We start from the raw sequence: 72,089 nt of genomic DNA on the forward strand, positions 1-72,089 counted from the left end.
TGAGTTCGTGATTGACTTAGCACCTGAAATGAAGCCAGTGTCCAAGGCCTCGCACAGAGTGGCGCCAGTTAAAGTGAAGGAGTTAGCAAAGTACTAGAAAAAGAAGTGATTAGACCTCGTGTACCCCATAAGGTGCACCGGTATTAAGTGTTAATAAGAAAAATGGAAGTATGTGATTATGCGTCGACTAGCAAGAGCTCAACAAGTTCACTATCAAGAGCAAGTATTTGTTACCTTGACCCAATGATTTGTTTGATCAAACGAAGGAAGCAAAGTACTTTTATAAGACTGATTTAAGACTTGGTATTTCACCAATTAAAGATTAAACCTATGGATGTATCAAAGATAAATTTTTAGAACCAAGTACTGTTCTCGTATTGTCATTTGGATTAACCAATATATCAGTGATATTTGAACGTGATGGACAGAATCTTTAAGGAATATCTGGAGAAGCTGTTGTTATGATACTTAAAGTTAACGGAGGACCAGGCAAAGCATTTAATGATGATTGGAAAGTTAGAGAAGAAAGAAGTTGTATGAAGTATAGTTTTTAGCATAAATAGTCAATGTGGAAAAGATCAAAAGGGATTCAGTAGAAATTAAAGTTACTATGAATGAAAAGAAACCAGAAACACCAACAAAAGTAAGAAGTGTTATCATAAGCCGGTTACTATCGAAAATATTTCTTGGAAGTTGCCATATCTTGGACGAAGCTAACCAGGAGAAGCAAAAAGTTTATATGAAGTAGAGAAGGGTAAAGAAAGTTTTACAGAGTTAAGTGAAAGAATGGTTACAACACTTGCTTTATCATTTTGAAAGTATCAAGGAGATTTGGTAGTTATAGTGATGCTTCTCATAAGGGAGTAGGATGTGTATTGATGCAGCACAATAAAGTTATTGTATACGCACCTAGACAGCCGAAACCTTATGAGCAGAAGTATCCTATTTGTAATTGGGACTAACAATAATAATATTTGTTTTGAAAGATTAGAAAACCAGATATGTATGGAGAAATGTGTAAGATCTATACATACCATAAGAGTTTGAAGTATTCACGGTGAAAAGTGAATGTAGTGGCAAACGATAAGCAAAAAGGAGAGAACGAATATAGAGACTGCACCAGAAGAATTAACTATAGAATTTTGGAGGTTGGAATGGAAAGCTAAAGTTCATAATCCAAAAGGAACAAGGATGGATAGTATGACCTTTCAGTTAAAGTTGTGAAGGGAAAGATAAGATGTCAAGAGAGGATAATGGATCACGGTGTTAACAGTTAGTAAGAGGAAATTTATGCGCCCGGAAAATGATCACGATACTCCCCGGTTTTCTTCCAGCACTTGGATACTACAAGTAGAAGGATTAAGAAATGAGATCCCGCAGAAAATTCACAGTATAAAGTATTTAATCTATTGAAGAGATGCCAAAATATATGGAAATTTAAAGAAAAATATTGATAACCAGGTATAAGAAGGGAATTTCAAAATATACTTGGAAGTGTTGGACATGTCAAAGGATGAAGGAGAAATATCGGAGGCCTAGTAGATAAGGCAGACCCAGGAAGTGATTCTACAAGAAGCGAATCGTGAAGTGTACCAGTGATGTCAAGGAAAAAAAGGAATGAAAGTATAAGAGTATGTACTGATTATCGGAAGTTTAACAAAACAACGAATATGGAGAAGTGAGACTCTATAAAGAATTGATTACCTATGAAACCTAATCCAAGAAGTATGTTATATCTCGGGGATTAACTTAAGATCTGACCTGAGAACATATCAGAGATTACGATTGAAGTGAGTTAAGAGCATAGCAAGCTTTGGTAATATTATGTGAAATAACAAGTGTATCAGGTGACTATAAGGAATTAAGGATCATGGTGTATAAGGAGTACTTAGATAATCAAATTGTATTTATCGATAACATCCTCAGCTACTCAAAGAATAAGAAAGTCTGCGTGGACTGTCCAAGAATTTTTCTCCAAGGATCAGAAGGAAAGCAACTATGCGTTAAGTTTTCAAGAATGAAATTTTGACTAAGGTTAACAAAAGGTTCTGAATTAATCCATCAACAACTACCTAAGCAAATCTGTATGATAATAGATGCCCTATACCGACAGGAAGGGTTGGATGTAATTAAGACTACCGAGGAATTAATAAACGAATTGGAAAGAGTGAAATTTGAAGTTCAAATACTTAAAGGTGATAATACGTGAATATATGAGATTACTTCTCAGCTTTAACTAATAAAAAGGAATAAGAAATGTTTAAATATTTGAAAACCAAGTTGAAAACGAGTACCGCCTGTCATCCTTGAATAGCGAGTCAAGGTACGAAAGTGATTCAGGAAAGGTAAAATATGTTGAGAGGTGGAGTTTTAAGGAAACACTGGAATGATCATTTATCAGCGATGTCAGCTTTGGAATGCCACTTTACCAAGCTTCATGTGAATGCAAGTATAGGTCCCCATTTCTATTGAAATAAAGTGGGAGAAAGAAAGTTGTCAAATTCTAAGTTAGATCAGCACACCAAGAGCGTAATGATATTGATTGAAGCAGCTCGGAGTAGACAAAGAAAGAAGGCGAAATTATATTGAGAAAGAATATGAATATAGAAATAGGACCAGTAGTGTTAGTAAAAGTGTCGTCTTATAAGAAACAGGATAAGTCTAAGTAGAAGGGACAGGTTAAGTCCTAAAATTAGTGAACCATTCGAGGTATGGATAAATACATATAAAGTGTTCGTGAATGATATGACCGTCACACCAGTGTGTACACCTAATGTATCTTACTTGTCAATATGAAAGTGATAAGTATTGGGTTTGAATTAAGTAATTGATCAGGAGCCAATGGGGCTCTTGTCCAAGTTATTCTGCATATAGTGATCAATCCAAATTCTTGATCGTTAAAGGCAAGTCCTTGGAAATGAGTGCATACCTATTGTGAGTACGTTTGAACCCTCGAGTAGAAGGGTCTACTCAGAAATTTGAGTCAGATATGCTTGACAAATATCCTCGCTTAATTAGTTAGACCAGATTCTGAGGACAGAATCATTTTAAGGGGGGAAGGATATAATGACTCGTGTGTTTTTGAATTATTTAAATATGTGATTATTACGGAAATTATTAAATAAAAAATGTGTATTGGTTTTGACCGCTCTGTGTTGGTTGATTATTATATAGGTGTAATTTATAATATACCGGGTTGTTCGTGTGATTAATTATGGAGTCGTATTGGATTGTTTTCATTTTTAAAAGTGGATTTGGTGCAAATTTATTTGCATAAATATTGGGAATGTTTCAAAAATTATTTTTATGATTTTATAATTACAATAATTATTTTTAGGATTTTATAAAATTAAGAAATCAATATTTTATTAATTATTTATCTTTAAATGATTTTCTGAATGCTTTTATTTGTAAAATCTATATTTAATTCTAAAATTCTTAAAAAATTATGAAACTCATATTTATTTAAGTTTGGAATATTCCGAGAATTTTAAAATTATTTTGGAAATTTTCGGGATTAATTTCAAGCGCTTGTTGTTTCGCTTCATGGATAAAAATGGATATAAAGTGCATTTTAAAAATCATTTTAAAATTTCAAAATTTATGTTTTATTAACTTCGGGATATTTGTAATATTTTAAGATTATTTTCATGATTTTCTGAGTTTGTTTTAAGGGCAACTCGGTTCGTTAATTATGAATTGCGGGTACGAGTTGCGTTTCAAAAATGCTTTAAAAATCATGAAAATTTTATTTCGTTAGTTTCGGGGTTTTTAGAAAATTATAAGATTATTTTCGTAATTTTCTGAATTCATTTTAAATGCAGCTCAGTCGTTAATTGTTGCAAATGCGGGATTATAATCAGATTGTGGGACGTTTATTTATTCAATTAACACGTGTCATAGTTTTACAAATTGAGGGACACGTGTTATGCCTCGTTGTAAAAAAAAAGACACAGAAACATTCAACACAGACTATGTGTTTTCTTCTTCCTTCACCTCCATCCCGGGGCTTACTCGGCTCTGCTAGTCTCTCTCTCTGCAATTTCCTTCTCTAAATTAATATTTCCCCAACCTTTCTCCTCTTAATTCTTTTTATTTCCTATGCCTGTGTTCTTCCTGGGAGTGCTGTGATTCATTACGTTTCGGGTGAACTCCGACCGCCTTATTCCGGTTGGTTTCCGATTATTTGCTTCGGTTCTAATCCTGCTTGTTTGATATATATACATACGTATATATGTGTATCTGGGTTGTGCCATATTTTTGCTCCGGTTGCCGCCGTTATTTTTCCGGCATGGCGACCGGCGGTGTCCTGTCAGTGTGTGTTGCGTGCTTCGGCGCGTGCATTTGCGTGGTATTCGTTTATGTTGTTGTTTTGGCTGGATTCAACAGTTGTAGAAATTCTTATTTTACTAATTTATCTTATTAATTTTCTGCAGAAATTCATTGATTACGATTCGTGAAAATAAAAAATATTTCGTGTGGGATTATAATAATTATCGATGGAATGTACGTAGGATGCCTGGTATTTATGGGAACCCGTAAATTCTGTCGTCGTCGATGATGAGCTACGGCGAGTCGACGGTGGACTGTGATGATTATATTCTGAGTCCTAATTTAACAAATAAATGTAAAATGCGAGTAATAATAGAATTGAATTAACGCTTGGGAAATTGTGGATATTGGTTGTTGTGAATTATTGTGGTGAAGAGACGTCGAATTGTTCGACGGGTTAATCCGATAAATAAAGGAAATGTTGCCCAATTTCCGGAAAACTGAATTATGTAAATACAGAAATGTATCCGATGAATATCGGGACGTCGAGAGACTATATATATATGTGCGTGTTTTATACGAAACTTGATTGTATGACATGATGAAATATTTTTCTAAATCGATAACCTTGATTTCTTAAAATAAAGAGTATAGATATTTTCCAAAAACGAAGCTGAACCGATTTTCGAGAACGTAAACCCTAAGTGATACGTCTATTATTATATGAAGTATGTTACGAGTCGGATTTTGTTAACGTTTGGGTAGATTGTTAGCGAGGATATGTCAAGTATAATCGAATGTCCGAGTTAGGATGTTTCGACCCTGTAGGTTATAATCGGGAACCTGGAAGTGGCCGATGGACTAGAGATGACCTAGTGGTCAGTTGACGATCTCAGTAGAGTTTCAATAGAAAGACCTGAGTGTCAAAGTCGAATCCAATGGGATCTGGTGGTTGGACGTTAGAGCCTGAGCAGCAAAGTCGGCTCAGAGTTGATCAGTAATAGTTGTAAAGCCTTGTAAGGCAAGTATTTCTACACTTTTCTTCAAGATATATAACCAATGTTTTCGAACTGTTCCATAGCATGTTGCTATTATTAAACATAACTCCTGTTTTATAATGCATGTGCTTTAAACTATTTACCCTTGAGCCCTGATTCTTTCTTGATCTTGAGCCTTGAGCCTTATTCTTTGTAAACCATCCTTTGTTGATCCTCAGATACCAAATCACGCCAATATGATACTACTCCCCAAAGATATATCTACCGAACACCAAACACTGAAACAAAGTTGTATGAAAACACAGAAACTTTTATACTGCAACCATTCTTTATAACATCAAAGAACTATACCTTGAAAAATCATTTCTGATCTAATACCTGATGCTGGTACAAATTGAAAACTGTTTCTTATACATACCCTGAAATTCCCTTGAGATATACATAAGTTTCCTTATGTTTTTGTTCAAGTGTTTAACCATCGTTGATTATGAACTTGTTTTATTGAATTATATCGTTTATCATATTGAACTGCTTTAGGATTGGATAGTTTTTATATATGTGGACCAGATTCGTGGTCAGACCATACCAATGGTCAAGTTAGGCCAATGTGTGCCTTGGATCCAGTAATTAGAGCAGTGTTGTGTGCTTGCTCGGGGTTAGTGTGTGACTGATCAGCAGCCTAACCTTGATTTTTAAAACTTAAAATGAATATCCAATTCTAATGAATAGTTAAAAAGAAACTTGATTCCTTTGAATCATCTCATTTGATCATGGTTTAACCTCAGTTATCGTTATCATGACTTGCTGAGCTAGATAGCTTACCCTTGCGATTCTTTTATATATTTTACAGTTGAAAAAAAATATGGATGATAGTGAAGTTCCTCAGTCCAAAGTGCGGGCTAAGGTTTCAGTCGAGTTGGATCGAGCTAGCAGAAGTTTCATGCGGTAAAGAGATAGTCAGATTGTAAGAATGATTTTATTATCAATTGTAAGTTAAATTAGTTGGGATTTGGTACGATGTAATAATTAAGGCAGTGGCTTGTTTTCATACTTTAACCTGTTGCGATCCGTGGTTTTGTGAAGCAGGGTCATTGTAAATAATATTTCTTATACAGGTTGATATATTTTGTTTGTGTTGTGGACCTCAAGCTTCTGACCCAGGTTTGGAGGGCGCCACACTTTCTTATCAAAACTTCCATTTTTCTTGGAAAACTTCTTTCCCCTTCTGAATTTCCTGTAGGCTATCTTTGTGATACCCTTCACCATAAGATCACACAATTTCATCATCTCTTCATCGGCATCTATTTCAGGTAAACTTTCAGTTTTGAATCATCATCATCAGAACTTGATGATTCTGAATCAGACTTTATGATGAGAGCCTTTCCTTTGCCTTTCTTTGAGACAACCACCTTGGGGGATTCCTCCTCAGCCTTAAGAGCAACTGTCCTTGACTTTCTCCCATGCCTCTTACTCCTTTGATCCATCTCAAGTTCATAAGTCTTGAGCATACCATAAATTTCATCAAGAGTAGTTTCATCAAGAGCATAGTTGTCTCTTATAGTAGTAGACTTCAAATATCAACTTTCAGGAAGAGCTAAAAGGAATTTTAGATTTGAATCTTCAAGATCATATTCCTTGTCCACCAGTGACAGATCATTCAAGAGTTTGACAAACCTGTCATATAAGTCAGTTAGTGACTCATCGGCTTTTGAGTCAAAGTGCTCATACTCTTGAGTGAGTATAGTCCTCATGTTCTTCTTGATTGCATCAGTTCCCTGGCATCTTATCTCCAAAGCATCCCATATCTCCTTTGCAGTCTTGCAATGAATTACCCTGTTTGACATGACATTATCAATAGCACTTTGCAGCAAATGCCTTACCTTTGCATCCTTGGCAATGGATGAGATATCTTCAGCTGTATACTCAATTTTCTCCTTTGGTATGGTCTTTGCTGGATGATCTGCAACTACAACAGAGAGCTTGGTTGGCTTACGTGGTCCTTCATTAATTCTGTCAAGGTATTCTGGATCTGTAGCTTCCAGAAACATAGCCATCTTCACTTTCCATATGGGATACTCAGAAGTCTCAGTATGGGAACCCTAATAGTCTCATATCGACTGTGGATTTGAGTGTTTTTAGTTTCTTCAGTTTTGGTGGGCTTGGTTGGAGTTTCTGCTTCTTCAGACATGATTGTTTATATCTTTATTGTATGTGTGTTAACAGATAAGCTCTGATACCAATTGTTAGGTCACACAACACTGTAGAAGGGGATTGAATACAGTGTTTAATACAATCAAATCGATTTCGAACACAAGTAACAGTAAACTAATATATTCAATATAATAAACTCTGTTACTATGGAACTGTTCTCTCTCAGTGATGAACAAATATCACGAGAGCTGCTAGGTTACAATGTATGATCTTCTCGATAATGATAACACATATAATGTAAACCTATGTATGTGTTTATATAGTACACAGTTACAAGATAACTTCTAATTGATATGGAATATAATTCTGTCTCCTAAAATATATCAATCAGATAACTTATACAAGTCTTCTTATCTTCTAACTCTTTCCATGCATATCTTTTTTTGTATTAGTCTCGATCTTCTATCCTGTAAATCAGCTTCCTTCCTTAACTGTAATTCCTCCCGTACTTAAGTTCTGATATCTATCTTCTGATAACCTAAGTTCTGGTATCCTTAAGTTCTGACTTCCAGTAAGTACTGATTCTAGTAAGTATTGATATTTCCTGTTTGTTAAGATCTGAAAACTAAACATGAAATATATTAGACATGACATCTCAAATATATCTAACATCTCAGTTAAGGACTCGTTGTCTCTTGAGTCAAAGTGCTCAAATTCCTGAGTAAGTATTGTCCTCCTCTTTTCTTGATAGCAGTAGTTTCTTGACACTTTACTTCTAAAACATCCCAAATTTCTTTGGCAATTTTACATCCAATAACTTTGTTAGACATAACACTGTCAATACTACTATGAAGAATATGTTTGACCTTTGCATCTTTCATAATGGATGAAAGATCTTCAGGAGAATAGTCCTTTTTATCCTTATCAACTATCTTTTCTTCTTCACCATCAACAACAACAGCTAGCTTCATTGGTTTGTGAGGACCATCATGAATCCTGCTCAGATATTCTATATCTATTACTTCCAGACACATGGACATCTTAACCTTCCATATCGGATATTCATGAATCTTCAAGATTGGAACTTTGATAGCCTCATATATACTCATATTATGACTGCTAGATTGATTGGCTGGTGGAGGAGGTGGGGGAGGATTATGTTGTTCTTCTTTATCTACCATTAAAGATTGAATTTTCAGATCTTAAATTATTTGCATATCAACAGCAAGCTCTAATACCAATTGTTAGGTCCGTAATACAACTGTATAGGGGGTGAATACAGTTTATGCAAACAAATTGATAAAGCTTAACAGAATTAACAGTTTTTATATTAGTAGATTAAAACTGATTAGAAAAGAACTCTCTTAAAGAATGAACAATTATCCTCGAGAGCTGCTAGGTTATCTGATAAATATATCATTTCATAACTCTTATAGAGTAAACCTAATTTGTGGTTATATAGTGCACAATTACACAATCAATAAGAAATCATATTCTAATACAATAAGGAAACCTAATACATATTCATGTATGATTGCTTCTGTAAATAAAGTCCTTCACCGACTTGAATTGTGCAATCCCTTTCCTTTTTGATATCTTCTGATATGACAAATATTGATCATCAAGTACTGATAGACAAGTACTGATGACGTCACCTTCAATAACTCGTCATATCAAATACTTATAATAACTCCTGATAATTTATATCATGATATCATCAATTTTTTCTAACATGTACAAATAAACTGGCTTATCCTAAATCCATGTCCAAAGTCTAAATTGGCACATTGGAAATCAGGAATCAAGTGGATGTACCTTTGTGCGTAATAACTTACATGACTGATATGTTCAAAACTGGTCCACTTGCTCAGCCTACATTTCATAAACTTAGTTTGGCAAGTGTTAGTAATATTGAAGGTGAACAAAATTAATCTAACCCAAGCAACACTATGCCTCCACAACCCTCCTCAACAAATAGCAACCAAACTCAAATTGAGCAAACTGCATCAGTCTCTTAATAGGTCGGTATTAGTAAAAAGAAAATAGGAAAATTATTACAATTACCACTGAAAAAGATAAAGTAGATATGGGGAGTTAGGACACCGTGTTACCCCTTACAAAACCAAAGAAGTCAAAGACTCAAACACCTTCATTTCCCTGTCAACATGATTTGGATTTATTGGAAGGGGCATACCTATTACTATCTGTGGCTTCTCAACAATCTCAAAACTACACTCCTTAGTAGGTTGAACTTATGGTTGATTACTTGAGTGGAAAGTATATGAAAATTGAAGCACCTTCTATTGATATATAGAAGGAGTTTCCAAAATCATCTCTAATTCCTACTCTTCTGAAAATCTCTCAAAACAAATTTCTTCACAGTTAGGGAATCAGGAAATTAAAACTCTAGTCCTTAATCAAACACAATCCAAGTCTGTGACTAAGCCAATGTCAAGTGGCATATTGTATGACACTATGCTCACCACCTAGAACATTCATTTAGTTGGTCAAGAGATGCATGATGGGGCATAATTTAATGACACCAACAAAACCATAGTGGATTCAAATTTGTTTACTGCGGACATTATGAAGAATCCAAAATCACCTTCATTCATCATTCAAGATGTGTTGAAGGATCTTCTATAAATGGCCAATGAGGGTACTGGTGTAATTCACCCCACTTCTGTGAAGACATCACTAGAACTCAGTCATTCCAAGATTGGTGACTGAGACTCAAAACACTATCCATCCTAGTTTGAAATCTTCATTCACTCCAGAGGAGCTAGGCTCTAGCTCTCACTTTATGTCACAACGGCTACAACCTGTGCAACATGAAAGTATTGTAGGACCATCTAATAATCCCAAATTGACTTAATCTTTTGAATATGAGAATCAATTAGATGGGTTCTAAAGAATAATGTAGCATCTTGCCACTTCAGACATCCTCAATGCTAACTACCAAGCCATTCTCTTAGAGCACAAGAAAGATATGGAGATCCAAAGTGATAAAAATGTTAATGAAGCTGATGAGGATGGAAATATAAAATTCTGGTTAGATGCTGATCATGTATTGGATATGCAGGAAGCTTTATCTAAACATGAGTATTTAATTTCTCCTGGATTATGTGCCAATGATTTATCACCCACGGCCATTTATGAGGCACAAAATGACTCTACCAAGCTTAATCTTAAATGTCTAAACCTTTAAGACAAAAGATTTCAAATTGAGGTCGGTAGCCTAAAATCAACCACCATGGCTGTTGTGAAAGATGTCAAAGGTTCTTTTCAAGTACACTTACCAAAGTTATCCACAAGATTACATGAAGGTTTTGAGATCAAGAGAAAATTAGAGGCATGGAGATTAATTTTGCTTCAATGCAAATACAATACATTTACAGAACTTCTTCCAGGGTTGATCAGTCAGACAATGAGTGTCAATGCCAAGTGTAAAGTTTTATGGAATAATCAGTATGGAAACATGTTGCCCACTGATTTGCCTCTAAAAAAATGTCTGAAGACCAAGTGAATGCACTCAAGGAACAATCTCTATCAGGATATTATTAGAATCAACCACATGACATGATGCTTACAATGGAAAGAACTGTGAAGAAACTAAAGGATGAAAATGTTGAATTGAAAAAAAGCCTGAAGAAGAATGATGACAAAGTGGAGGTGTCTGTTACCACCACCGGTAATTTAATTTTGACTCAACAACATATGTTTGCTCAAATCATGAATTATATGAATATCCTAGTAGAAGCTCCAACCCCAAAAGTTTCTAACAAGCCTAAGGGGGAGAGAAGAAGTAAATGAGAAACTAAAGGGAAGAAAGAAAGTATAGGGATAAAAGAAAGCAAGGAGAAGGAGAGGAAAAAGGGTAAACTGTAAATAACAGAGAATGAAATCAAGCTAATCAAATTGCCCAAGGTGGCTATTAAAGATGTTGAAGGAAAAACCATGATTGTTCAAAGAACTTTTTATCCCAACACAATGTTGTGTCCAAAGCCAATAAGTAAAATACCTACAAAGAAAGATGGAAATCTGGTATCTGTGAAGTTGCTGATTGAGGCAAAACTTCAGGAAATAGGTGAGTCAAATGAATATCATGATTTAACATTCCCGAAGTTTCTGAAAGCTTTAAAAGAAGAGGTAAATGGAGATTATAAAGTTTATCTCAAACTGATCAAGAAACGGGTGAATTATTTCACTTTGCTACCAAGGAAAATTAATCAAGTTCATATGAAAGGGGTGGTCATGGTGTCAGATAACAACACTCTAATTTGGCATCTACAATATGACTTCCTGGTGAACTTGAAGTATACTGCAGTGGATGCAATTCTGTCTTTGATTGAGAGGAATGTGATAAATAAACAAAAATCTCTATGACAGTTTATTCGGTAGTCAAGCACAGAAGCTACCAGAGTCTGTTCAACACTAAATACTACTCCCTCTGTCCCTCCCATTTATTTACACTTTCTTTTTGGGATGTCCCTTACAATTGTTTACATTTTAAAATTTTCCAAAAATTGTAAAGTTTTTATAATTTTTAAAATAACTACATCTACTACTTCTCTACACTATACCCACTTTATACATATAATATTAATCGGTCTCACTACTTTACTCACTTTTTTTTAACTTTTCTCCACTATTTTATCATTTTTCTTAAATTTCGTGCCCAACCCAAATGTAAACATTTGGAGGTGACAGAGGGAGTATGATTTACCAATATTGAACCAAGACACATGAGTCATTCCAAAAGATTTGACTATGCAGAACAATAGGTTAGGGATCGAGTACGTGACGGGGATCAGCGAGATATATAAAAAACATTTGGGGATCGGGGGTCGGGATTAGTTTCTCCTCGCCTCGATCCCCGACCCCGAATCCTATTTTATATAGCATAATATTATATTTATATTATATATACATAAATAAATAAATAAATAAATAAATATTTATATTTATATAATAATTAGAATTTGTAGTCCACTAAATAATTTAAAGTTTACTTATTATTATATTATTTATTTATAATATTATTATTGGTACTATAATATATTTTAATTCAAATTAAGGTTAAATTTTAGTATTTAATCAAAAAGAAATTTTAAAATATAATGATTTATCTTATTATTTTTTATTGAAAAATATTATTCATAATTTATCTATGTTAAACAAAAAAAGAATCCCCGACTCCCTACAGGGATCCCCGTTCTCTGTTCAGGGCGGGGATCGGGGAGTAAGAGAATGCTCGTTCGAGGAGCAGTGTGAATTCGGGGAATGGGTTAGGGTTCAGGGATCGGAAGCGGGGTGAACACTCCCTGACCCCGAAGTGACCCAATTGCCATCCCTATAAGAGGTTGATTGTTCAAATCATTGAAATGATGTAGAAGAAGCTAAGTCAAAAGTCCGCTGAGAAAATTGAGATGATAAGAGTGTCGAATGACTTTGTTAATACTGGTTATACACCCTCCAGACTCAAATATTTTATCTTTAATATATGGTAGACTTGTTAATAGACTTGAAATTGTGCCTAAGTTTGTTACTCATAATTTGAAGGAGATTGGTAGACACATGATATTTCTATTTTATCATAAAAAGCCTACTCAAGTGACAATGTCACTTTACATGACCAAATAGATTCTACTATTTGGATTAGTGATATGTTTCTATTGTACTTGTCTTGTTATTCCATTTATATAATTTTTCTAGATAGCTCAATGATTATAAGGAGTTTAGGGATTTCAATGCAACACTCTTGTGAATACTAGTCATAGAATAAATTATTATGGTAGAAGTTTAATCAAAGATTATTCAAGCAGCAGACTGAAGAAAGAAGACTATTAAAGAAAATAAGTTGCGGAAATTTCTCTAAGTCACATATAGTGAAGTCTAGAAGAATTATATATTGAAGTGGCTCATAGCTTTATATTGAAGTTTTTAAAGTTATTTTGAGAAGTTCCATATTGTGAAGTTGGCTATATCGACAAGTCAAAATTAGACTATATCGTGTCAAACCTACAGTTAAACTTAGAGGGAAAGAAAGGCGGACATTCAACTGAAATAAGGGAGCGTCTGGACAAAATCAAGATGTTCCCACATAAAATTGTAACGTGTCCCTTCAGAATTAGTTATGACAATTTGTCGTAAATGGGAGTGCACAATTGTAATACAATGCATTATTAGTAGTGTCCATATCTCATCTTTAGTTATGAGTGGGTTTGGTGTAGCAAATAGAATTTGCAAAACTTTATTTTCTTTCTCTGTAAGGCAAAACTCAAGAAAGGTTTTCTCGAGTGAAAGCCATTATTTTTCTTGGAGCAGTAGTATCAATTTGCTTTATTTATATAAATTAAGTTGACCAAATATATTTGTGTTGATTTCTTTTATATTTTTATGTGATATTTGTGTTTAGTCTTAAAAATCAGAAAAAGATATATAACTAGTCATTCACCCCATATGTCTAATATTTGAGATCTTATTTTCTAACATGATCGATAAACAATGTGAGATATAGAAATTATACATATATTTTATACATTATATACTGTGTATGTAATGTATTTGAATGAGAAAGAATTTCTTTAACCATTTAAATATAGGGCTCACTATTTTAGATTGTATTAAGTTGAATTTGAAAGGTTTCATGCATATAAACGTAACAGAAATAATATAAATAAACTACAAAACCGAATATACGAAATCATTTGCATGAGCCATGTGAAATATATATTTAATTCGTAAGTTGAATCTTGACCTTAATGACGATTTAATAATTTATGAATGACTATGAAGGTCCAAACTTTACTCGATCACCAAGATCATGCAATGACCGATCTACGTGCTAGTGATATCCACACGAACCTTGAATTGAACTAGCAATCAATTGAATTTCGATTTCACTCTCTCTCTCTCCCTTGCGGTTTAGCTTAATTAAACCATAGTCTCTCAATCATTCTCTTAAGAGATTACTAACCCCTTACCCTAATCCAATTAAGAGTTCTTCAAAATTTCTTTTTATCGTATAAATAAGCATTACTTAATCAACTAATAACTGAATTCGGATTAATAATAATAGTAAATTCGAAATTCATATTTATTCATTTAGTTATGTTTCACTTAATTAATAATAAATAATTTGAATTACTTTCATTTAATTTAAAATCGAATTAAAATTAAATAATTCTCCGAGCATTTTTTGTGTGACACTTTAGGTTATTCTTATGTTGGGAATAAATTTTAAATCTAATTTAAAATCGTAAATATAGGTGTCATATAATAATACAACCCGATTAATAATAGTTGTTTCGATAATTAGATTAAAACTTTTGTGAATAATGTACAATGTAATATAATTCTTTTAATCATATATTATAAATGCATGCTTATAGAAAAATTATATTCATGTTTACCTTTTAGGAAGCGAGTGTATAAATGCCTAATATTTGACGAAATGTAACTAAAATTTCTCCCCTTTAAAATTTGTTGTTCATAGTCTAAACATGGATATAAAAACCTACGAGGGGAACCTATTTCTGATCCAAAGACAGCTAATATATATAAAAAGAATCATATAATCAATATTATGCTATAGTGTTAGAAGTTGTGTCACATAGTTTGTGGAAAAGATTTTAAAAATTTTCACCGACTACGCAAAGTCCGGAATAAAAAAATTTATGTATTTCGAACTGCTTATAACTAGCCAGTAAACTCAATTGATATGAGGCCTTTTTGGGAGTGACCCAAAAATAAACCCGTGAGGACAGGGTCCACAACAAATAATATCATATTAATGTGGAATTATATGTAAGCCCAACATATAGAACATTTAGAATGGATTTAGTAGTAACTAATTAATAAACAATATACATTTCATAAGTTAAACGTGTAACCTTTATAAAATATTGAACATGCGTATAAAGTGTTAAACAAATTTTCGATACATTTGTCATTTTGAATATTTGCCATTCGGATGTGCTACAGTCAACACTCTGCTCATTTCTGCGTCTGATATCCTTACCAGAGCAGAATTTTCCGCGTTCTGTCATATTTTTCATCTTTTTCTTCCATACAGCCAGAGAAAATATCACTCTTTTGCGGGCTACCTCTCCAGTAAAAGAATTATTTTTGTACCACACTTCTGACCGTGAGCATCAAGAACTGTGAACTGTATTTAGACCAGTGACAAGGAATATAGTATCATTTAACTTTTAAACCTCCGGACTCAGGTAGATGCATTTCAATATCTTACGTATTTATATGCAAATGTAATGATGATAACATTTTAGTGAAAATTTGAAGAAATGTGGCTGATCTTGATTTCGAAATTACAGAGCCGCAATTTTACATGGGGGGGTGATGTCTAGATCGAGAACTGCAAGCAAAATACTGTTTTACCGAGAATTTCCTGGACTTTCTAGGCAAACGAGTCGGCTGTTGAGCATCCAACTTATTGCTTGGATAATGTTTATGAAAAGCATCAACTGCTCCAGTGACTCCATCTTCCTTTTCCATGTCTTTTGCTAGTTCAAGTGCACGTTTTTTCACCTACATACAAAACACAGATTTATTCATCTTAAGTTTTAGGACTATGTGAAGCCATAAAAATTACAGTTTACAAGGTTCCAAAAATACTATACAAACTTGGAGTCTATGTAAATCAAATGTACTTTGTAGAGCGGAAAAGTACACCAATTAGATTGGCGTTTAGGAAATCTTAGTTTCCTCTTGTTTTAAGTTGTTATTTCTACTTGCTAAAGGAAACTAAAATTTACCAAATATTGACTCCTTACTTCTAAGCAAGTAGCCTATGTTAGCAACAAGGGCTCCTTAATTATAAGTTAATTATGTCAATCCAAACACACTATGGAACTGTCTTCTTCCATGGAAGACATATAGCTTGTTAACAAGAGACTTCATTTATGAATTTCATACTTCAGCGGGATGTACATTATTCCTAATGACTTTTGAGGCACAAATCTAAACCAGTGGCCTGTAATATCTCCCTTACTCCACTTATGGTAGGTCGAGGGTTTGAATATTGTCAAAGAGAAGATGGGTGCGTGAGTGGGTTTCATTTTCAAGCAAAAGAAAAAGAGAGAGGATGATTTCCGTTTGTTTCCTTTTACAGTATTATTAGCAGTTTTCCCATTCATTATATCAATCTTATGTCATGACTTGTTCAATTTATTATTGTATCGTGTACTGCTAATTTTTGTTTAAGCTTAATACTTTGTGCATTGCTCTCCATCATGACAGTTATTGGGTTACATGATTATCCCACCCATGTACATGCGGAATGAAACTAATGCACATATTATTAAGGCGATTATATATTACTTCTTGGCTTTCTAGTATCTGTTCATTCATAAATATTTTGTTTTCCTCAGGGAAACCTCTAAAGCAGTAGGAACATGCATAAATAGAGTATTTCAGTGCAAAAAGTATTCAAGATCATATATACCTCCGGATCAAGCATAAAATTTATGGCAGCTACCAACTTTTCAAGTGAAAAGTCATCAACTGGAATTGGTGCTGGCCCTACTCCCCTTGCATGAACCTGCTCTCCCCAAAAGGGCTGGTCTCCGAAAAAGGGTACCACAGTTGTTGGACACTAATTCACAAGGAAAATAATGCATGACACAAAATAAATACAATAATGGTAGCTGAGTTGAAAAACGTAATAGTTACCGCAGCTTTAAGACCAGCAGCAGTCGTTCCAGCACCTCCATGATGGACCTTGTTTAAGAAAGTCTTCGAATTTAGATTTTGAATCCAATTAAGGAACAACATTTCACTCGAAATATAACATACAAATAACAAATTTTTCCTACTATTGTCCTGTCCATCTAGAAATGTGCGTGGTACATTTTCTTGCTCAATCCACCAAATAATTTTTGATTTTATTGATTCCTATAATACAAATTACCAATCGTAGAACCACTCATACGCGTGTCTCTACTTCTAAGGTAGATTTATATTATGGATAGCTGGGTAACATTTTGTCACAACCCAAAGGAGGATGACAAAACAAAAACTGCTGTATTAGAACGCTTATTCTGTAGGCTTGTTTCGGCATTTGATCTGGAGCTGGATTACATATGTTAATATAGCTAGGTTCCTTTTTATTATCTTTTTTCTAACTTTAAAATCATGATAATCATGTATAGTACACCCTCTTATCCATTAATTAACTCCATTTTATCAATTTAACCGTATGTTTTTAACTGTATTTTTAGCATGATGTGATACTGATTACATTATTCCTGACTCCCACTAATCTCTTACTGTATAAATAAAAACATTAATGAGGAACACTTGTTCAGCACCCATCTAAGTTAATTTCAGGCTACTTAATGAGCCAAAACATGAGCCTTACCACTGCAGCACATCTCAAGAATAACCAGTCATGAGGGCAGTTATCCAATAGATACATGAAGTCCTTTTGTTCAACCACTGTGAGATAAAATAATACATCAACTTCTCTGCAAGCTACATTTGAAGAGTGGTAATATCTGTAATACTGAGATAATTATTCCAGTGATACTGAGACAGAGGGGTAATATCCGATATGTTATAAGCTACCGAACTATATAAAAGACATGCAGAACTTACAGTTTCCAAGGCCACCCCAGCCTTTATTAATAATACCTCTTTGCCCTGTCATTTTCAGGGCTTGAACAATTATTTCAGTCATTCTATCTGGGTCTTGAATAGGCTGAACAATATTTATTAATGTTAGAGATGTGAAAACCAAATGAATACACATAAATGATATAGAAATCAGTAATGTCATTAATATGCATGATGTGATTAAGTTAAACTTTTTCTCACTTTAAGGGGCGCGAAAGAGGAATATGCATTTACTAAAAGGGGAAAACGGTAGAGATATCGCGAACATGTTCTATGTTGTGCTGTAACACCATATCAAGTCTGCAAATCATTATTAACATTTACAATAAGGACCTCCATCTCTTTTGAAAAAATATGCAAGCTGGCACATTCACACAAATTATGTATGTGCCTGAACTCAGTTATAAGCTTACAAATTTAAAATTACGTTCAAACTTGCAGGAATATTCCAAATGGTGTTACTGTAATTTTGGCTTTTCCAAATAGTACCATCGGAAGTTTTGGTCTTCCAAGTGGAATCACTATAGTCTTGGCTTTGTCCAAGTGATCCACTTGCGTCTAACAAACGTTACTTAAACGTTATCTAATTTGTCATTCAGTTTAACAAATAAAAAGAAAACATATATTCTTCCCGCTCATCCTGCTCTTTCTCTCATCTCTCTATCTCTAGTTCGTCCCTCTCTCTCTCCACCGATCTCCCTTATCAACCTCCTCCAATTCCCCTACTTTTCCCCAATTTTTCTTTCCATTTCCGGCCACCCGAGTGTGGTCTTTAGCAACTCTAGTTAAGCTAGTCACTAGAGTTTCTTGGAAACATTTAGTGAGGTCACATACAGTGTTGAGTAAAGTAGGAGAAGTTTGAAAATAAAAAATGACATGCATATAAATCCCCCATCTATATAGATAAGCTTTCTTTCTCGTTATTGTTTAATATTGTTGTTTCTGATTATTAAATTCGTTTGATCTTCGTGATTTGTTTTGTTAATTGGTTTAGATTGCCTGTTCTTGATTCTGATTTGAATTGAATATAATTACCCTATTGTTACTTGTGTTAAAAATATTTCCAACATTTTGGTGTTTCATTGTCACTGCAGAAGAAATGTAAAACATATGCAGTAAATCTATCAATGTGTTTTTTAAATAGGCCGCCTCTGTGATATTTGCATTAGAAGTTGTAATATATTAAAAAAATTCCTCGCCGATCTCTTTCCCTCCTCTCAATATTAGGGATCCCCATGTTAAACTTAATGTTTCTCACATAATCTGACAATAACAAATAATAGCTTAGACAAAGTAAAAATCCTTTTACTGCAGACAGAACAACCCTCAACAAAACAAACCTCTGAAAATGAATACTAATAAGAGATATTTATGAAAAACTTACAAGGCTACCAAATCCAATGTAGATAGGCATTTTACCATCCTCAAGCCATTTCACAAGGGAATCTTAAGGTATGTAAGTGGATGCAAGGTCTAAGAAGCAAAAACCTACAACATCGATCTTAGGCCCCCAATCTGTGGATCATCATATATCAATCACATGAGAATCATATATTGTTTGCAAAAACTTTATAAGTGCAAAATTTTTACTAATTATAGCTATGAACCACAAAAAAAGTCTAGCTTTGTAAAACTGGTTCAATGCAGTTAAAGAAACTAGTTTATTAGTGCATATTTGTCAAGTTTTATATTCACTTTATAAGTTGCCTGTTTATAAATGTTGATTCTCATTGGTGAAACTGTACTTAAATTCATCTTGCAACAAAACTATTAGTGTATCAGTTGTTCCTCGTATGTCATACATGTCTAGCTTTGCATTTGTTCATCGGTACTCGGAGGCTGGAGCAAGGATCATAGGGAAATATTGAATAACCCAGAACGGGCCACTTCTACAAATATTTTACCTTCGGTTCAATCAAAGTAAAGTACAAAGTTATTTCGGAAACCCAGGTGAAAATCACAATTCACATGCCAGCTAGGATCAGTCTACAGTAAAGATGTTGATCTACTGACTTTTTGCTTTCAGCATCAAGGAAGAACAATAACCTTTTGTTAATATAGTTACCTAGGCAGTGATCTGAGAACAGATTTTATAATGGGAACAGTTGTTATGCACTTTTAAAAAGTGCGGGAACATCATAACATAGAAATTGCAGAACATGTGCAGAATAACTGCTGAACTACAATTTTGTACGAGTGCATAACTGTAGTTCTCACTATTCTCATGCTAAGAAGTGTTCACGTAGAACACGACCCTAATTACCTATACTAGCTATACTAATTATGTTTTATCTACACAAGAAAGAATCTCCATCAAAGTTGGTGTGTTTACTATGCTTTTCAAATAATTTCTGTGAATAGAATAAGAGTACACGGATTTTTCTTGATTAATATACTGGCCAGTCATCTCATAAAACACATCCTATAATATCAAAGCAGGTAATCTTAAAGATCCAAGTAGTTCAAGTTGTAACCTCTAGGCTTAGGAACAAGGTGAGGACTCCAAATATATCCATGAGGAACATCCTGAGGATCATTGTAACCGCTTAAATAAGACACAGGTCTTAGCTTCAACTTTTTCTTTCTAAAATTATTTATCATATCGCGCATCCCAAGTTCGATCAGTGAATCAACAATTTGATATGATATCTGCAATGGTATTGGAAGTTCAAATTAGTCTTTAGAATGCCAATATCGTAATTAAGTTTTATATGAAGAACTCGCCAGATCAATAAACTATTTGAGTTATAGCTTACACGATATGCAACAGGTTGTTTAACACGAGAAAGTGGATGTGGAAATTCACTCGTAGGACTGTAGATATATTCAGTATTAGAAACAAAAGAATAACAGTACAAAATACTAATAGTAGCTTGATGGTTGTTGAAGTATCATCGTTTATAAAAGAGCACATGAAATACCTCCACTCAAGATATCAAATGTTCTTTAGGACATATTGATATGCATTTTAATGATGCAGTTTACACCAATTATGCATTTTAATGGTGTTAAGTATGCAATAGAGTTTACACCAGTAATCAGCACCAGATTTCAGTACAGTCTATATATGAAAATGTTCCAAATGTTTTTATTTGAACTACGAGATAGGCAATGATATATAAGTAATTTGCATATATGGTTATCATGGAGTAACCAAATGGAAGTTTGGTGATTATATTCACAGGAAGTAACTAGCCAACATATGCATGCCCCTGCCTGATTACAGATGGAGGTAGTTGTTGGTGTTTTAGATACTTTAGTGCTTCCCCTTGTACTGATTTAATGTTTACACAGCATGATCATCTTAGCTTTAAACCTGAAAGCGATATAGATGCAGAAATGGATATATGTATAAGTAATTAATGGTGCACTTAACCTGAGCACTTAAGAGTAGCAAGAACCTTACTATTTCTTTGTAAAATACCGGTGAGGCCCACAAAGAGTGATCCAGGTGTGTGTTTGAATTTGTGGATAGTTTGGGGGTCAACTCAAGTCCCAGATCGAGAGAAATCAAGGTAAAATTTCCTAGAAAACTTGCTTTTAATTAACTCCAATAGAATGAGGTCTTTTAGGAGGAGCCCGTGAACAAATCCGTGTGTGCTTTTTAGCTGGCTAGTCATGATTATACAAGACACTGAACATGAATACGCTATACGCCTATACCTATATGAAATCATACGATAACAAGGTTGCCACAAACACTAGTGAAAAAAGAGATTGAAAAAGTAAGTTCGAAAGAACTTACGTCCATGGCATTGTGAAAAATATATGGATTGGTACTCTAAGGGCCTCTGCAACATGAAAGTGTCCTGAAATGTTATTTTCCTTATAAGAAGTAATGCCTTGCAAATAAGCATGCAGAAAAACTAAAAGAAATAGTCAAATATATGATAAAATAGCACATCAACATGGATCAATCACATTCAAGACTAAAAATTTCTATCCGTGAAGGCATTGACAGTTTCTAATGGATACCCCAGACAGTCAAGACACTCAGATACTTATTTTAGTCAAAAGACTTACCAATTTTTCAAAAAATTGCCCAAATGCAAAACTAGGACAGGTATTTTGGTTGGATACAAGAAAGCAGGTACAGGAAACAAATATCTGAATCTCAAATCAAGATTAGCTAATAGATTGATTTTACCATAGGCAGGGGGGTTGGCAATTATAGCATCTACACTGAACGGAACTTCAGATTCTGGATCAGGCTCTGTGCATGCAGGAAGTAAAGAGAATATTATTGCCTTTATTTGGTTGCGCTGAATATGTACTTCTGAAGGTCCCGAAGGTAAAAACCCTTTATTTTTCACCATATCTGCATAAAATTTAACATACAACATATATTGGAAATAATTATATTTGACTTTCTACAGCCCAACTAATAACTTCAATAATAAGTAACTTTTTCGAATAACAATATCCCGAGTCTCCGGTTAATTTACAAATCTTCATTTCATTTCTTTTATTTTTCATATTATGTTACAAAATATTTTATTTATTATGTTATATATTTACGTAAAATCAGTGATTTTTTTTTAATTTTTTATTAGATTTTAATTTGTTTATGTAATATTTAATTTAGATTATTCTGGAAACTTGTGCAAGCTCTTCGACTAGATATACGATTTGTTATTAGTGAAAACAAGTGCAAGAATATTTTAAAAAATCGATATTTTTTAAATTACGTGATTTGTGTGTATGGAATATTTTATTAATTTCATTATACTTATGCAAACTCAAGACTGTTTTGTGATTGAACCACTCCATTATTTATAACTTTCATTATACTTGTCATTATACTTTCATTCCTGTATCGTTGTCACTTCCCTGCTAGCATATAGGTGCCCGGACGGAATCAGGAATGCGAAATGAGGTGGGCTTGATATGTGTTTACCGAAATTTCAAGCGCATATCATTTATGTAATCAAATTCATAGGTCATTTTATGTTAATTTTTTTAACAAATTTTCTCTTTTATATATATCAACATAAAATTCATAAATCGTTTCAGCCAAAGTTTGTGTTCTTGTTATTCAATGAGTGTTTTTTTTGTTCTTTTTCTTCATATATCAGTAAAGTATTGATAGTTATTGATTGTACTAAGAATTATAGAGTTAAAAAAACATTTAGATTGAATGGGCCTAAATATTTAAGTGGGTAATGGGCTTCATAAATAGTTGAGCATGCCAAATATTAGTAGATATAACTGCTAATTTTTTTTGAAAAACTCCTTGGGCTTAAGCCCAGTCTAGCCCTTATATACATCCGTCCCTGTATAAGTGTTGATTGTTCATTAAGATACTTAATTGACTGTGTTTGGTTTCATTTTTTTATTGTGTTTTATCAACGTTCATTCCTCGTGATGCAATCCAAAGTCCAAAAAAACTAATATCAAGATGCTGAATCTGAAGGTTCCAACTTACAAGAGAATGATGCATGAGCATCAAGTGCATTTATTAAGATATTCATATGCGTTTATTATCAATTGAGGACAATTGTTTTTCGAAGAAGAGGAGAATGATGCATGAGCATCATGTGCTCATATACTTGTTCTCATGAAGACAAACATGACTTTGGACTAATCTACGTTCATTATTATTCGTGAGAACCAGTTGGACAACATTACAAGACCAATAGTCAGTTTAATTACCAACATGGACATTACTCGTCCACTAATTATACCTGATTTTTTTAATCCTTGTAAAGTCGATTGTGATCCAAGTGGTGTTGGCATTGTTTTGGTTCAAGAGAAGAGTTCTACTGAATTTCTAGGCGTGGAAAACTTGTTGAGAGAAAATTGTGGTGTTGGGTATTGGACAACTTGTTAGGAGCAGATAGTGATGCTCGCGTTGTTTTGGATCATGAGAATAGTTCCATCAATGTTTTAGGCATGGGCAATTTGTTGAGAGCGAATAATGATATTGTGGTTATTTTACTTGGAGAGAAGAGTTTCATTGATTTTCAAGGTATAGACAACTTGTTAAGAGAAGATATGTAGAGACTGGGAATTTCGCAACATGATTAAGGAAATAAAGTATAATTCTGTGTTGTAATTATAAATTATGTGATTAAACAAAGGGTTAAATGATTTTGTTGGTTAATTGTCTTTATTGTATATTAGTAACTGGGAACTGGGAACGTAAAATGACACGTTCCAGTTTGATGAGTCAGCTTAGGGGATAAGCTGTGTTGTCGGGCCGTCAGGTTGAACGGAACCCGTTTTAAAAAGAGATTAAGGTATTTAAATGTGAACTATGTGTTATTGTATGAAATAGGAATGTTTAAGTGAGTATTATATTCCAGTAATGTGTCAGTTGATATAAAAGAGAATGATTGTGAAGCGTAAGTGGAAACGCTCAGCGTCGGGCCGTCAGACAGGACGCGACACGTTACGCGAATAGTGAATATGAATAATAAGGGAAATTTTTATGATTGAATGTGTTTCGATATGAGTCGGGATATGTGAGTAAATGTTATTGCCAGATAATGTGCATGATTATGTGATCTGGATATTTTTAAATAATTATTAAGGGATTTATTTGATTTAAAATAAGGTTTATTGAACCTTTATATATTTTTATAAAATTATCCGAGTATGGTCAAGACGTGAAATTTGTTTTGTTATCTTCGAAATAATCCTAGAGACTTTCTAAAAATGATAGATGAAATTATTTGGTGCTAGGTGTATTTTAAAATGATTTTATCGAGTTATAATTCTATTCTGAGCGTAGTCTTGTAAAATTCATATAAAATAAACGGTACGCTGAAAAATTATTTTAAAAATGTGTCTGGAAAGCTAATTTAGAGATCTATGTTCTAAAATTGTTATTCGTAACATTTTCATCTTTTCTGAGAGGGTTGTGTATTAATTAAATTCATTTTGAGTTAAATAAAAAAAAGATTCTAGTGTCGGGCTGGCAAAAGACTAAAACGCCCCTGCCATTTTGGCTATAAAAACCCACACCTCCCTCTTTTTCTTATCTCCACCCGACCACTCTTTCTTTCTTTCTTTTCTCTTTTCCTTATCTCTCTTTTCTCTCTTTTCTCTCTTCTCCCTCTCGGCTCTCTCTCTCCCGAATACACCCTCTCTCTTCTATATGCAATAGCAAATACTAGTTAGAACTCAAGTATCTCACCATTGATCATCATCTTTTCTAATTCTCTATCTTATTCCTCTTTGCATGTAAGTTTCAAGCAAGTTTTGTAACACCATCTCTTTGATTATGCCCAAGGAAAACACAATTTCTTGGAACATATTCATAAGAGAGAATAAAGTGCTAGATTGTGTGATTTTCAAAGTGATTTAATGTAAATTTGGTGTAGTATAGATTGCATGTTAGTTGTTTGATGTTTACTTGAGTTTTTGATAAAAACAAGTTTTTATGGTTAAAAGATTTGAGTACAAGGATTATTGGTGGTTGATTGTGTGTTTAGTTGGATAAAAGTGGATGCATGTCATCAAAATCTCTATACATGTTACTAAAAATCATTGCATGTTAATTTCCAAGCTTCATTCGACTTTTAACACTTGCTAGGTTCGAATTTTTGATAAAATTGCGTGGGGAAAATGATTTTTAAAAGTTAATTGATGATTGGTAGTTTGAATGTGAGTTTTAAATGGTTGCATGCAATTTTGCTGAGTTTGTTTGATGATTGGGGTTCGAATTTGTATTATAAAAAGGGGAGTAGTTGCTTGTCAAGGGTAATTGATTAAAGGATCTTTTGATTGATTAAGTGGTTTTAGTTCGAATTTTTGGAATTTAAAAAGGGGGTTAAATTTCGATCTAAGGTTACAAAGGATTTTGGCTTGAGGACTTAATTTTATTTCGGTTTTCTTTGAAAAATGATTTAAAGGGATGTGTTTTGGATTGAACTAAAGTTTATAGGTGATTCTTGTACTTGCATGTCATTATTTGATTCTTTGGTTGTGTTTAGATGAAAAAGCCGAATGGTTCATGGTTTTAAAAAGGATTGATTCCAGTTGTTTGGTTGATTTGATTCTAGAGTCTAGTTAAATGAATGCATGTCGAAATATAAGGTTGCATGTTGATCTATTTGATGTGGTTCATTTGCTTTGGTTTGAATTTTTGGATAAAAAGGAAAGGATTGAGTTGCTTTGTTATCGAGTCATACGAATTGTAATTATTTACTAAAGTGTGGAGTTTAAGTATATAAGTATACACTATTAAGTGCTATGTGAGTATTCGGTGTTAATACTCGTATATATGAGTTAAGCGTTAGAACGAATTGGGGTAATTATTAAACGTTCAGGGAACGTCGAGTGGAACCTAATTAGGGTTTGATTTTGGATTGTAGATTCGGATCGTGAAGACATTCAGGCTAGGAAAGGGAAAGGTATTCTAGGTGGCAGTAGCTCAAACCCCGTAAAACAGGAAAGCGAATTCAGGCAAGTAACTCTGCCTACTTGTATAAATTAATTATAAAGAGGATATTGATGATGCCATGATAGAGTAATGATCTCTTATAACACTTGTGATAACCTGTTATTGATTCTTGAACCTTGATATTGATACTTGTGTTAAACCTGTCATTGATCCCTTGGAACACCCTCATGCTGATCTTGTAATGATTTGATATGGTTATTGTTCAAACCTTTATAGTAACCCTGTTGATTCATATCCTGATTACTTGTTTTCTCCTATTGATACCTTGAATTCTCGTAAACCCTATAAGAAGCCTTATGAACTCCCTTGCGTAATGTTTTGATTAACCCAAATCCTTCATTCCTTTGTATACCTTTTTCTGTAATGATCCTTAGAACCGTTTTGATTCCCTAACTTGTATACCTTGTTTATCATTTGATCAAGATCCTTAGTATTGATCCTTGCTTATCTTTGATCCGTTCATTATCTTTGAATTCTTGAATTGAACTTAAGAATGATTTTCGACTTGAAAGAGTCCGAATGATTTCATATTCTTGGTAATGGATAAATTGAACTTAGTCAAACCTTTCTTTTCCAACATAAGGTTTTCCAAAAAGAATTCCTGATGGATTGGATTGAGACGTAAAAGACTAGTGGGACTAGTCCAGTCATATAAGAGGCTAGCGAGGCTAGTCCAATTTAAGGCTGAAATAATGCCATAGGTACCTTAACGACTAGATGGAGGTCGGTACGGGCTGATCACCCGTATTATTATTTATGAAAGTTAAAGTAGTCAAGTCAAGGGTTCCCTATCACTTTATAAAGAGTAATTGAATACATTTTCTTAGCAATTGCTTCCTTGAAAATGAAATGATTTAAAATGAATTGAGATGAGTTCATTGTGTTATTGTATAGCTTTGAGAACCCTAATTCTTATCTCTGATATTGTTATCAATCATATAATTGATTCCCAAAATTGAATAGATTCTTGCTTTCCACTTGAAAGATCCATTGAGATCTTGCTAATGATTTGTGATGAATGTCGGCTTTCACCCTATCTTGAGTCTTGATTCTCGATAGCCCAAATCTTTCTTCATAACCCTTCCATAGCCAGAAATAGAAATCGGCCACCTAGAGAATTAAAGTTGAATGCCTTAAAAAGTGATTTTGGATATTTGATATTGTTGCATCATAGAACTGCCATATAGTTACTTGCTGAGCTTTTTATGCTCATATATTTTGCTTTGTTCTAACCATGGCAGTTAAGCGAGAAGATGGCCAGACTTAGGCGCAGTGCTCGTAAGAGCGTACCTAGTGGCCCCTACCGTATCGTAGGCTTCCGGATGCCAGAGCAGGTAATACAGGTTATACAGGTTGGGTGAGCAAGCACTTTAGTTGGAAAGTTTGTAAAGGATACAATGGGTTATCTGTCGGTTCCAATTCAGAATCGGTTGTGTAAATTAAATATTATTTTGGGGTTGTAATATATATTATCTGGTTGGTAGTTGTAATCTTGTCTCAAACTTAATCCTGTTTAGATCCTGTTAATAATTAATCGGGGTTTATGTTTAATTATTATTAATTTAATGGTGTGTGGGTCCTCATTTCCTAACTCCGAGATTGAGGGCATCACAAGATATAAAATCAAGTGTTGGGGATGTTTTGGTTTAAAAGAATAACTCTATTGATTTTGGCGTGGACAGCTTGTTGGGAGCAAATACAAACTCAAAATTTCTTGTTCTATCAATGTTGCTACCAAAGGTAATTATCATGGGGCTAAAATTTAATGTTCTCGAGTTCTGTAATATAACCCATATTTGTGTGTTCATCCTTTGATTCTATAAAACTCTGGGTCGAGTTTTTTTCAAAGGAGAGGAGAATGCAGCGGAGAATGATATTAAGATATTCATATGCATTTATTATCAACTGAGGATAATTATTTTTCGAAGAGGAGAATGATGCATGAGCACCATGTGTTGATATACTTGTCCTCATGAAGACAAACATGGTTTTGGACTAATCTACGTTCATTATTATTCGTGAGAACCAGTTGGACAACATTACAAGACCAATAGTCAGTTTAATTACCAACATGAGTTGATCTATTGGATCAGGCTGATTATTATATATTAAGTAGATTTTGGCTTACAAGTTTTTACCTTTCACTTGAAAGGGTTTTCTTGTTTCAAGCACCTAGGATTTAATTTTCTAGTTAATTTTTTTTTGTAATTTCCTATTCAGAGTAGGTTTTTATATAAATTTCCTATATGGATTAGGTTTTTTATGGGTTTTCAAGTTGGACTCAAATATTATCTTGGTAGCTGATTTTGAATCTAATTGGGATTCCTAATGGGCTTGGGTTATTTACCTAGCCTATATATACCCCTATATTGTAATCTTTTGGGACAGAGAATTTGATGAGATTAAAATCGTGAGTTTATACTTGTAAACCTTTGAAAGTTGGTGGTTAATTCCTTTATACTTTCTTATCTAGATTTCGCTTAGTTTGTGGGTGATTCAATTCTTTATGCAATCTAAAATGATCCTTTAGTTTTTTTTCTTGGTGATTAAATTCTTTATAGAAGCAAGCTAAAGTTCTTTTTTTTGCAACAAATCTGATCTACATAGAAAATATATATCAGATGAGGTAGTAGATTATTGAAATCTTACAAGAATTTTTTGTCCCTATAGATAAATTATAGGTAAATTGACTGACAGAGGTAGTAAATTGTTGAAACCTTACTACAAATTTTAGCCCTATGCTATATATAAATTGACTATCGAAGGTCTTGTAATTCAATGAAGTTGATTTTTTGATAGTATTGTCATGAAATTTATATCTTAAACCTCAACGGCAAAGATCGAATTTTGAGTTCGGTGAAGTTTAATTGTTTGTTGTTATCAATCAAACATGCCATTCATCTCTCTAATAGGAAGGTCTCTAGGATATAATGATATTTTTTATCTCCATTATCCTTACCCATCATTTTCCCTAGTTAGATTTTCATTAGTTTATCCTGAATTGGATTGAGCAGGACAATCAATTATAGACAATTTGTATACAAGTCTCGAGGGAAGGTCTTTAACAAACAATTAACTTGTGCCTTACTCATTACGGTGTGCCTATGCAATCTAACTGACCCTTACCTTCATTCCTTACCTTATATTATCCTGTAAATATTATAGTTAGTCTTCCTTAAAATATTGATATATTCTGCATGTTATATCCTAGTTATACGAGGGAGGTTGGCCGATCATTTTCATCCGTTCAATAATGCAATCCGAATAAGCTTTTCTCCCGAAGTCTATCCAGACATAGGCACACCCGCTTGCCCCAATTCCATGCCCTTGGCCTGGCCAGTAGGTCATCTCCATAGGCTTAAAGGCCCATTTTTAGCATGCCAAAAATATTTTTGTAGATATTTGGGCATAATGTTTTCGTATATTACCTACATCTTTTCATGTAAGGATGTATATTGTATGGTGGAAAAATGGTTCCCTATATAGTACTCCCTCTGTCCCTAAAAACGTTTTTTATCTGTGTTGGACACGTTTTTCAATGCACACTTTTGAATGTTAATATCTTTAATTTCGTATTAATATTAAATATAAAAATTTCATTGTATTAAAGTACTCATAAATACGAATTCAACAAGATCACTCATGACTATATTTGATCTTATAGATTAGACGTAAATTAGTAGTCATTCGCTTACGAAGAACAGTGTCAGAAGTCAAAACGGGAAATGTTTAACGGGACGGAGGGAGTAAAAAACAAAGATCTTGGCAAAAATCTATTTCTTCCTAATCTCTCGTTTTGTTGTGTTTTTTTCCCATTTTTGGTAATTTATTGCATAGGTTGTAAGTGAATAATGATGTTTATTGATTCCTTACAATTTTATTGATTAAAGTTTGAGGTTATGACAAATGAAAATATAACATGCCATCTTAGAATATATATATATATAGGGGGCTACTCCAATAGAAACTAATTTAGAATAGAAACTAGAAACCAAATAATTTTTTTTTAAAATTAATTCGAAATATAACACATATGGTATATAAATCGATCGTTGAGAGATGTAGAAAAATACAGTGAAATCGGATTTTAAAAATAAATTACGGTTTGACGGGAAATATCAAATTAAAAACGGAGGGGAAAAACTGAAATTGGGTGTGGGAGGGTGCAGGGTAGTTGGGTGGTGTGATTTAGGGGGAACATTAGATTAGGTAGATCTAATGGCTTAAATTAGTTCTAAGTTTCTATTTTAATTTAAGTTTGTATTTGATCAATCCCCTATATATATATGTATAACATGCTAGAAAAGTTAAAAGCATAGAGGGGGTAAGTAGACAATATATGCCACTCACATCCAGCCAGGACTTTTGGATCTCCACCAAGAGGAAAAAATTCCAGCCCAGACGATAAAACAAATTCTTTAAAATTAGAGCGAGTCGCTAGCCTCACCCTATGACCATATTCCTGCAAACAAAAGGTCCGTAGGTATTTAGTTTTATCAATTTATGCTTGTGCAACATGTAATCACACTTAAGAAGACATCGATGTATGTCACATATATGCCACTACTCAGTTCCAAATACAAACCTAGTAAAAGATATAAACATGGTTCGATGCTATGATTTTGAATAATGATCAAAGCACCAATTCTTGATGGAGACAAAAATATTATAGAATACTTCATAATGCTTTAGAAGATCTATAAAGTGTGTGTGTTTACACTAAATATACCATAGTGATTAGAACACAAATTGTATCACGAGAGCTTTACTCTTCTACTTGCTCAAGCACATTTCATCACATACTTATCAGACACTTTGATAATTGATATGTTTGATTAAATCTTCTTGAATTATGTGAAATGTTTGTAAACCGGTAGTTATTTATCCTGGCGATGATTAAAAAAAGACTTTTTTGCATTTTGTTGGCCTGTACTGTAATTAAATCGCACGGAGATGGCTAAATCAATAATTGTGCCATTTTGATGGCTAAATGTAAAATTACGTAGCGTTTTGGGTGCTCCGCGTCACTTCCGTTAGTTTCACTGTTAGATATTAACAGCTGCAGGGGTATTTTCGGCAGATTGTAACAGCTGCAGGGGTAAATCAATAATTTTAATTTTCTGCACCACCCCAACAACCACCTAACAGCCTACCCTGAGAAAAGCCTACACTGAGAAAAACCCACCCTCCCACGAACACCCACACACGCACACACTCAGACCACACACACATACACCACACACACTCAGAGCACAACCCAACCAAGAGAAAACATCTCCTGCACGAACAAGAACTCAGTCCTAGTAAAAAACCAACACAAATATAATCCCAGAAACTGAAGATTTCACTCTGAGCAGCAAATTACAGACTAAAACTACTCCCTCTTGATTAGAAGAACCATTCCAAAGAAACGAACCCTGGCAATCTGAAAGACTACGCACATGAGGCAAAACATTATCACAATGCAACCGAATAAAAATCTTCCACCCGTCTAAAATTCGCAGCTCCCATCCAATATGAGACACTCTGCACCGGAAACTTTCATTTACCGCCTCACCTCTATGCTCCCCCAACCAGACAGTAACACCCCAAAATAGATAAACTCCAGCCCAACCTCTCCCTAACTTCGAGCACCTACTAACCAACCCCCCAAGACGAGACAGCCAAACCAAAAACTCTACACCAAAACCCGTCAATAATAAAACTCCAAACTTCAACCATCCTAATTTACTAACAACTGAACCACCATAAACAAAATCCAAAAGCAAAAGACCCCAACTTTTACTACTACCTTCTGTAGCCTCCTCAAAAAATAACCAACTCAAGAAAACACAAGTAAAGAACATCAGAATCTCATTACAAATCTGAATCTCATTACAAATCTGCAGCACTCGACCGAAAATCAAGCCACCAAGGAATTCTCTCCGAGTACAAAATTTGAAACCTCTCAAAACTACCAATAAATCCCACTCCCACACAAATTCACCTACACTAAAGCACCCTTCAATAAGCAAATAATCAGAAGCACATAGATAAAATCCCTTCGATCTTAATGCAAGGGTGAGAGCTTCTGTTCATCCCTGATTTTGAACTCCTGTATGAAGATACGAAGAATAGACTGTTTGAACGGATTACAGATTTGTTTGAAGAATAGACAAACACACATGGATACAAGATTGAGGGTGTACCTGAAATGGGTTTTGCTGAAGATTCAAGAAAGAAGCAGATACAAGGAGAAAAATTAAATCTATCATTTACGCTTTGTATTTACCTATATATCCTTGCACTTTTATTATTAAAATGATAATTGACTAACGGAGTTAAACATAGGCTAACGTTAGGGACACGGAGCCCACATAATGCTCAATAATTGTGCATTTAGCCATCAAAATGGCACAATTATTGATTTAGCCATCTCCGTGCGATTTAATTATAGTACAGGCCAACAAAGTGCAAAAAAGTCTTAAAAAATAGCATTACTAAGATAATAAAGTCCGGAAATCTTGTAAATTTTATGCGGTGAGATGATCACAAGGGATGTAGATATTAATTTCTTTACAAAATTAAATAAATAAATATCTATTTAAGATTAAAAGATTATCACAATTTTAATAACAGTAAGTTCTCTAAAAAATTGAAATTTTGAATCAGTATTATCATTCATATCTCTTTGAGATTTATGACAACCGAACATTAAATTATTAAAAAGTTTACGTATATATTTTAAAAAAGAAAAATAATAATGTTATGGGATTTGTAAAGAAACCCAATTTGTACAAGATTGTGGTCTGTTTCCATTTTAAAATTAGGATAAAGTCTAATTCTCCTAACCTGTTTTAAAGAGTAATTTTTCCTTTATCTAATAGGAAACAAGATGAATTAAGAACATTCATATTTCATAAATAGTTGAACATATATCAGCATTTACCTGCAAGCGTTTTCCAATGGCAACAAAAGGCTGCACATCTCCCCTCGTCCCGACTATAAGAACCACTATTTGCAGCGGAGGTATATGTTGGTTCTCTGATGCATCAACACTAGCTTCATTAGTAGCTTCTCTCTTAACAAATCCAGTATCAAATTCAAGGCTCTTGGGCTTGACATCGTCCGCTTGAACTTCAAGTTGAATCGTTCCATCATCTTGTACATTGGCAAATTGTTTCAACCATTTAATCTAGTAGAAAGCACAATTTTATAATTAAAACTTAAAATACGCAAAGAAAAACTTTGAAATTTTAAAGTGGTGGAACATAGTCCATCCCAATGCTTTTATTACTAACAAGAAAAGCCTAATGACAAAACAGTAATGCAATATATATATATGGGGGTTGTTCCCCAACCTTCGTTGCATGGGATACAACTGCAACAATGTTTCATTGCGGTAGCACTCACCTGCCGCAATATTTCATTGCGGCTGTTGTATCCCCGCCAATCTTGGGATAATTTGCCTATATATATAAGCTCTTTTTGGCACTTTGTTGTGTGTTAATTATATTTTATGAAAATTCTAGGAATTGTATTTGAAACAAACCAAATTCTGCTAATTTCAAAGGAATAAGAATCACTAGATACTTACAAACAGACCAAACAAGCACCGGCAAACCTCAAGTTGTTTAAACTGTTACAGAGACAAGCGAAGGTAGTTTTGATATAGTTTACAATTAGTGTGCTAAATTTAATGAGTCCGTATTATGGAACTGCTGTAAGAAAAGATTGGGGAAAGGGTAAAACTGGAGGGGGTAAAGGGTATCTCCGAGCAAAAAACACACAAAATCTACATATTTAATTAATATAATGCTAGAGATTGATACGATTGACCCAATTATAACGCAGAAAGTTGTAGCTCTTCAATAGAGGATACTTAATATTAATAAATCTCCGATTACACACTTAGCTACTCGAGAGGCTGGTACTCTCCCACTAAACAAACAACTCACACAATAATAGTCTGCCTTCTACGACGTTCTTTTCCTTTCTTAAGTCTTTCCTCCTTGCCAATTACTTTTCTGCCCCTGCTATATTGTTATGATTATCTTTTGCCTTGCTAATTCTCTCCCCTATTAGGGAACCAATAAAACAGGGGAGAGAATTAGCAAGAAATGCCTAAAATAGTCAACAAATGGTTGGTGCAGTGGTTCAACTCTTGTCCCCCTTCGGGAGGTCAAGCGTTCGACTCCTGGTGTGTGAGCGTGTGTAGTTAATTAACAAAAAAACACATGAAATGCTAAAATTTAATTCATTTCTCTACTCAAAAGATAAGATAAAACAGGGGAGAGAATCAACAAGAAACACACAAAATTCTCACATTTAATTCATATCATTCTTCTCTATTCAATAACACAGATTACTATTATTTATGTAACAAATTCTAAAATTTAGACATCAAGTAAGAATCTTCTTAATGAAGGATACAAAACTTTTTCTTATTCTCTATTATAATTTAGAATACACCTACCAATATATATATATAATTTTTAATATATTACAATAAATTCTTTTCCTAACCAATAATATAAAATAAATATAAACTAATATGGTTGTTCTTTGTTCCTCGTCATGAACATTTTGGACATATCCTTGTGTGTAATTACCTAAACAATTATGTAGGCCAAAAGGATGTTCATGGTAGTAGTCTCATGGAAGTTTGTGCTCAGCATCTCCAAGAGACTAGCTATGTAAGAGACTAGTTATGTGGCTCCTTAAATTTACAATATAAGGAATTTGAAATAAATTTCACTACAAGATACTAGCTAGTTGTTACTTAAAAATTTGGCATACTCCTCTTCTACCTTATTTTTAAGGAACCCTATCTAATCCCTTATTTCATTTATATGATTAATATATTCATTTCCATCCATTTTAAATCCTCTCTTTCTCTTTTTCCCTCTATAAGATTAATATAATAATAATAATAATAATAATAATAATAATAATAATAATAATAATAATAATAATAAAAGGAGCATATACAAAGAGGGTTGTTGAAGTTGTCATCTATTATATATATAATAGAGCAAATAGGAGGGTTGGATGAGACAATTTAATCATATTAAAATTACTGAATTGCCCCTCATAATTGTATGTTAATAATTATTTTAATTTATTATGCATGCATTAATTACCTCTAACTTAATATGTATGTATTAAATATTATGTCTCATTATTACACATATTTATTACTACTTGATTATTTAATAATAACAATTTATACCATATGAATAAATTAAATACATTTTTAAGGAGAAAAATAATATTAATGTTCGAAGATCGAAGCACAAATAGTAGAAATTATTTTTTATTCTAACAATGAGGGAACTATTATAAAAAAGCATAATTTTCATAAAATGGTTAAAATCATACATAAACAATGATTAGATTGAAATTTTAAAGATATAGACGATATAATGCATAATTTTTTTAACCATATTAATATATAACAAATATTTCACTTTCATGTATATAAGAAAAATTGTTGAAAAAACTAGAGGATCATTAATATTACATATACTTCGAGTTGATGGGATCATTAGTCTAACAATACATACTTCCGGTCAAGATCCACAATCACGAACCTCATTTATCGCACTTTTAGCATTCAAATACATTAGGTATTTAAAAAATTATTTATTCATATTTCGGGCATAGAACTCCACTACATTTCTTTATTGTTTCACCTTAATATTAAATGTCGAAAAACTTGTTTTGCATCGATATGACCACACCCCAGAAAGTCAAAAACTACTCATATAAATAGGTTAATTTCATCAATTCACCTAGAAACAACACGAATACACTGTCAACAACTGCAATTAAAAAGGCCTAATGTAGAGCATGCTCGTGTATTGCACGAGTTATAAAGCAATCAGTCAACTTGATCATTTCAAGTGCTCAATGACAATAATTCAGCAATAATATTCAAAATATAAAACAAGTACAACTTTTACGAATATCATATATTAATTATCCGATATAAAATAGAAAAAATTGCATTATACGACATAATTTATATTTCATTTATATAATATGTACATTGTTAATTAACACATGACTTTAGAAAATGCCCGTGCCTCGCATGAGTTATAAAGCTAGTTCGTTATAATGTCTTAAACCTAATTGTTTATAATATTTATAAGGAATGTACTAAAAGTCTATTTTAGATACTCTTAGAGTGACTTTTTTAAAAAGAGTGATATAGTTCTTCCTTAAAAAGAGTTTAGGTTTTACAATTTAGAAATGACTTCGTTTCGTTCCACATTGCTGAGACATGGGGAGTAAGGGACCTCCTTGCAACAAAAATATTAAAGTTTAAATTTATCAATTTTAAGTTGTTTGGCTGCCACTTATGCTTTTCATGTGTAGTATGAAACTCTTAAAATGAAGTCCTTAAAAAATTGTTGGATCAACCAATCCCACCAACATGATTTTAATATCAGATTTAGGTTGGTTTAGCTTATATTTTGATAGGTCTGTAATTCGAGTCGGGCGAGTTCGAGCATGCCCGGCTCGAACTCGTTTAAGTGGGCTCGAGTCGGCTCGTTTAGTTAAACGAGCCGAGTTCGGACATAAATTCTGGCATGTTTAATTACCCGAGCTGGCCCGACTCGACTCGTGAAATTAAACGAACCGAGTCCGGGTAAGGTTTTAGGCTAGATTAAGTGTAAAATTAAACGAGACGGCTCGCCCGACTCGTTAAAATCGGCTCGTGCCGGCTCCACTCGACTCATGAAATTAAACGAGTCGAGTTCAGGTAGAGGTTTATGCTCGATTAGTTAAACAAGCCGGCTCGGCTCGGCTCGGCTCGACTCGATTGATCTTGACTTGAATTACGCCCGGCTCGAAACTCGGCTCGCTCGGCCCGAATTACAACCGTACATTTTGGTGTTAATTGGGTCGGGATTCAGCTGTCAGAAAACCTCCACTTCTAATTTGGTTAGGTGTATCTCTTAAAACCCAACTAAATTGACCAATGCTATCCCATAATGGTTACTATAAACGGAGCTAAAGCCTTTATAGGTACACCAAAGTCAACAAAAGATAATCATCACTCTCACCCAATTAACGTAACAACATTACTGGCCCATTTGTAATAGGCAATTTTGATAAACAAATATCTAAGGTAACCTAAAATCAGTGAACATAAATATAATGCTTTAAGCCTACTACAACAAACCTTCTCTTTATCATTCCCAGCTTTAATAAGTTGACTCCAGGCTGACCCAGGTGTTTGCAACATTGGATTCTGTGAAGGCTTAATGTTCTGATGGATCAGACTATTGTCAATAAACCCTGGGTGGAGACATACATACAAGGAAAGATGAAAATATCTGTTACTATCTGAAGAAAGGTTTTACGAACTTATGCACAGTGGAGCCTAACAAAATGAAATAATAAATACAAGGAGAATTGATTATAGTAGAACAAAAAAAGTAACGTCCATTCTCACCTCTGGCCTAAGTTCAGTAATATATAAAATTATAAGTCCTCTTTAACAGAAATCGCGGAAAGGCTCTAAAAATGAGGAAACTAATACACTTTGATTTAGTAGATGAACCATTATATACATTTCATTTATTTCTAAATTCAATAATATTATTTTTTAAAATATTTTATTACAACTAAATTTTCATTACGTAGATCACAGTATATATTTCAATTTTTTGTCTGTTTAATGTTTGAAACCTCCACAAATAAAAAGCTCCTTGGACTTCCCTAAATTCTGATTTATTCTCTCTTCATTATAAATATATGTTAAGTTGTTTCTCGTATTTATGAGTAATTGAACATTGATCTTCTCTCTTAATAATCCCACCGTCCCATTATACACATTCCTTTTGAAAAAATATGCACATTAAAAGATATTTATTGGATAAAAATTTCCAACATTTAAATTTCAAAAAAAGTCAAACCTTAAACTATAAATACCAGACATTTTTGAAAAATTATCCTTCAAATTAAATTGAAAGAAGAGATGATCATGTAATACGGAGCAAAATTTATTTACAAAAGGGACATGTAAAATGGGGCCGACACGGTAATTACCAGAAGAAATGAGAAATTATGTACTCGTTGAACACCTACCCTTAATCTTTTTGAAATTGCCTCAACAACCACGGACCATGCCGTACCATATAAAGTCTTCTACCCTGATTTTGTATAAGATATAAATTTTATTCCACTAAAACTGACCCCCCTACTTCGAAAAATATAGAACATGATAGATACAAATATAATTATATGAAATTGACCCCTACCTGGAATATAGAGTTGGGTAGTTACTAAAATATTGAACAAGACACAAGCTGGCTTAAGTGAGTTAAAAAAACATGCCATCATGATTATTAGAAAGATGGTGGATCCCATTGAGAGAGTATGCACCCTCAGTTCAAGACCTTAAGGATGTATTTGGTTGGGGGTTGGGAAAGGGTGGGTTGGGCTGGGGTGGGTTGAGGCTGATGAAACCTAGTTTGGGAAAAAAAATTAATGCAGGGGGTCTTAGGGTTGAAGAGGGTTGTTTCCTAATATAAAAATTAACGATTTTCAACACCCCGGGGTGTTGATTGTGCCAACATATTTTTTTTTCCGCAGTTCAATCGTTATTACTTTTTCTCCGATATACATGATATACATCTGTAGATATACTCTCTCTCTCTCTCTTTTCTCTCTCTCCTCCCTCTCCCTCTCTAGTCTCTCCCTCTCTAGTCTCTCCCGCACCCTCTCTGGTCTCTCATTCCTTCCTTTTTCTCTCTCCCAACTTTCACACCACAGATGCATGTAGCGGAAACCCAAAACAAAACAAAGATATAGTTAGTAGTTACAAGCCTCTAAAGAAAACTATAATGAAACTATAATATAACGATCAAATTCTAGTCAATGAAAGACATCGTCCTATATAAAAAAATCTTAATTCACTTTATGTAGCTATTAAGGTATATCCACAATATTTTATCTTAGCCGACCGGCCCAGGGCTCGAGGGAGAGCTTTTTTTTTTCTACAAGCTTAGAGATTTTTATAAATATAATATAATAAATATAATTGTAATATTTTAAATGCAAAATTTTTTTAGAACATGTGTAGCTTGTCAAATATCCAAGTCTTACATGTCTCTTTTTACAAGTGTCTGGTGGTGTCAAACCAAGTACCACATCTGAATACAAGAACAGTTCTCTTGTATAAAAGCAAGCCATTAATTCTTTAAGATGTGCCTAAAACAAATCCCCGCGGCTCGGAATATAGCAGACAATATCATATTATTGTGGACTTAAAGCTGGAAGGCACCTTAAACAACCCAAATGAGGGACAACCGAGCAGATTAATCACGCTCAAGGTGAAAACTTATTATATAGAACTAACACCAAGTTCTACTACCACAAGTTAAAAGCTTCAACAGTCTTTTTATCTTGCAATATTAATATTAGGGCGGTTAAAAAAAATTGAAAAATCCGATATCCGTTCGAAAAGTCCGTATTCGTATTCGAGAAAAAACGGATATTAACCGTACCCGAAATAAAGCGGATATTATCCGTATCTGAATCCGAATATTTAGGATACGGGTACGGATATGGGCACATCCGAAAATATTTAAATCTGAAAATAAATAAATAAATAAATAAATAATTTATTTATTTTTATATATTATATTTAAAATAATTAAATCATAATATTTATATAAAATAAAATAAGTTGGGGTGTCTAATTAAATTAAACTTCATAATAAATAAATAATTTATTTATTTTTATATATTATATTTAAAATAATTAAATCATAATATTTATATAAAATAAAATAAGTTGGGGTGTCTAATTAAATTAAACTTCATAATAGATAACTTATAACATTTTATTTTATACAATATCTTCTTAATTAGTCAAAAGGCTCAAAACCTTCGATTGGTTTAGTCGTTCCAGCTTCAACTCATCGCCGCCGCCTTAGTTGCTCTCTCAAGTCTCATCTCATGGTTTCATCTCTTTGATTCACTAAAGAGGTTGGTTTGCCCAATTTATTCCTTAATCCCGATTTATTAAATGATTTGAAGATTCTTAATTTAATACGATTTCGAATCTTTGATTGTTTGCAGATTTAAGTTTTGTGCTCTCTCAATGGAACAAGGTAGAATTGTTAATTTATTTTGTTACCTTTTCTGTATTTTAAACTTTTATTATACTTTTTATTAGCTTATGTGTGTGTGTTTATACTTGTATGTATTTTTGTTTAAAATTGCAGGTCATGCCTCAAGTTCAACTCCAAGTGTATCATCAAGTTCAGTTCGCATGGTATCATCAAAATGTGCAGAAAGTGTTTCTAAGGGCAGCGATTGCATAGTTATTACACAAGAAGATAATTTAGTTGCTAAAAATGATCAAGGACAAGAGCAACCGGCCAAAAGGAAGAAGCCTTTAAAATCTGAAGTTTGGAATCATTTTGTTCGTATTGAAATCGACACAAATGGTACTAAGTAGAGCTGGCAATTCGTTCGTTTCGTGTACTTTCGTGTTTCGTGTCATGAATGCCTAACCCAAACCCGAACCATTAAGGATTCGTTTCATTTCGTGTTCGTGTACCTTCATTTCGTGTACGTTTCGTGTCATGTTTCGTGTAATTAAAAATTAATAATAAAATAAAGATAAATAAAATATATATTAAAATATTAAGTTTTTTACTAGTCGAGTCTTAAGTCAATAAGTTATAAAGACTCAAGTGCAGTCAATCTTACGAAATAGAAATTTAAATATATTTTGTATCTATTTTCTGTAAATATTATATGTAAAATATTATTATAAGATATATGTATTCATGTAATTTTGTTAAATTTATTTAAATATTTATTTATTCCGTGTACTTTCGTTTCGTGTCGTGTACCCAAGTGTAAACCCAAAACCGACACTAAATTTATCCGTGTACTTTCGTGCTCGTGCACCAAAAATGTTAAACCAAACCCGTTATTTTCGTGTCGTTTTCGTGTCGTGTTATCGTGTCGTGTATGAAATTGCCGGCTCTAGTACTAAGAAAGTTGATGTTATTTGTAACTATTGTCACACATGTTTTAATGGGGCAAGTGATCAAGGGACAACTGATTTAAAAAATCACACAAAAATGTGTCGAATGAGATTAATAAAAGCTCATGTATCCCAAATGTTGTTAGGAAAACAAGTCAGTGGTGAGGATTCTCGGGAAAAATTAGGGGCTCATAAGTTTGATCCGGATGTTGAGAGGGCTTTATATGGTAAAATGACCGCTAAACATGATTTGCCTTTTCTAATGGCTAAATATGAGTATTTTCGTCTCTGGATATCTTATGTGATGCCTTCTTATAAATTCCGACCTAGGAATACCGTAAAACCTGACTTGTGAGGAAGATAGAATTTATAAGGAAATTAAAAATTTGACTTCTAGAGTTAGTCTCACCACTAATGGGTGGAAGCCAAAGCATCAGAACAGATCTTATTTTTGTGTCACTTGCCACTGTATTGATGATGATTGGGTATTGCACAAACGAGTTATTTCTTTTCGTGTTGTGCCTTATCCTCGTGGTGGTGTTAATTTGAGTGCGTGGCTAAAAGAGAGAATTTTAGAGTGGAATATTGATTACAAGTTGTCCTCGATTGTTGTTGATAATGCTTCTAATAATCTAGGGATGCTTTTAGGTATAAAAAATTGGTTAAACAGAAAAAAAGCACTTGTTCACAACGGTGACATGTTTCATATGCGTTGTGTGCCGCATATTCTTAATTTGATAGTTAAAAGTGGGTTATAGATGCTTGATCATTTAGTATAAAAAATTCAAAAAACTGCAAAATATATCGAATCTTCTGCCCAAAGGGATGAGAAATTTACCATTGCATTGTCTCAAACTAAACTTAATTCCAAGAGACGAATTCCTTATGATGTTGACACTCATTGGAACTCTAACTTATGAAATGATTGCGGCATTACTTGAACTCCGACCAGCCATTGAGCGTCTTAAAGAATTAGATCCTGAGTATAGATTTCTGCCTTCAGAATTAGAGTAGGAAAAAGGAATGAAAGTGCGTGATCGTTTAAAGATTTTTTCCAGATATTACGAAAAACATTCATGTGTAAAATATCCAACTGCAAATCTGTACTTTATTGATGTGATTCAAATTTGTAGTTGTATTAAAATGTGGGCTGAATCTTCTGATGAGTGGATTAGTGCAATGGGTTATTAAATGCAAATGAAATTTGATAAGTATTGGGAAGAATGCAACAAGTTGTTGACCATCGCTGTTATTCTTGATCCTAGACATAAAATGTTCATTGTTTCTTATGCCTACAAGGGTATATATGATATTAATGCTGATTTTCATGTTGATGAAATACGTAAGTTCTTGGTTCAAAAATTTTGGAAGTGATAGAGGTTTTGTAGAAAATTCTGGTGGTGCAAGTTTTGGTAGTGCAAGTGCAGTTGGTGGAGAATGGTTAGAAGGTTTTCAGGACTTCATTGCAAGTAGTAATTTGAGGGAAAATACAAGAAATGGTGAGCCGGAGGAATATTTAGAAGAAGAGCTGTTTCGGATGGAGAAAGAAGTGAAATTTGACATTCTTAATTGGTGGGTGGAAGCTTAACGGACCTAAATTTCCCGTCCTTGCACGGATGGCTCAAGATATATTAGCTATTCCTACTTCTTCTGCTGCGTCTGAAAATTCTTTTAGTAAGTGTCGCAGGATTATAACGGACACTCGTTCTTCTCTACATGATGAATCGATTGAAACTTTGATGTGTGTGAAAGATTGGCTCCCGAAACTTAAGGATGGTAAGTTTTACTTTTTTACTATTTAACTACATTGCACTTGTGGTGAAAAAAATAAAATGGTTGTCACTATTCAACTTTTTAATAGGTAATCAATCTGGAAAAATTTCAGAGGATGGTGCGTCTACTCGTTGGGATACTGAATGGGATTTGGACTTCTAAATAAGCAATGGTTTAGCTTTTTCATCTGATATTGCATATTATGGATCTTTCATTCTTGTTATTAGAAGTATCATAATTGCTACTCTATATTGTTGATTTGCTATCAATTTATCATTGTCACATTGCTAAGTTCCATAACTTCTGCAGGTGAAAAGCTCGTTTCCAAGCACTCTTATGATGTTGATAGGAGTTTTGAGGCTGATATCCTTTGCATACAGGTATTTCCTCCTCTCTATGAACCTTATACTTGTGCCTTTTAATAATTCAACCTGATCATGTTTCTGATTATTATATAAACCGGATTTATAAGTAGATAGTTGAATATGTGCAGCTTCAGTTTTACCAACGTGATTTAAGTAGTAAGTCTGCAATTTAAAAAAAGGATTTTAGCAAAGTGATTTAAGTAAGAAGATATGTTCTTTGTGTAGATTATAATAGTGAAATTAACATTGGTTTCTACTTGAGTAAGTGCTTTGCTCTGGTGAATTCCAGGTGATTAATCTTAGATCTTAGCTCATTAAATCTGGTTGACAGTCTAAATCCCAGTTTTTTAATCAAAATATAAAATACTAAATTTGAGCATGTTAGTAAGACGTAATGTTAAAGTCTGAGTACAATTAGGTACATTGAATTTTGTAATAAAATGTCTGGGAGGGTTTTAAGGTTGAAGATGAGGGGAGTTCTCGTGTTTTGTCTAAAAGGTGTCCACTTCTTCTCATTTGCCAGCAAGTTCACTTTGGTTAGATTTTAGATTTCAAATCTTTTTTTTTGAAATTAAATCTCTTTATTTTTTTTTATCTTTTTCCCTCACTATTTGATTTAAAAATATTGTAATTCAAAACACATTTTATATTTAAGAAGTGTATCCTCACAAAATGAATGATATATTGATATTGTTCTTTCGTATTTAACAAATTGTAAGTACTAATTTCCAGTTCAATGAGGTTTTTGAGTCAAATCTTATGTGATATTTAGGTTCTCTTGTACTGTGATGCTTTGGTCGAAACTTTTTGGGACTAGGTATTTGGAACTAGCTAAACTGTTTGACAATATAAAAACTTCAAAACATTTCATAAGAAATGCAGCACGAGACACCCTAAATCACTAATGAGTTTGAAATCATCTTAGCAAGAAAGTGGTATTATGAAAAGCAGAGAAGATAGCCATCACAACTGGGAGAACCCTCAATGGCATGATGATACATGCTCATCCCATATGTGTAACTTCTGCAAGGAGCTCATTTTTCACAAAGCCACCAAGATATAACTAAATGCCTGAAAATATAAACCATCCACATATCCTAAGAAAGTTTAATTCCTTTATTTAGTTTATCTTGTATAATAAGGATTAGTACTTAAACAATACACAACTGCAGCTAATGACAGGAACACCTCTGATCAATTTTATTGTGCATAAGTGTACATCCTGGAACCACACATCAGGTCTGAACTTTAGTTGATAAGCACCAGCAATACCAGTGAAAATTAGTTATAGAATCCGTTCTATTTTACATTATATGCCTGACTATTTTCATTATATAATTATGGTCAATAAATAGTGGTCTTTTTCCTCATGTTATTCTTATTATCCGCATAGCTGGGAGATAAGCTCTCAATTTCGTTCTTTATGATTAATGATGTCATTTTGTTTTTTGTAATACATTTGCTTGTTTAATAGACTAAGTGACTTGTACTCTAATTTTTGGGAATGCTTGGGGCTGTAGGCTATAATCTAGTTGCCCAGAGCTATGAAATTTATTTCATGAATGTTTATTTATTGCTCACTTGCAGGAAGCGAGTTGTTCTGGGAGAATATTTATCAAATTAACTCAATCCGCTAAAAGCAATCAGTAAAAAGAATTTTAGTATCATTACTTATTAATTTGAAAATTTTATCACATTTGTTTATTTATTTTTATTTAAATTTGTAAATTTCACAAAAAATTGTTTATTTAAAAAATACGGATTCGGATTCGGATATTATCCGTATATGCCGAATACGGATACGGATTTGTTTTCCTGGATATTTTCGGATTCAGATGCGGTTTCGGAATCCCGGATTCGGATCCGGATATAGGAGTATTCGTATCCTAAATATCTGTTTGATACCGCTAACTAATACTTTTTTTGGAGTTTGTGACAAAAATACCACTTTTAAAAATTTTGACCAAAAATACCCGTCTAATACGCATTTCAAAATTGGATATTACTAATACGCATTTTAAAGATGGGTAATTTATGTAAAAAAATGTTGAAAAAAAATAAAATAAAAGTTAAAAGTGAGATACGCATTCACATAATGTGTCTCACATTTGATTCCGGTGATACACATTTGTGACATGCTTATCTTGTTCTACTTCTTTTTTATTATTATTTTTAATTTTTTTATGTAATACCCATTCAAATGCGCAATAGATTTACCCATTTCTAAAATGTGTATTAAACCGGTATTTTTTGCCATAATCTCCAAAAAGTAGTATTCTAGTTACAATTTCTAAAAAAAAGTACTTTTGGCCATCACCATGTATACAATATATGACAGTCATATGAAACCTAGCTAATTCGCTTTATATTACATATCTAAATAACGATGGAATATTAGCGGGCCTTGGCAGAAATTAAACCTAGGTTCCTAAACTGTCCGAAAACCTATAAAACTTGCATACAAACCGAAATTAAACCAAATATTCACAACATGTATCAATATTTTATAATTACGGGGGACATTGTTGCCTAGTGGAGTAATAAACAGCAGCAACCTAAAGTTGTGTTGTGTCGACCAATGATCACCCTTGAGCAGCTTAATATACATAGGCATTGGCGTATTATAAAAAAAAATCGAAAGGACATAAATTGAATTAATAAAGTACCTGATGAAGAGGAAGGAGGAGTTTGGAAATTAAGTGAGGAGACTTGCGATGTATAATCAACGTCGTCTGGATCATCATGAATTATCTGAAGTTGCTCTGACGCCATTTTTGTCTGTAAATCTTTTGTATGAAAAAATGAACATGCGTGTTTCTTCAGATTTGGGGGTGGAGAAGAGAAGCGCTGCCCATAAGGTAACACTTGCCACACGTTTTGTTAGGAGATTAAAGGACTTTAGGCCACCTGCCTTTCCTGCATGCACAACCCCCCGCGCCCCTTTTTAACATATTTTTTTATTTTTATTATTTACAGCTAATCTCACCCTTTTTTAACATATATTTTTATTTTATTATTAACCGTTAATCCGATAAAAAGAAAAATATTTACATTAAGTGTTAGAACATATTCTATACACCACCCCTAATATTTTTTATGATGTTTACTCTGGAGTGAGAGACAGTGTTATAATATGAATATAAGATCATGACTATTAATATAAAATCATGAATCTTTAGTAGTTGTTTTGAAAATATAATTTTACTTTTGATATATGTTATTTAGTTACTTCACCTTTTTAAAATGTTCCTTTTTCATTAATAATATTTTTAATTTTCTTTTTTGTAGATTTCTTTTAAAAAAATTACACAAAATTGTTCTAGTATCCCAAATTTTTTATCCAAACTACAAGACATAAAAATATGATACGTTTTGATTTGTGATTGCATATTATTATTAATCAAAATAATAATAATAATAATAATAATAATAATAAGCATTTGAGAAATTTTATACATTTTTGTAACTTTTTTTCTATATTTAGTATTACTCTAAATAATTTGGAAAACCTTTTTCGAATCAAGGAGCGGAAGTCGTTAAGGCCCGAACAGAACATAAGTTATTCGCGAGGTAGGTCCAATACGGCTGGAATACCAGAGCCATGACGTCCAACATGGACACTAGCTCCTACAAGGATCTAGAATCTCTTGCCTTACAGGAGTCCTAATTATCATCTAAGTTGGAGACTTGTCCACCAAGTTTTTCAACACAAGTCTAACCCTAGGCTTACCTCTATATAAAGAGCTCTACCCCATAACCTAAAACTACATTTTGGCTTGATTCTCTACATCACAGAGATATGTGGACATCTTGCAAGGACAACCAGTCCACGACTGCAAGCGCAACCATTATAGCTCGAAAGTCACAAACCCTAGCATTAAATACTAACGAACCCTAGTTTTTATTCCACAACATTTGGCGCCGTCTGTGGGAACCTACGACAATCATGGTGAACACACGGAGCAGAACTACTGGTGGAACTGTCGATGCAATCCCCACGAAGATACTCTCGTCCTCCATCGAGATTCCAGCACACTCAACTTATGCCGCTCCAGGTGGATAATTCCAGTGGCGACTACTGACCCTAACCTCAAGGGACGAATCCTCTGATCTAAGATCCACCTCTAGGGACAAATCCCCCAACTCTCCAAGGGACCATCTTCAACAGGTGCATGCGTCGTTAAGCTCCTAGCCCATCGGGTATGAGTACTCAACTATCGTGACCCCAGGGACCCCCAACCCTCCATACGGGATGCCTCTTTACCCTAAGATTAGAGGAGGTGGCCCATTTAATCAAGGCGAAGGACAATGGCGGACGCCCCAATATTCTCGTGGCTTGGCTCCAATCCCTGAAAATCGAGATTTCTTTGGGCCTTACTCTACTAGAGACTCAGATTCATCTGAGGAGGAAATTGCCTCAAGGTGGAGGCGTGCTGGAAAGGAGCCCCAATATACAGTATATCAACAGCACCGGAGCACTCAAGGGATGATTCCTTAAGACGTACAAGAGAGGATCAGGGCTCATGAAGCGGAGATCCAGAGGTAGAAGCGTGATCTAGAGATGCATCAGCCTGTAGCAAGTCCAATGGATTATCCTCCCATCATAAATCTGGAAGGTCCAGCACGAAGGCAGAGAGTGGTGATCCCAAGGGCCGATCCAGATGACTTAATTACCATAGGAGATCCTAATAATCCAAAATCTCCATTCACTGAAGAGCTTATGAACCCTTAAATCTAGAGGAAGTTCAAGATGCCCACCCTCAAGGCATATGATGGTACTGGAGACCTAGTTAATCATGTTAGGATGTTCTCTAACACCCTATTGCTAAAATCCATGAAAGACGCTATCAAGTTTCGGGCCTTTCCCTAAACCCTATCGGGTATGGCTCAAAGATGGTATAGCCGTCTACCCCTCGATTCAATTGGATCCTTTAGAGATATGAGCCATGCCTTTATCAAGATATTTATTAGTGGCAGAGTTCACGAGAAGAACTCGGCTTCTCTAATAGGTCTTGTCTAAGGAGCAAAGGATTCCCTTAGAGACTACCGGAACCGGTTCACAAAAGAGGCTCTGAAGGTCCCGGATCTTGACAACAAGGTAGCTACGATAGTCCTATAGCAAGGGACTATGGATGAATTCTTCAAGATGTCCCTGGACAAACGCCCTTCTAAAAGCATGTTGAAACTCTAGGATAGGGCTAGAAAGTACATCAATGTGGAGGAAAGTATGAAGAAGGTGGTGAATAATGAACCCATGGGCAACAAGAAGCGGAAGACAAAAAGTATTATGCCAAGGACAAATATCCTCGAACTGGAAAAAACTCAGACTCCACTTCTAAGAAGAATTAACTACCAAGGTTCACTGAGTATGCAAGGTTGAACGCTCCAAGAAGACAGATCCTTTTGGAAATTGAGAAGGATAAAGAGTCAGATGGCCGAAGCCACGAAGGGAAAACCTCGAGAAAAGAAACAAGAGCTGATACTGTAAGTTCCCTAGAGATGTTGATCATGATACTGATAATTGTAGACAACTCAAGGATGAGATTCAAAATTTGATCCGAAGAGGAAAGTTTGGGCGTTTGACCAAGGGTCAAGGACTTGGAGGCCAAAAAAAGATAATGATTGAAGAGACGACGATCGAAGGGGCAATGAACGAGATCGAAACCCACATCCTCGAGGGCCAGCAATCAACATGATCTCAGGAGGTCCAACAGGTGCTGGGATAATAAAAAACTCTCGAACGACTTATGCCAGGGAGGTTATAAATATAGTCAGAGACGCGGCCAAGTGTTCCAAGACAGTAATGACACTCAAGTTCGACAACTCAGACCTTGAGAGTTTAAACGCACACATCTATGGGTTCAAAAGAGTAGAGTGTCAAGTTGAGGGAGTAATACAACTTCTCGTGACTATTGAGGAAGAGCCCGGAGAGGCCACGCAGATGTTAAATTTTCAAGTGGTCAAGACAGCCTCTACCTATATGGCGATCATGGGGAGAACCGAGATTCATGCATATAAGGCCATGCCCTCGACCTACCACATGGTATTTAAGTTCTCGGCCTGAAACGGTGTCAAAAAAGAGAAAGAAGATCAAAAAATGGCCTGAAGTTACAATGTTGCAACACTTAGGCCCGATGGAACTAGGGGCACATTCTCCTCATAAAAGACATGGATGTCCGTGTGAATGAAAAATTTCGAGGGACGTCAACTGAGGACTCGGTCCCAATCCCCTTGGATCCTTTAGACCCGCATAAGGTCATATACATTGGAATATATTTGGACATGCCCTTGAAGTATAACTTACCACGTTCTTATAAGAGAACAGTGATGTATTTTCCTGGAAAACACTGACATGCCTGGAATTGACCCTGACCTTATAACCCACAAGTTGAATGTCGATCCAACTCGAATGGTTGTCAAGCAAAAGAAGAGGACTTACGCCCATGATACGTTCGAAGCCGTCAAGTAGGAGGTCGAGAAGCTCCTAAAATCTGGATTTATTGAGGATGTGCAATTCCTCGAGTGGTTGGCTAACCCCGTGATGGTCAAGAAAGCCAATGGAAAGTGTGGGATGTGTATCGACTTCATTAATCTAAACTATGCATGCCCAAAGGAATGTTATCCTCTACCTATGATTGATATATTAATTAGATCAAAATATGCAAAGACGACACCTACAAGGTATCTTTCAAAACCGACTTTGGAATCTTTTGCTATCTTGTTATGGATTTTAGACTTAAGAATGCAGGAGCTACTTATCAGAGATTGGTGAAAAAGATTTTCGCCCATCTAATTGGAAAGACCTGAAAGGAATATGTCCTAAGTCCAATCATGTATGAGGATTTAGGAATAACTTTTATGTAATCTGTTTTGATTTCATTGATATTAATAAAAGACTTGTTTTGTTTTTATTACGGGCTCTATCTATTTAAGTGTTTAAATAAGATATACCATAGTTTAGTGTAAAGCTTTTTATTGATTATGATGAGATCATAATAGTGAGACCTAAAAGATGATAACTCTAAACTTAAATAGTTCCTGGTCATAGGATTACTAACTGGTAATTAATAATCCGCAAAGATCGGTACATACTAAGTTTGCTTCATTATGAAGGATGTCTGTTCTCATAGATATTTGTGTGGTGACACTATAGCTAGTATGTAGGTGCTTATTATAGAATAAGTTCACTGAACATGACTCGCACAGCTGAACAACTGATGGAGTTCACTCACGTGTCAGCAGTTGTTCACATAGTGATAGTTGTACAAGTATCCTTAGACTTGAGGTCATCATAGTCATCTTGTGTACACTGAACTATGCTTTGGTTTAGTTCTTAGTCTCCAGGGATAATTATTAGGGCTCTACTGGGTATAGGAATTTGTACACGAAGATAGTGAATGATCAATAGAGGATCTACCCCTTTCAGTGAAGGAAGAGAATGTTCAAGGCTGATCCACTTATGCTAGTTCAGGAATCTCTGGCTAGAGTGAATGAAATTAGAAAGGAGTTTCTAATTTACATAGAACTGAGCATAGTAAATGGGAAAGCAAATGATTAAATTAGATAGGCTTGACACAAGTTCCATGCCTTGTATTTAATCGGGATATTGTAGGGTAGAAGGAGTTAATTGTACGGTAACTATTCACTGAATAGGTTCTTGGTATTCTAAGCAGTGAATTCGTATTATCCGGATAGTCGCGATATGCTGAGAAGTATCCCTTACGATGTAGAATAAATATGATTAATTAATTAATCATATTTAATAAATTAGAGAATTTATATAAATAATGATAAAATAGTTTTATTATTATTTATTTCTACTACCGGCTTAATTTTGAATCTACAGGGTCACACCATAAAAGAGAATGATTTAATGGTTGAGGAATTAATTAATAATGGCTAATAATTATTTATTTATGAAATAAATAATTAATTGGAAAATTTAATAATTGATTAAATGAGATTTAATTGATTATAAATTAATTAAGAAAAGTTCTTAATATTATTAATTAAGAATTTAATTTTTAGAAATTAAATCAAGAGAGAGAATTATTTCTAAAGTGTTTAGAAAAAGGATTAATAATTAAAAGATGTTTTAATTATTAATGTGAATAATAAAGGGTTAATAATAATAATATTTTATGGGAAAATTTCAGCTGAAAATTTTGCCTATAAATATACTATTATAAACCCTATTTTTATACTAACCCAAAATTTTTAGAAAAACCTAATTCTCTCCACCTCCTCCTCCTCCTTAGCATCGTTTTCTTGGTGGATACCGGTGGAGTGCTTCACGTTTGAGGAGCAGCTGCTAAGGATCTCCGATCGTTGCTTTTGGATCGCTATTAAAGGTTAGTAATCGATTCATATGTTTTAATCACGATTTATATGCTTTTATTTGGATTTTATATGTGTAAAAGTGTTTTACCATGCTTCCGCTGCGATTAAAATCCAACATTGGTATCAGAGCATAGGTTGTATGCATATAGATCTGTGGTAAAAATTTCAGAATTTTATGTGCTTGTATGAATTAATTATGATTTTTACAACTTATATTATGGATTAATTATGACTGATGAGAAATCGTTTCTCAGAATAATTTTGAATGTTGATCTGGGTTCTACAAGTGTAATAGATCGTCTGAGTATTTTTTTCATAATTTTATGATGTATAGATTATTTATTATGAATTTTTGAAGTTGTTGTAATTAAATTCGTAATTAAATAATTATATATATATATATAAATTATTAGTATATATATATACATATGTTGAATGTTTATGCTGATGGAACGGAAAGAAGACAAAGAACAGGACGACGGCACGTTGTTCGAAGAAGTGTCAGGCGTCGACGTTCGAAGCAGAAGGGAGGACCGTGGCGCGCGCGCGTGGGGTACACGCGCTCGTGTGCCACGCGCGGCGCGTGTCAGACACGCGCTGGTCAAGCAGTGCTGATGTCATGCTGACGTCATCAGTTGACGTCATGCTGACGTCAGCGTAGGGTTTTTGGCGCGTGAGGCGCGTGGGCGCGTGGGCGGCGGTGTGACACGCGCCTGCGAGCGCGTGTGCGCGAGGCGGCGCGTGAGTCACCTTCTCGGGGCGCGTGTGGGCGCATGGGAGCTCAGATTTGGGCGTTTTTGGTGCCGTTGGATTCGTCTTTTCGAGACGCTTGTAATGGTATATTATATTATATTTTATAAAATTGTTTCAAACTGTTTATAGCTAACAGAAGTGTTTTAAAGCTGTTTTTTGACTGTTTTAATAGCTTTTAAATAATTCATGTGATACATAGAGATGTATAATGCTTAGACCAAAATGCTAGATGATGTAACATGCCTACCTTGACGTTTATTCATGTTTATATATGTGATATATGCTTAGTTTATCATGCGATGATAGATTTAGGTGAACTTAAATGAATATAAGGCGTTTGTTAGACAATCTAGTATAGTGAAATTGTTTCATAACCTTAATAATAATATTATGAATATAATCATGAGATTCTTGTGTTTATGAAACACGTAATTGAATATGAATTTTCAATATGAGAGAAAGGATGATTCTGTCAACAACAGATTTCTATCTGTAAGAAAGGGTTATTAAGTGACGCCTCTTAACAATGCTCCACCCGATCTGGGAATCATCTGATTATTGATTATTGATTTGAAATATTTAATTTAAAACGAAGAATCTCTTTATAATATGATTATGATTGTAACGTAATATAATCCCTCTAAAATTAAATAATGTCAAGTAGTAATTGGCCAATGACATAACGGGCTTGTGTCGGTCATAGCCTTCCAACATGATAGAAAGTAGTTCTTATTTTTGAATCATTGTCGGTTCGTGCTACAGCCGAGGGCTTTGATTTCGAAATAAGAAATACTTGTCTATTACATAGAGATGTGTACATTGAATTAGAATCTAAAGGTCGGTACGTGCCACAGTCGTGGGCCGTTGGAGACTGATTCAATTGTACGAAATGTTGGGTTAGACTTGACTTAGAATATTGAGTTTGTCATGCCACCGCCGTGACTCAATTATTCAAGAGGCTAAAGTTTGATTAGGGAATAACATAAGATGTAATTGACAAGAGTTGTCTGCCTATTGAACATTACATGGTGGTTCGTGCTATAGTCGGGGTTGTGTAATGGAATGTAGGATCCCTATTCCCACTAGCATTATGAATGCTTAATTTTTCACGTAGGGGGTTGAATAAATTAGATAAACTAGTGGGAGCCACTTATGAATAAAGACCTGATTTATATAGTGTTTTGAAATGAAATTGAATATTTGCTAAGTGTTGTTATGTGTTTATCATTTACAGATTTACTATATACATTATGTCTTCTGCACTATCACTCAGGAGCATACTAGATGCTCACAAGTTGACTGGTCCTAATTATGCTGACTGGCTTCGAAACTTGAGAATTGTTCTCAGGGTTGAGAAGCTGGAATATGTGCTTAACTCAGCTAAGCCTACTGAACCTGCTAGCGATGCACATAATGATGAACATGTTGTGTATCGTAAGTGGATAGATGATGCAAATGTTGCTCAATGCATCATGCTAGCTTCCATGAACATTGAGCTACAGAAGCAACATGAGCATATGGATGCTCACACTATCCTAATGCATCTACAAGAGTTGTATGATGTGGCGGGGAGGACAGCTCGATATGAGATATCGAAGGAGCTGTTCGGTTGTAGGATGTCTGAGGGAACCTCTGTGAATGACCATGTACTTAAGATGATCAATTTAATTGAACGTCTTGGACAACTTGGTTTTGCCATGGATGGGGAGCTGAGCCAAGACTTGGTCTTGCAATCGCTTCCGAGTTTGTTCTCGCAGTTTGTTGTGAACTTTCACATGAATAAGTTGGATGTCAGCCTGCCTGAACTCCACAACATGTTGAAGACTGCGGAATCGAATTTTTCCCCTAAGAAGAGTTCTGTTCTTCTAATTGGTGAAGGTTCCAATCCTAAGAAAAGGAAGAGGAACCCTTCCAAGAAGAAGAAAGTAGGTGAAGAAAAGCCGGTTCCACCAAAAGCTGAAGACCCCAAGAGCAAAGTTGTTTGCTTTCACTGTAACAAGATGGGGCACTGGAAGGGGAACTGCAAGGTTTACCTTGCAGAATTGAAGAAGAAGAAGGGTAGTGAGACTACCTCTTCTGATTCAGGTATATTCATGATAGAAGTGAATATGTCATTAAATCAAATTTCTACTTGGGTATTGGATACCGCCTGTGGTTCTCATATCTGCAATTCGTTGCAGGGACTAAGGAGAAGTAGGACTCTTAAGAAAGAGGAGGTGATTCTATTGATGGGAAATGGAGCAAGAGTTGCTGCTGAAGATGTAGGATCATTTCATTTACATATGCCTACGGGCAAGACTATTGTTTTTTTTAAAATAATTGTTATTTTGTTCCCTCGATTGTGAGGAATATTATTTCCATGTTAGACTTGGCTGAATTTTCGTTTATTATTGAGAATAGTGAATGTTCTATTCTTAGAGATAATATTCTTTATGGACGTGGTACTTTAAATAATGGTCTGTATGTATGTGACATAATTTACTTCAGATTGAACAAACTAATAAAAGAAAAGGGATGATGAAAATCTCACTTTCTTTTGGCACTGCAGACTTGGTCATATCAGTGAAAATAGACTGCGGACATTGTATAAGGAAGGGTTACTTGACCCCTTTTGATTTTGAATCATATCCTATATGCGAGTCTTGTCTATTGGGTAAAATGACCAAATCTCCATTTAGTGGACATGGAGAGAGGGCTGCAGATTTGCTAGGATTGGTACACACAGATGTATGTGGACCAATGTCTACGCAAGCCATGGGTGGATTTTCGTACTTCATTACTTTCATAGATTATAGATCTAGATTCGGATATGTGTATTTGATGAAACACAAGTCTGAAGCCTTTGAAAAGTTCAAAGAATATAAACATGAAGTGGAGAAACAAACCAAACACATTATTATAACTCTTCGATCAGATCGAGGTGGTGAATACTTGAATGGAGAGTTTCTAGATTATCTCAACGAAAATGGTATAGTCTTCCAGTGGACTCCTCCATATACTCCACAGTTAAATGGGGTATCTGAAAGGAGAAATCGAACTTTGTTAGACATGGTTCGGTCCATGATGAGCTATGAGAATCTTCTAGTATTCCTATGGGGTTATGCATTGGAAACCTCAGCATATTTACTGAATAAGGTGCCTTCCAAATCTGTTCCTCAAACACCATATGAGATATGGAAAGAAAGGAAACCGAGTCTTAAACACGTTAAGATTTGGGGATGTCCAGCTTATGTCAAGAAAGTTGACCCAGATAAGCTGGAATCTCGATCCGTAAAATGTAATTTTGTGGGATATCCTAAAGAGACTTTGGGGTATTACTTTTACACCGATCATCGGGTATTTGTCTCCAGACATGCTACCTTCTTGGAAAAGGAGTTTATCCTTGAAGGAAACAGTGGGAGCAAAATTGAACTTGATGAAGTTCAAGAAGCTCAAACTACTACGGATCAAGTGGAAACACCTGTTCAGACTGAACAACCTTCTGTGGAACAGCCCATTCGTAGGACAGGGAGAGTGTCTCTCCAACCTGAGAGGTATTATGGCATTGTCATTGAGAATGACAATGAGTTGTCAATCATTGATGATGACGATCCTGTGACCTATAATGAGGCTATGAGTAGTGTTGACTCAGAGAAATGGCATAGTGCCATGAAATCCGAAATGGAATCTATGTATACCAACCACGTATGGACTCTGATTGAGGCGCCTGAAGGTGTTAAGCCTATTGGGTGCAAGTGGGTATACAAAAGAAAGATTGGAGCAGATGGCCAGGTGGAGACCTATAAGGCCAGGCTCGTGGAAAAAGGATTCAATCAAAGGCAAGGGATTGACTTTGATGAAACTTTTTCGCCTGTAGCCCTATTAAAATCAATTCGGATTTTACTTGCGATTGCAGCTTACTACGACTATGAGATCTGGTGAATACTTGAATGGAGAGTTTCTAGATTATCTCAACGAAAATGGTATAGTCTTCCAGTGGACTCCTCCATATACTCCACAATTAAATGGGGTATCTGAAAGGAGAAATCGAACTTTGTTAGACATGGTTCGGTCCATGATGAGCTATGCGAATCTTCCAGTATTCCTATGGGGTTACGTAATGGAAACCTCAGCATATTTGCTGAATAAGGTGCCTTCCAAATCTGTTCCTCAAACTCCATATGAGATATGGAAAGAAAGGAAACCGAGTCTTAAACATGTTAAGATTTGGGGATGTCCAGCTTATGTCAAGAAAGTTGACCCATATAAGCTGAAATCTCGATCCGTAAAATGTAGTTTTGTGGGATATCCTAAAGAGACTTTAGGGTATTACTTTTACACCGATCATCGGGTGTTTATCTCCAGACATGCTACCTTCTTGGAAAAGGAGTTTATCCTTGAAGGAAACAGTGGGAGCAAAATTGAACTTGATGAAGTTCAAGAAGCACAAACTACTACGGTTCAAGTGGAAACACCTGTTCAGACTGAACAACCTTCTGTGGAACAGCCCATTCGTAGGTCAGAGAGAGTGTCTCACCAACCTGAGAGGTATTATGGCCTTGTCATTGAGAATGACAATGAGTTGTCAATCATTGATGAAGACGACCCTAAGACCTATAATGAGGCTATGAGTAGTGTTGACTCAGAGAAATGGCAAAGTGCCATGAAATTCGAAATGGAATCTATGTATACCAACCAAGTATGGACTCTAGTTGAAGCGCCTGAAGGTGTTAAGCCTATTGGGTGCAAGTGGGTATATAAGAGATAGATTGGAGCAGATGGCCAGGTGGAGACCTTTAAGGCCAGACTTGTGGCAAAAGAATTCAAACAAAGGCAATGAATTGACTTTGATAAAACCTTTTTACCTGTAGCCCTGTTAAAATCAGTTCGAATTTTGCTTGCAATTGCTACTTACTACGACTATGAGATCTGGCAAATGGCCAGATGGTTTTCTTTCCAAGGGAAATGAAAACCTAGTGTGTAAGCTGTTGTGAACCATATGTGGTTTAAAGCAAGCTTCTCGTAGATGGAACATCCGTTTTGATGAGACAATCAAAGAGTTTGGTTTTATCAAAAACGTAGATGAACCATGTGTCTACAAAAGGGTTAGTGGGAGCGCGGTAACATTTCTTGTATTGTATTGAAAGAGAGTTAACACACATAACAACATAGCAGACCCACTCACAAAGCTACTTTCTGAAAGTCACTTTGATCGTCATAAAGACAAGATGGGTATTAGATACCAGAGTGATTGGCTTTAGTACAAGTGGGAGATTGAAAGGAATATGTCCTAAGTCCAATCATGTATGAGAATTTAGGAATAACTTTTATGTAATCTATTTTGATTTCATTGATATTAATAAAAGACTTGTTTTATTTTTATTACGGGCTCTATCTATTTAAGTGTTTAAATAAGATATACCATAGTTTAGAGTAAAGCTTTTTTATAGATTATGATGAGATCATAATAGTGAGACATAAAAGATGATAACTCTAAATTTAAATAGTTCCTGGTCATAAGATTAGTAACTGGTAATTAATAATCCACAAAGATCGGTACATACTAAGCTTGCTTCATTATGAAGGATGTTTCTTCTCATAGATATTTGTGTGGTGACACTATAGCTAGTATGTAGGTGCTTATTATAGAATAAGTTCACTGAACATGACTCGCACAGCTGAACAACTGATGGAGTTCACTCACGTGTCAGCAGTTGTTCACATAGTGATAGTTGTACAAGTATCCTTAGACTTGAGGTCATCATAGTCATCTTGTGTACACTGAACTATGCTTTGGTTTAGTTCTTAGTCTCCAGGGACAATTATTAGGGCTCTACTGGGTATAGGAATTTATACACGAAGATAGTGAATGATCAATAAAGGATCTACCCCTTCCAGTGAAGGAAGAGAATGTTCAAGGCTGATCCACTTATGCTAGTTCAGGAATCTCTGGCCAGAGTGAATGAAATTAGAAAGGAGTTTCTAATTTACATAGAACTGAGCATAGTAAATGGGAAAGCAAATGATTAAATTAGATAGGCTTGACACAAGTTTCATTCCTTGTATTTAATCGGGACATTGTAGGGTAGAAGGAGTTAATTGTACGGTAACTATTCACTGAATAGGTTCTTGGTATTCTAAGCAGTGAATTCGTATTATCCGGATAGTCGCGATATGCTGAGAAGTATCCCTCACGATGTAGAATAAATATAATTAATTAATTAATCATATTTAATAAATTAGAGAATTTATATAAATAATGATAAAATAATGATAAATAATTAATTAATAATGGCTAATAATTATTTATTTATGAAATAAATAATTAATTGGTAAATTTAATAATTGATTAAATGAGATTTAATTGATTATAAATTAATTAAGAAAAGTTCTTAATATTATTAATTAAGAATTTAATTTTTGGAAATTAAATCAAGAGAGAGAATTATTTCTAAAGTGTTTAGAAAAAGGATTAATAATTAAAAGATGTTTTAATTATTAATGTGAATAATAAAGGGTTAATAATAATAATATTTTATGGGAAAATTTCAGCTGAAAATTTTGCCTATAAATATACTATTATAAACCCTATTTTTATGCTAACCCGAAATTTTTAGAAAAACCTAATTCTCTCTACCTCTTCCTCCTCCTTAGCATCGTTTTCTTGGTGGATACCAGTGGAGTGCTTCACGTTTGAGGAGCAGCTGCTAAGGATCTCCGATCGTTGCTTTTCGATCTCTATTAAAGGTTAGTAATCGATTCATATATTTTAATCACGATTTATATGCTTTTATTTGGATTTTATATGTATAAAAGTGTTTTACCATGCTCCTGCTGCGATTAAAATCCAATAAGACCATGGAGGTCTATGTTGATGATATGTTATTCAAAAGCCTAGCCAAGTTTGATCATATTAATCACCTCAGAGAGGCATTCTAAATACCGAGGCAACACAAGATGATGTAAAACCCCGCCAAGTGTGCTTTGGCGTTGGCTCTGGAAAATTTTTGGGTCACATGGTCTCGAAAAGAGGAATTGAGGCCAACTCCAACAAGATCAAATCCATCCTAGAAATGGAGCCACCACACTCCATCAAAATTTGTTCTAAAGCTGACCGTAAAAATTACGGCACTAGGGAGGTTTATCTCCAAGTTTGGAGGAAAATGTCTGCCCTTTTTCAAAGCCCTGAAGAAAGTGAAGAACTTTGAGTGGACAACTGAGAGCCAAGAGGCCTTTGAGCAGCTAAAGAAGTACATGACTGAAGCCCCGTTGTTGGCCAAATCTATTCTGGAGGACATCCTTTACTTATACCTTACGGTTTTTGAGCAAGTTGTGAGTGTCGTCCTAGTAAAGGAAGAACAGAAACTCCAAAAACCTTTCTACTATATGAGAAAGGTGCTCCACGAAGCGGAGCTGAACTATTCCATAATTGAGAAGTTTTCACTTGCCCTAATCACAGCCTTGAGGAAGTTAAGAACATACTTACAGGCCCACAAGATCGAAGTCCTGAAGGACCCACCTTTGAGGAACATTCTTCATAGCCCGAAAGCAAGTAGAAGGCTCATAAAGCGGGAAATTGAGTTGGGTGAATTTGAGATCAAATACAAATCTCAAACAGCTATCAAGGCTTAGGCCTTAGTAGACTTCATGGTCGAATGCACCATTACCGACCAAGAAGTCGGGGGCAAGAGATAGTAACCCCGGAGGGAAAAAATAAAGAGAAATATGAATATTTGACTTTAAAAGAGTATTGGGTTCGTCATTTTGACGGCTCATCTAAAATAAAATCTAGTGGGCAGGCCTGGTCTTGCAAAGCCCCGAAGGGTTCATGATTGAGTATATTTTGAAGTTGGACTTCCCAACTATGAACACCGAAGCGAAATACGAAGCTTTGATAGCCGTCTTAAGCTTGGATAGAGCCGTGAGGGCCAAGAACATTAAAGTATGTGGAGATTCAAGACTTGTTGTTGCTCAAGTCAATGGAGAGTTTGAGGAAAGGGATGACACAATGACCAAGTACTTGAGAATCATGAGGAGAATACTGACTCAGTTTGATGAATGGTATGATGAACATGTTCCTAGAGAGGGGAACATTGCGGCTGATTGCCTATCTAAGTTCGCCTCGTCTGAAATCGAGAACTACCCGAGAAGTATCTACTTCCAAGTCCTGAAGACCACTACCATACACGTCATAAATTTGATAGCGCAAATTGGTATGGCAAGTTATTGGATTGATCCAATCAAGACTTGTCTTGAGACTAGATGGTTCTCCGATGATGCCCAGGAGGCATGCACATTGTCAGTGAAAATATTGAGATATTCGTTGATTGAAGGCCTTTTGTACAAAAGGTCTTTCATTATTCCATACTTAAAGTGCTTGAGAACTCATGAAGTAGAGGAAGCGCTTAAGGAAGCCAATGAAAGGATATGTTGGAAACATTTGGGGGGCAGGGCCCTCGCTCACAAAATAAGTCGCTTGGGATTCTACTAGCCAAAAATGATAGCCGCTGCAAAGGCTTATGTGAAGAAATGCAACAGATGCCAGATGCACGCTCCCATAGTTTGACAGCCCCCGGAGAGGCTTACATCCATCAGCACACCCATCCATTTGTCAATGTAGGGAATGGATATACTTGGTCCATTTTATGTAGCATCGGGACAGAGGAAGTTCATCGTGGTTGTAATATCTGGGATATATCGTGTAATTATTTTTGCTAATAAATAAATATTATGCATGTTCAGTATTTATTCTGTGAATTATGTGTTAAGTGGTATATTTGTTTGTATGTTTTAATTGATATAATTTGAGTATTTTAATTTTATATGTCCAAAATTAAATGTAGATAATTGTCATATCTTCCTAATTATTTTTATGTTGATTTGTGATTTTATAGGAAATTTATGGATTTAATAAATTCTTTTTCCGAGTATTTATAAACTATTTTATATAATCGGGAACCAGCCGACTTCACCCGTTTTTTCATTTTTATAACCCGAAACTCTTCCGAGAACTCCATCCTAACCTAATTGTAATATTCCGAGCATTTTCCATATTTTGACTTTTTCGATCCGGCGTACGGTTTGTCCTGTGCGGGTCCCAGCATAATATTTTCGATACAAAATTCGTTTCGATAAATCAATAAAACTCGTATTTTCGATAAACGGGATCTTTTTATTAAACTATAATAATTATCACCTCGTAATACGTGTAACCAGGCGCTGAGACCAAGACCACAGTACAAATTGTACAGATTTGGATAATTATCCCGAAACCGGTACCGTTTTGGATCTGTTTTTATAAATAAACGTACTATTTTATATCCGAAATGATCCAACGAGATACTATTTTTCCGTAAATATAAATATCCCTTACCGTAATTATTTCCGTACTGAAAATCATTTGCAAACCAGTAAAATCTTTATAAAACAGAGAAAATACTATATTTATATTTCGTTCTTCGTAATCAAACTCAAATCCGGAGGCGTTATCGATATCGGATTTTGGCGTGCATATACTCAAAACGAAGATATTGATTTGTATTTTCAGAATCATCCATCAAAATCACTGTAGAATCAAAGGTTAATTTCCTACTGATTTATATTCGAATTTTTAAGAATTAAAATCTGGGTTTCGAGTTCGAGCAATTGTTTGGATGATTTGATGATTTCATGTTGTAGAGCTTCTCTTCCTGATGATTTTGATATGTCATATGATCAATTTGGAGTCCAATAACATGTTTAAATTAGGGTTTGATTCTCTGATTGAAGAAATTAGGGTTTATATTCGTTTGAATGTTCTTAATTGAATTTAGGCATTTCTTGTTTAGGGGTTATCTGCTAAAATTGTTAGTGTGATTAAATAGATCGTTTAATAACGAATTGAATGGTATTTTTGGAATCAACGAACGATTCCTGTAGGATGCTCATCGGAAAACCGAAGCCACGATGGCAACGGGTTTTTCCCGTTGGTTTTCCGATCGTTTTGTTAATCGTTAGGACGATTTGATTGCATAAATGAGTTTCTGGAGAGGTGTAGATGATCTCCTGTGAATTTAATCGAGTTCTTAGCTCGTTAAAGCTTTCCGGCGAGCTTGCGCGGCGGCGGGTCGCCGTTAATGGCTTCCCGGCCGTCCGCCGGCGATGTTGAAAGGGGAGGATGGCAAAATTGTTGTCTAGTCCCCCTAGTTTTTAAGAACTTACATTTTAGCCCCTGTTCTTTAAAAAGTTTTTAAAAACAAGATTTCTATTTACAAAACTTTTGAAATTGGGATTTCTGTTTTAAATACTTTCAAAAATAGGATTTCTTTTTATAAAATGATTTTGAAAATAGTTTTAATTATTTTAAAATTCTAAAAATCATTTATTTTAATTCCAAAATTCGTTTTTAATTCAAAAATAAATCTGAATTACTTAATTAATTAATTTTAATTAATAATTAATTGATTAATTGATCAATTAATTTAAATATTAATTGATTAATTAGTTTAATTATTTATTAATTGATTATTTAATTGGATTTAATTATTTTAAAATGATTCAAAAATCCTGAAAAATAGTTTCAAGCTTTAAAATATTATTTTAAATTATTTTCAAGGCTCGATAATTAATATAAAATATTTTAAAGTCAGATTTAAGTAAGTAGACTCTGTTTATTACCCGAAATTGATCCAACGACCCGTTTGACTCCGAAAAATGTTTTAAAAATCATATTAAATACCTGAAAGAGTGTTTATGACCCGGGACCTCTTTATAAATGGAATTTCATTAGTTGTTTGACGTGCTATATGTTATACGTGACTTGTTTGTTGGACTATTGATCTATATGTTCGGTGTTTATTTGTTTTTAGCATAACTTTCAATCCGTTAATCGGATTTGGGTGAAACGAAGGGTAGATAGAAGTATATACCGAATAGAATCATATGAGTTGAGTATTGATAGATACTTATGATATATGAGCAGAAGAAGCAAGGCATAGGAAAGGGAAACAAATAGTCGAGAAGTAGGAGATTGTGATTGGAAATTTGTGAAGTATAGCGAGCTAGTACCAGGCAAGTGTTCTGAACTTTCTCGAAATATATTATGGATTATTGATAGCTCTATTTTATATTGCAAGTACTTTGAAGCAGTGAATCCTAAACCTTGATTCCAGTTATTGATCTTTGAGCCGTAAACCTTATTCTTTCTGAACCATTGATTGTTGAATACCCGAATACAAACCGTTGAGATACGATACTACTCCACAAATATATACAAACTAAATATCGACCACTGAACCAAGATTGCTTTTATACTCAAACTATTTTACCTCATGCATTGAAAGATCAAATCCTTGCAACCTTGAAACCTTGATTCTTTTGTTATCCAGTTCTTTCACCACTTGATAGCCATATTTCTTTTGTGAAGATTGAAACCATCTCATGATTGGACATCCAACGTTGCTTATGATTTTGTTTATTGCTTTACATTGTTTATTCTGTTATTATGATAGAATTGGATTATTTTATAAAATTGTGGACCAGATTCGTGGTCAGACCAGATTGGTGGTCAAGTTAGGCCAATGTGTACCTTGGATCCAGTAATTAGAGCAGAGTTGTGTGCCTTGCTCGGGGTTAGTGCGTGAATGATCAGCAGCCTAACCTTGATTTTTAAAATGAAAATATAATATCCAATTCTAGTTCACTATTTATAGTTCACTTGATTCCTCAAATCATTTCACTTGATCATTATTTATTCTCGGTATTGTCAATGTGACTTGTTGAGCTAGTTAGCTCATTCGTGTAATTTTGTTTATGTTCTTTTCCAGTTAAGAAGGAACATGTTGGTAGCGAGGATCCCCAATCCAGTGCGCGAGTTAGGGGTTCAGGTTGATCGAGTTAAGCTAGCAGGCAGCTTTGAGATAGTTTAAGTTGTAAAGTTTATAAGAATGTTTAATATTCAGTTGTAAGTTTGGAATAGTTGGGATTTGGGCATTTGTAATGTAAGTGTATGTGTATGGCTTGTGTGCATACTTTAACCAGTTGCGATCCATGGTAGTGGTAAGTAGGCTCACTGCATGTTATTATTATCTTTATTATTGTTATAAGCAGGTTATCAATAAGGTGTGTGTGTGTGGACCCCAAAATTCTGACCCCGTTTTGGAGGGCGCCACAATGGTAGCTATACACTACTTCATAGAGTGGATCGAGGCTAAGGAACTAGCCAAGATAACCACCAAGCAAATTACTCAATTCTTCTAGGAGAATGTGATATGCTGGTTTGGAATCCCATGCATCCTTGTCATGGATAATGGGCGTCAATTTGATAATGTAGAGTTCAAGGAGTATTGTGATGATATTGGCATGGACCTTTGTTAGATGAAATTGATGATATCAATATTTAGCTATCAGAGTTTTCCATCAGAGTTTTCTACTAGAAGTTATCAAAGTTCATGAAGACTATCAGTATTTGATAAGTTAGAGTATAATATCAGAGTTTGTCTATCAGCATCTGTCAAGACTGATTTCCGAGAAGTAATTGATTCTATTTAGAAGATTTTGAATTGCAGAGATATGTCGGTGTAGGACTTTATTTATCGTATCAATCAATATATGGATATGTATTAGGATTCCTTATTATATTGTAACATATCTTCTAGATTGATTGTGTAGCTATACAGTATATAAGCACATGTTAGGTTAATATTATATGTGTTCGAGCATTGATATATCATACATATAACCTAGCAGCTCTCAAGGATATCTGTTCATTTTTTGAGAGAGTATTGTAATCAGTTTTTATTCATTAATATAAAAAATGTTCATTCTGTTGAGTTCTTTAATTCGATTTGATTGTTTAACTATATTCACCCCCTATAGTTGACTTGAGGCCTAACAATTGGTATCAGAGCTTGTTGTTTATACACAAAAAATTTAAGATCCAAGTAACAATCATTAATGGCAGATAAAGAAACTCAACAAAATCCCCCACTACCAGCCACAAACCAAATCAGCCATAACATGAGCATATATGAGGCTATCAAGGTTCTAATCTTGAAGATTCACAGATATCCAATCTGGAAAGTCAAGATGGCCATGTCTCTGGAAGCAACAAATCCTGAATATCTGAATAGGATTTATGATGGTCCTCAGAGGCCCATGAAGCTGGTTGTTGTTGTCCCTGGTCAAGAAAAAAAGATGGTTGACAAGGACAAAAAGAACTATACTTCTGAGGATCTTTCATCAATTATAAAAGATGCAAAAGTTAGAAATCTTTTCCATAGAAGTCTTGATAGTGTCATGTCCAATAGGGTGATTGGACGCAAAACTGCCAAGGAAATTTGGGACACTTTGGAGGTCAAGTGTCAAGGAACTACTGCTATGAAGAATAATAAAAGGAAAATACTCACTCGAGAGTATGAACACTCTGACTCAAAAGCTGATGAGTCCTTGACTGAAATCTATGACAGCTTTCAGAAGTTGCTAAATGACTTGTCACTGGTTATCAAAGAATATGATCCAGAAGATTTAGGGTATGTTGAAAATACATGAACTGAAGATGGAGCAGAAAAGCGAGAGGAATGGCCTAGAGCAAGACAGGTTGCACTCAGGGTTGAAGGGAAACCAAGGGAGAAAACTGGGAGAAAAAAAATCATTCCAAAGGAAAGGCTATGATTGCAAAGTCTGATACTGAGTCATCAAACTCTGATGATGACTCAAACTCTGATAATGACTCAGACATTAAAAGTGATCATGAAAATGATAAAAAAATTACACAGATGACTGCTCTATTGGTTAAAAGCTTCAAGAAGACGGCCTACAAAGACTTAAAGAAAGGAAAAAGGTTTTCCGGAAAAGGCTCTAGTTCCTCAAATTCTGATAGAAGGATCTACATGAAAAAGTCCGATGAGAAGAAGTCAAGGTATGGGAAAATTGACAAGTCAAAGATAAAGTGTTATAATTGTGATGGAGTTGGACACTTTGCAGCTGACTGCAAAAATCCAATAGCTGAGAAGAAATAAGCCTTGATCACAAAGAAAAAGAATTGGGATGATACATCAAAATCTGATGAGGGTGTCAACTATGCTCTCATGGAAAATGCTGATAGTGAATTTAAGACTACTGAGATGAAGGTACCTCAAACTACTCTTGCTTTTGATACCGATGATATCTGTGAACTAAAGCTATTTCTTAAAACTCTGCATGTTAGTTATAGGGATCAAACACTTGAAAATACTAGGATCAAAACTAAAAACTCTTACTTAAAGAAAAGAAATGATCACCTAGAAGTTGAGTTAATTTTCATGTTAGAAACTCAAAAAGAAAGAGACGATGCTTTGTATGTTAAAGAAATACTATTAGAAAAGCATGCATACCTTGAAAACGAATTAGCTAAAGAATAATAAAGTTATTAAGCTTTGGATTAATTCAGGAAAAATAACTCAGGGTTTAATAGAAAGTCGTTGTTGGGGATCAGGATTAGGTTATGCTAATAAATCTAATTCTGATGATTTAAATGAAAAAGGAAATTGAGAAGATTAAACCAATATGTGACGGCCTTAACCCCGGAGTCAGGAGTTGACGTCACCAAACACAATTACCAAAATATAAACAACAAGATTATTATTAAAATATACTAACTTGACCCCAAACCAAGATCCGATCCAAGTTCAAGTATGATTCAGGTTCACATTATTACAAACCATTTATTCAACATCTAATACACTCTAACTTTATTCAGCAACTCATCAGAACTCATGGTCTGACACAAACCACCTCAGAGGAGCCAGGTCCTGAAGGGGCGGGAACATGGGTATGTCTGACTGGTCTTCTAGGCATCTGTGAGATATACATAACAGTTTGCAAGGGTGAGCATAATCGCTCAGCAGGACCAACATATGAATAACGGAATAAAAATAGTAATGTAACAATAATATGAACAAAGCTGTAATCATGATATCAACATTATATAATGAAAATCGAAGATAACCGGATATCAATAACTAGCATGCTTTATCAAAACAACATAGTAGTGTGTTGTGTAAATACCAGAGTTCAATTTTAGCATGCTATTCACATTTATAAAACTGCTGTATCAACTACTTATACCCTTACAGGAATCACAAATCTAAATCAGATACGTAACGGATATGTGAATACAGCTGATCAAGCTATCAACACCAGACGGCTCTAACTGCCATCCCATTTACCTGTTCCAAAACTCAGAGACTAGCTACGTCTCTAACCTGCTGGACTAATCGGTTATATAATGCGCGCAACCGAATTAGCCTCTTACGCCACCTCAATTGGCCTACTCTGGCCCCAATGTATCCCATATCTGATCATTTTATTCAGTTTTCAAAACACTTGTACCTATCTCATTTCAAAATCATTCATTTTACCAGCACACATATAAAATCCAGTTCGCAAATCATTTCATTCGAGATAGGTACCTTTCGAAGTTACTTTTCCCCAAAACAGATTGAAAACAGTGATTTATAACTACAGGGGATACGTAACTTAAAATATTTCTGTTCTATTACGAGAATAAAACATTTAGCTATTCATACGTACTGAACCATAAAAGAATGGTCAGGGGTACTTGCCTTGCAACGCTTTACAAAACCCTAAGTAGCTTTCACGCTGACTTCGGTCCTGGGGAAACTCGATTGGGATCTACAAATATAGATTACCCTAATCAGTTATACCGACATGCTTGATATCCTTAAATCCTAATAACCCAATCCGATAACCCGACTCGTATAGTTATTATACACATAATCACATAATCACGTAACCCGAACACAAATAGGGTAACACGTATAATATAAATACATACATTTACAAATACATTTTTAGAAAATTTTGGTAGAAAATCCATTGTTTATAAGACTATCCGTCGATCGTAATCGACATCCAAATTTCACAACAATTCACAATCTCAATTCGCAACACCATTTCACAACGTATACCACAATACAATTCGTAATTAATTATTTAAATCCGAAAGTACTTTTCGTAAATCATTTTATTTGTTAATAACATTTAGGACTCAGAACATCGTCATCACCGTCCACCGTTGACTCACCGAAGTTCATCTTCAATGGCGGTACAATTTATTGGTGCCCGTTATGTTACGGGTTTCCAAATAAATTACACCGATTTATTCGACTAAAATTAATAGCACGGAATTATTTATATCACGAACTGTAATCATAATTCCCTGAAATTAATCAAGTAATACGAATTAATTCAAACCAATCGAACCAAATACAAGTAACAGAACAAGGCAGCACGCGTGGAACGCGCCACCATCGAACAGCAGCAAACACAGGGATGGCCGGAAAAGACACAGCCACACCACACACACACAACACCAACGCGCACACACACAGTCACAACACATATCACACACATATATACACAAGGTATATATATATACATATATATGCATGCAATAAAGTAGACAACCAAGCCAAGCATAAGTGGCGGCTCACCGAAAATAAGTTGGAAACAAGCGACCAGAACGAGCAATAGGAAGAAGAACGAAGAGAGGAGGAGGATCGAGACAAGAGAGAGACAACACAGCCGAGGAACAAAAAGAAAAGGGGAAACCCCCTTGTGGTTTATTTTTTTTTTCGTTAACTCCCCTCCTGACACGTATCAAAAAAGTAACGAAAAATTAACACGTGTCCTGCTGCAGCGCTTTGCCCCGAGAATTTTAAAATTAATGAATTTAGGTGTACGAAAAAATGATTTCAGAAAATTACGAAAATAATATCAAAATTTCATAAATATCCCGAAGTTTACAAAAACATAATTTTTGAAATTTTTAAAATAATTCTTAAGGTACACTTGGTACCCGGTTTTTAACAAATAACGAAACGACGTGCGGTGGAACAAATCCCGAAAATTTCTAAAATAATTTTAAAATTCTCATAATAATACGAACTTAATAAAATATAAGTTTCATGATTTTTAAGGATTTTCTGAATTAAATATGTATTTTACCAATAAACACATTCAGAAAATCACCTAAAAATAAATAATTAATGAAATATTGATTTCTCAATTTTATAAAGTCCTAAAAATAATTATTGAAATTATAAGATTATAAAACCAATTTTAGAAATCATTCAAATATTTATGCAATTAAAACTGCAATAAAATCACTTTTACAAGCGAAATAAAATCGCATAACTCACTAATAAATCAGACAATTCAATCCCACATATCGACATATCATAAATAATTAAATAACAATCAATAACTGCTGCCAAAACCATTACACACATTTTATTTAATTATTTAAACCTTTATTACACTTTGAATATAATAAAAATAAAAGAATATACACGAGTCGTTATACAATATATGCTGATGAAAAGGTAAAACTAAACAAGTCTCAGTAAAGACCAATTAAGTTTAATTTAAGTGTTGATATTGTTAAGTCATTAAATGAAATAGGGTTAACATCAACATCTAAGTCAAACTTTAAAACTAATAAGTGTGAACAAGTTCACACAAAATCAGTAATTATTGGTTTAATGACTCAGAAATAGCTTAAGCAAAAGCTGAAGGAAGTTAAAATGAAAAACAAGGATAAACAGCCTAGAAAGAACAGAAATGGAAAAGTAGGTGTTAATAAGGAAAACAAATACGAACCCATTCCTAATGCACATAGAAATGATTGTTTGAATTGGGGTAGTACTAATCATCTTGTCGTTGCATGTAGGAAGAATAAAGGGATAACACCGTTCCTCCTAAATCAGAGTTTAGGAATAGAACAGTTAAATATAAACCACAAAATCAATGTTTTCATTGTGGTGGTGTTTGGCATTCAATTAACACATGAAAATAGTATCACATTTTGTATAATTATTATTTTGAACTGAAACCCACTCTAAATAGGACATACATTATTTCTGCATGTGTAAACTTTGATATTAAGAATGTTAGAATAAACTCTGATGTAAAGTCTTCTGCTGCAAATGTTAACAAACTTAAAAAATCAAAAGGATCCAAGAAATTTTGGGTCCTTAAAACCACTAATTAATTGTTTATCTGATTGCAGGGTAACAAGAAAACTTCTTTAGTCTTGGATAGTGGATGTTCGAGACACATGACTGGAAATAAATCCCCGCTATCAGAGTTTAAGGAGAAGGTCGACCCAAGTGTTTCTTATGGAGATGGGAACTTAGGAAAAACTCTGGGATATGGCAAAATCAAACTTGGAAATGTCATCATTGACAATGTAGCTCTAGTTGCAGGACTCATTCATAATCTGATTAGTGTGAGTCAAATTTGTGACAGAGCTTATCATGTGGATTTTTATGAAGAATATTGTGAAATTGTCAATAATTCAGATGACATGGTAACTTATATGAAGCCAGGGTCTCCACAAATACTGATGGTTCTAAAATATGTGTATTGATTAGAGTAACTGTGGAAGATAGCTGAAACTGGCATAAAAGACTTTCTCATCTCAACTTCAACAATATTAATGAACTTGTGAAGAAAGATCTTGTAATAGGATTTCCCAATGCAGTGTTTACTCCTGATGTCTATGTTACTCTTCCCAGAAGGCCAAATTAAGGGAATCATCTTTTAAGAGTAAAACTGAATCATCAATTTTTGAACCTTATCACTTACTTCATATTAATCTCCTTGGTCCAGTAAATGTAATGTATATTACACAGAAAAGGTATGCACTTATGATTGTTTATGAGTACACAAGATACACATGGGTGTATTTTCTGCACACCAAGGATGAGACTCCATCCATTCTTCTTGATCATGTAAGGAAACTAGAAAAATGATCAACACACAAAGTAAAGATCATTAGAACTGAGAATGAAACTGAATTCAAGAACAACACTATGGAAGAATTCTTTAAATACAAGGGGATCAAACAAGAATTTTATGCTCTTGGAACTCCACAACAAAATGGACTTGTTGAAAGAAAGAACAGAACTTTAATAGAAGTTACAAGGACCATGCTTGAAGAAGCAAAATTTCCAACCTATTTCTGGGATAAGGATGTACAAACCGCATGCTTCACACAAAATTCAACACTAATAAACAAGCATGGCAAAACACCATTTGAAATGGTGAAGGGAAATAAGCCAAGTTTGAGGTACTTTCACATCTTTGGCTGCAAATATTTTGTTCTTAAAACTCATCATGAACAACTTACAAAAATTGGTCTAAAAGCTGACGAAGGCATTTTGGTTAGATATCTACTGTCTACAAAAGCCTTTAGAGTTTACAATCTAAGAACAAGAGTGGTCATGGAATCTATTCATGTATCTTTTGGTGACAAGAAGATTACAGGTCTAGAAGATGTAGATGACCATGAAGAATTGAGATTTGAAAATGTACCATTTGCTGAACAATTAAATCCTAAAGATCTGACAAACTCTAATACTGTAAATCCTGATATAACT

At 34.4% G+C, this 72,089-nt stretch overlaps 1 protein-coding gene, 1 long non-coding RNA gene and 1 pseudogene across 2 annotated transcripts; 2 read left to right on the plus strand and 1 right to left on the minus strand.

The window, feature by feature from the left end:
- Positions 1-15,303: 15,303 nt before the first annotated feature.
- Positions 15,304-46,524, minus strand: LOC141684652 (sterol 3-beta-glucosyltransferase UGT80A2-like; annotated as a pseudogene).
- Positions 42,118-45,250, plus strand: LOC141684653 (uncharacterized). The gene is made up of 4 exons (XR_012560656.1): positions 42,118-43,234; positions 43,320-43,403; positions 43,541-43,611; positions 45,184-45,250. It is a non-coding gene; the product is annotated as an uncharacterized LOC141684653 (long non-coding RNA).
- Positions 46,525-60,532: 14,008 nt separating the features above from the next.
- LOC141685657 (uncharacterized) lies at positions 60,533-61,159 on the plus strand. Its single transcript, XM_074490749.1, has one exon. The coding sequence runs from the start codon at positions 60,533-60,535 to the stop codon at positions 61,157-61,159; it is 627 nt and encodes a 208-aa protein (XP_074346850.1).
- The last annotated feature ends 10,930 nt before the right edge of the window (positions 61,160-72,089 follow it).

Source organism: Apium graveolens, chromosome 9 (assembly GCF_009905375.1).
Source record: "Apium graveolens cultivar Ventura chromosome 9, ASM990537v1, whole genome shotgun sequence".
Classification (NCBI taxonomy): Eukaryota; Viridiplantae; Streptophyta; class Magnoliopsida; order Apiales; family Apiaceae; genus Apium; species Apium graveolens.

Bases quoted from the DNA above. Each gene is read 5' to 3' on its own strand.
- LOC141685657 (XM_074490749.1), top strand. From the start codon at position 60,533: ATGAACACCGAAGCGAAATACGAAGCTTTGATAGCCGTCTTAAGCTTG.